Below are 69,578 nucleotides of genomic sequence, written 5' to 3'. Positions count from 1 at the left end.
TTAGATGTAATCTTAACAGATGATTCTAGGTCAATCATGGAATGACCAAAACCAGGTTTTTTAATTGAACAGTTTGGTTTTGAATCTTCGCAGAATACAATGTTATACATAAGTGTCCATTTTTGGTTTGTCAGTGTGCAACTATGTATTTGGTAAACGTAAACAATGTTAATGCCGAATTGTATTTGTCAGCTTGTATTTGGTAAAATATACAATCTCTATGCCTTTTTTATTTTTTCATTTTATTGTCTGCAAAATGTGTACCATGCTGGACTTGTATGGGGCTAGTCCTAGTTTTAAATTTCGCCAAACATTGGATGAGTTGAGGCAGAGTTGAGCGTTTCTTCGTTTGTTTAGACTTCTAGTCATCTCATTTTTGCTCATTGTTCACAATGTTGACTTGGTAATATAAAATACACATATGCAACAGGTGCTTTGTAAATCATATCCGTCTGAGTTTGTATCATACTTCCATTATTGTCGATCACTGCGGTTTGAAGACAAGCCTGACTATTCCTATTTGAAGAGGCTTTTTCGCGATTTATTTATTCGAGAAGGTATTTGTTGGAGTGATCATCTCCTTTAAGTTCTTAAAATTTGTTTATATTTAACTTCGCTGGCAGCCGATCCTGGCTTTTGTTTCTTGTATGGGTTAATTAAATGGTTAAGCTTGGAACTTTTCTGTTCATACTTTGGATTTGCGTTGTTGCTGCTGCAGGCTATCAGTTTGACTATGTTTTTGACTGGACGGTTTTGAAGTACCCTCAGATTAGTTCCAGCTCAAGAGTAAGGGTGAGTATTGGTGAATTTGTTGAGATAGGTTGCTAGCCCTCTATAATCTGTTACTTATTTTACTGTTTGGCTCTTTTCAGCATTCCATTGGGAAACCAGGCAACCCAGGGCCATCCGTTGAAAGACCTACAGAAAAAGTCTCAGGTATTCCTATAAACAACCTGGAATTTTAAATCTCATCTGATGTTTGGAAGTCTGCTTTTTAACAAGTTTTTCCAGGTAAGAGTGTAGACCAGTATTAGGTTTTGGAAATGAGTTGTAAGGAGGCCCTTTACTCTTATTTTTTTAACATTCCGATCACATGATCGGTTAGAAAATTTGTTATCTTTGGAATTCATGCTTTTCTGTTGCATGGAACCGTACAATGATTAACACCTCTGACATATTGTCATCCAGTTGGGAAAGAGATTCGAGATAGATTGTCAGGTGCAGTTGAAGCATTCTCCACAAAAAAGATTGCTGGTTCAAGTACTCATGACAGTTTCAGAAACAAATCTTCTGATATTGTAAGCTCATACCAATGCAGTTTATTTAATCTTCTATTGCATTTTGAATTTCGGATGGAGATGTTGATCTCTTTACTTTATCTTGCCAATAGGCTTCTTTGAAAATTAGTTACTACAAATGAGTTTTCTACCATAAGGAATCTAATTGGTCATAGCATTTTCACTTTCCAATTTTTTGAAAAGGGCACTGATAAACTTAAGCCAATAAGTTGTCTATTGTCCTTTTGCTTTCATTAGATCAGCCTTGAAACTGAAGCATTTCTAGTTATTTATTGATATTCAGTCTTAAAAGGTCAGCCTCATCAAAATAAAAAGGTTTATTCAATCTTTTGCTAGTACATTGGTTCGTCTTACTTATAATAGAAAAAAATTCAGTTTTTTAAGTTATCATTAAATTTTATTTGTATATTGAATTTAGAAGATATTAATAACATAGTTATAGATGGCAATTTAGGGGTGAGCAAATACTTAGTTGATTTTAACCGATTTTTATTGGTTAATTCGATTAAAGGTTTTTGGTCAATTCAATTAATTTGGTCGGCTCGGTTTAATTAATAAAAAAAATCAGTTCGCTTATAGTTTAAAATCTTGGTTAATCGAATTAGCTAATTTCTTTTATTAATATTGATTTTGTTGTTCTTTATATTTTTATGATTTAACCGGATTAAACGGTTAACAGTTTTAAAATTTTGGTTAATTGAGTTAACCGATATTTTTTATTATTATTCTTTATAGTTTTATCACTTTAACTGAATTAACTGACTAATTCCTTCGGTATGGCTTTTTATTTTAAGATTTGGTTAATCTGATTTTAGTTAATTTGGTCAATTTAGTTGGTTCGATTAAAAAGATAAAAGTTATTGTGTTGATCAAATTGGTCGGTTTTCCGTCTTATTGACTGTTTGCTCAGTCCTAGATGGTCTGTGGTAGACTTGACCACTTTTCATATGTCGAAAGTCCACACAAGAAAAAATCCGATTAATTTTATTTTTTGGGTAAACATGCATCAATGCATAGTGCTTTCAACCCATCCCTACGTGATCTCTATTAAGTTCGGCAGCAGCTCAGATAAAATCAGATGTTCTGTGGTAGAATTAACTTCTCTATTTAGTGGACTATTGAACTTTTATTTTTCCAATAATTCATCTTGAGAAATCCTTATCAAGGGCCTGTTTTGGCTTTGCATATGCAGCAACCTGAGCCCGAGAAAGGACGCAGCTCTTCTCGATATGGCAGCAACTCAAGAAAAGCCATCATCTCAAGTAGTAGGCCAAGTTCGTCTGGGGAACCCAGCGAAGGTCGTTCTAACAGACTAATTTCAAGTAGTGGCCGTCTGACTTCTTCCCAAAGAACACAACCGGGTTATGAGCCAAAATCGTCTCTTACTACTCGTGCTGTGGCGTCTAAAGGATCTCGTGAGGATGCATTTCGAAGCTTTGAGCTGCTGTCAATCAGGAAGTGAGAGTTTGATGTTATTGAGGAGATACATGCTTAAGCAGGGTATCACATCACATCACATAGATAAGTTTATTTTTCCATGTCAAGCAAATATCGCAAGTTTTTAAATCTTGCCATTTTATATGGAAATCTCACTTGCTCACAAGCTTTAAGAACATTATTATGCTGTGCCTTGTACCTTTCCTCTGTTTGCTCTAAAATGTGTATCCATTGTTGTAACCTGATTTCAAACATTCAAGAAAAAATCATTGTACCGGACTTTTTGTTCGCTCATCTCATATAATGATTGGACTTTGTTGTCATTATTGCAGTTTCTATATATATTTTACCCTCATTTATCTATTCTTAGATTATGCCTCTCCAAATGAATGTCTTGCCTTGTAAATGCCTAATTGAAAATGAAGTGAATCGCTGACTGTGTTATGAAGACCCTTATGTCCATGCAACACAGTAACCATTCTGCTTCAGAAACATATTGAGGGAGGTCTACTTTAAAGGGTTCGTCGTTGTTGATCTTTAAATCATCCAAGCTAGGAAAGGTTTCTAATATTATATTTATAAAATGTTCGAAATGTTTTACTGTAATCAAATTTTTGCAGTTGTCACCTCCAGTTCAATCTCAAATTGCCGGTTAATTTTTCTTTATCTTATTGTTTTATTTTATCATTATCCCTTCTCTAATTCTTTTTCCCCAATTATTTATTTTTCATTTTTTTTTTGTTCTGCATCCCTTGAGATCAAGCAACATGTAAAACTTTCTACGAAAAAATATTTTGGCACACAAAGTATGCTAAATAAAACAGGGGCATTGGCTATTAAATTTCAAGGTACAATGTCTGTAGCGATCTAATCTTAAAGTTTAAAACATTACACATTAAATTATAAGCTTTTGTATTTTTGTATTTTGTAATACAAATACCTTTTTTTCGCAATTTTTCTCATAGGTGATTAACATCCATTTAATCATACATCCGTCTCTAGTGTGCCACATATGAGAAAAATTGCTGGAAAAAATATTGGGGGTACAAAATGTAAAAACGTGAAAGGTAAAAATTTGATAGATAATGTTTTAAATCTTAGGATTAGATCGCTATAAACATCATACATAGAGATTTAATATGTCAATACCCAATGAAATATGAGTGAATCTAAAACAAAGAAGGTTGGGAGTTAAAATATTTGGGATTAAAAAGAGCAGAGCCATCCTGGCCAAGCATAGCATACAGATAGAGTGCAGCTGCTACTCAAAAGCACTTGAACCTGTACAGTCTGCTTGGCAAGATAAATCATCTGCTGACGATACAGCCAGAAACACAAACATTATAGAGTTAGTTAAGTGTTACAATTACAGCCCAAAAAAAATGACGTGGCTGAGCATTCAAGTAGTTGTTCTTCCACATTGATTCACAGAAGGATTTCGCCAATTGCAAGTTTTCTGATTCTCCGGTCGGTAGGAACTACGCCTTGGAGATCTTTTCAATGAAGACTGCTAAGATAATATCTACAGTATGGAAAGCTTCAAAGGATGGAGCTCTGCACAGTTCGATAAGGAATTGAACTTTCAGTGCTTTTAAGGGTTCCTTAGAGCTGCCAATCTCTGCTCGAGCTCATCCATGCCCGAACTGCAGAAGAAAAATTAAATGGTGAGGTGACCAGGCAAAAGAATCATTTAGCGTACTGATCTTATTGAGTGAATTAACCATTGAACAAAAAACAAAAGGTACAGATTTGGCTTCTAGGTCAACAGTAAATCTGTTTTCCATGTAGATATTTTTAAAACGAAGAATACAAGAGAGATAAATACCTGCTGACGTCTTCTTTATTCTTTCCTGCAATTTTACCTTTTGGGGCCGTTGACAACTGCAGAATATTGATTCGAGTCAGCATTATGAAGAAGATGAAGTAGAATCAACTATGCAAAAAAGACAAATCAGAAGTTCAAACATAATTACTAATAACACTGACCTGCGATGCAATATCTACACCAATTTCATCCAAAACCTGCCACAACACAAACAAATTATCACCTCTTTGCTCTAATAGTCTACATGAAGTGATATGCAGGGAATATAATATTTATTTCCATTAGATTAGTACTCTGCCTATGCAATCTCTAGCTTAGTTTTTGCCTCAACAGAGAGGAGATTTGATTTCAAGTTATCACAGCTGGGTACCGACTGCAGTTAAGATCTGGCTGAACGGATGAATATGTATTATCATGGGTGGGTCTATGGCATTTCAATTGACAAACTTGGGAGCCATAACTTGTTTAGCAACAAAATTTAACATCCTAAATTACTATGTGGATGAATATTATATCACAAAGAAGAGCGCTCAAGCAAAGTAGCATACTTGATTTGTTAAATCATCAGTTTCCTCTTCAGCCTCATCATCGTCCAAGGCATCATCTATGGCTTCTGACATCATTTCAGTCTGCATACAGGAGTAGACAACAAACAACCACCATAAACAAGCAACAAAGAGAGAATAACGAAAATTGTTCCTATGAATTAATCTTTCGTAGAATTATGATCTTACAGTCATATCCATCTGAGCTGACTGCCGCTGAAATTCCCTCATAATCTTAGCTTGCTTTACAGGATCCATTTGCTGCAAATTCAAATCATCAGGTGTTAAAGGACACTAAGATTAAAACAAAATATCTCTGAAACAACAGATACTTTGTAATGTTATTTCATGTGGCGATAAAATAAAAAAATCAGGAATAAACAAAATGAGGCATTGTTAGATTCCATCTTAAAACCAATTGGTATTAAGTGGAGGTGCCCAACTAATATTTAAACACATGTCCATTCACACACACAACCAATGTGGGATTTCCCACTTCAACACTCCCCCTCACGCATAGCGTGTCCGGGCCGAGCAACCAATCCCCCCTCACGCGCAACTCACGTGGGCTGGGCCAAATTCAAATTATGTGAATGGACAAGGCTCTGATACCATGTTAGATTCCATCTTAAAACCAATTGGTATTAAGTGGAGGTGCCCAACTAATATTTAAACACATGTCCATTCACACACACAACCAATGTGGGATTTCCCACTTCAACAGGCATTGCCATTATAAAGCTGATTTCAGAGTAAATCTCATAATCATCATCAACTCTTGCAGATTGAAAAGTTTATAAAATATAGATAATCGTCTATTACATGATCTACACTATCCAAATACCTTATTCATAGATGACATTGCATTTGTAGCGCCTTTCAGACCGACAGCTACTGAAGTTTGAGCATGCATTGCCTGCATTAAAGTATGATCGCTGTTAAGGAACTATGTGCATAAACTGAAAAGAAAAAAATATCGGCAGAGAGAGGAGAATGCCAGTCAGTTCGCCATGTGCAAGTCGACAACATACCTGTGTATGTGTTGCTATTCCTCTTATTTGAGCCCGACTACCTTGCAGATTAGCTATTTGTTGCCTAAGCCTTATTAGTTGCCGGGCTAGAATTTTAGTTGCAGCCTGGATAATGCCAAACAGAAGGTTAGAAAAGAAGTGCATTTAGCAGAACACAAAGTCTTGATGCAGGATGGGGGTGGCAAGAACTGAATCCTACAAATTAAAACTGAGACAAAGATCGCTCTGAATCCAGCAAGTTCTTGTCAGGAATGTACATATGATGGCTAACACTAGGAAGAAAGAAGTCCCATAGAAGCCAATGTTTCTAGTGTAAGAAAACAATTAGACCTTCATGTATGCTATAAAGCATCATGACAAAAATTTAACAAAAATTACTAGTCCACATAACCTTAATTAACTGAACTTGAAATTACAAAAAGACTTAAAAGGTAACTTTATGGAATATGAAATTAAACAAACATAAGGATGCATTTTATGAATGAAGCAAACAATTCAAAAATTAGAAACCTAGGTATGTAAAAGTTATGTCGAACAATCAAACTGAAATATCCAAATATACTCTAAACTCTTTAGAAACTCAGAAGTACACAACTTTCAGGTTTTTCCAAATTTACTTTAGCAGACATAAGCATAATAGTTATTAAGAGTATAAGTACAACATAATATAAATTAAGCCCTCCATTCACCAAAAAGAGTTTCTTTCACCCCCGGCCAGTTGTGGAGCCACATGAAGCACAATCTGGCAATTGCCCTCCTTAATTTAAAGAAAAATAACTTCTTTAAAGTGAAGTTAGTTTTAATTTGTATATGTTTCATAGTATATGGTAACACCCTTCAGTTCAATGAATTCTAATTTCTATGCATTACATAAAAAAATATTATATTTTGCCCCTCTTAATCTTAATTTCTGGCTATGCCATTGTCCCCGGCTTATAAAATTTCTCAAACAAAACGGGGTCCAATTCGAACACTTTGAGTACCTCATTTCCTGTCTTAGCTGTTCTTTTTATTTCAGCAACAAGCTTCTTTTCCTGACAAGATGATTAATCTGTTAGGCAGTTGCATTTTCAAGCAGAAATTCAAAAACAAGATCATCACAGAAAATTAATGTCTTTACCTCTAACTGCAGTGCCCCAATTTCCTTCTCAATTCCTAAATCAGGTGAAAACAAAGAAAAGAAATTAATAGGTAATTCAAAAACATTTTAAGCTTTCCTATGTTAAATATTGATAGGTAATTCAAAAATATTTTAAGGTTTCCTATGTTTAAATTAAAGTTTCGTGTACGAAACGCTAAGTGTCTGACACGTTTCCGAAACGGGAATCGTTGATTGAATAAAGTGTCCGTGCTACCTAATAGTTGTGACTCAGGGTCAAATAATTCACTTTCATCTATTTCAATCAATTAAGAACAATGCTCTTAATTTTTGGGTCAATTAAGAACAATAACGTCGATTAAGGACAAAATTGGATTATTTCGGTCTTGAACTTGTTCATATTGTACAATTTTGTCCTTAATTAATCAAAAGCAACCGAGTTATTTGACTCCGAGTCACAAGTTGAAGGACCGGGTTGACCCTTAGCTCTATAGTAATCCTATGATCAGAGGGGTTTTCTACTTGCAATGGTGAAAACTAAAAAAAAAATAAAAAAAAATAAAGATGAAAAATAAAAAAAAATAAAGATGAAAAATAAAAAAAAACCTCTAGTAGCATTTTGCATTTCTCTTTTACTCTCCCGAAGAGCCTCTGCAATCAAAAACCAAACAAATTTATTTACAAAACGCCCAAATAAAATCTCTATTGTAAACTCAAAAAGTCAACTGAAATCATGATAATGAAATTGAATTACATAGCAAGATTCAGAATTTTTCAAGGATTAAAAGAGGGTTTATAATTGAAAGAAAAAAGAATCAAAATTTAAAGGAATTATAAAAGAAAAGAAAACCTCTGGGATTGGGTTTCTTTTTGAAGAGATTCATTGTTGTTCAATTATGTTCCTTGTTTGTCTGATTGAGCTTAAATTTAAGGTTTGTGAATAGAATTGTAAGAGTTTAATCGATACAAATACAATTCAAGAAAAAGGGAGGCTTTGGATTTTTGTTTTTGGCTCGAAAATGGATAGAAAGTGCCTTGTGATCTTCCGGCTTTGTACTCTCTTCAACTAACAATTTTTATTTTTTCTCAAAAAAAAACTAACAATTTTTATTAATTTTTAAAAGACCTAATCTCTCAAAACCCTCCATCTTTAACCCTTTTACCCTGACGTAGAAATGTCTTCAATTTTATCCTAACTTACCATTTTATGTTTCAGTTGTACCCTAAAAAATTAAATTGACCTCTTTTCACTTATAACAAAATAAAATAATCTTTCATTTTTAGCCTATATTTCAATTAGACCCCAATATTATTAATAATATAAAAAATAAAAGATTATTTTAAATTTTTTATAAGTGAAAAGAGGTCAATTTAATGTTTTGGGGTACAATTGAAACATAAAAAGAAAAACTAGGGTAAAATTGGAGAAATTCCTACGTCATGGTATATTTGCCAAAGGGAATAAAAGTGGGGTTTTTTTTTGAGTAATTAAGCCTTTTTTAAAAAAAAACATTCTCTTTTAAAAAAATGATTCTCTACCTCAATAAGAAAAAATACCTTACTCTTTTAATATTTTTAACTGCGCCAAAAATCACCAATTTTCGCGTGTTTGTGGTATTTAACATAAAAAAAAATTGGACATATTTAACATCAATTTTTATTGTTTGGCATATGTCCACAGGACCGTTTTGGATGTAAAGCGACGCTATTTGCATCAAAACCGACACGAATTTTCAAAGAAAACGCAACCATGGATGAATATGTCAGAAAATAAAAGTTAATGTTAAATATGTTAAGAAAAAAAGAAACAAAGGGTCAACGCGCCCCCTAAACTTGTGATACGGGGTCATGTAGCCCAATTTATACTTTTTTGAGCAAATAACCCCAAAACTCTTCGTTTTTGGGTCAAATAATCCCATAATTTATATTTTTATTTTAAAAAACAAATTTAGGATAATTATATCGCAACAATTAGGAAAGTATCTAATTATTTTTTTGCATCCCTCACCTCCGATTTGTATTTTACGCGTTTTGAAAATACAATTATGGGGTTACTTGACCCGAAAATGAAGAGTTTTGGGTTAGTTGCTTAAAAAGGTATAAATTGGATTAGATAACCCCGTGACACAAGTTTAGGGGGCGCGTTGCCTTTGTTCAGAAAAAAGTATATGTTAAATACCAAAAAAAAATGGTGATTTTTGTTGCAATTAAGTCTTATTATTTTTACTTCAAAACATGTTTTATTATTATAATCCCTATTTTTTATTAATTCATACTTGATGGATACCGAATCCTACACTAATTACAATGGAGCCGAGTCACAGGAGATCCAGTTTCAGGTGATATCGGACTCCTAATGAAAGATCTGAATATATGAGGAAGACGGCCGAATCCATAGGATCCTCCGAAGTATCATTCAATAAGACGAAGACCGAATCCCTTAGGATCCGCCCAAAGCGCGTTAATCCAGGATTCAGACAGATCGCCAAATCTACTATGATGTCTCGAAGTATCTTCCTATTTGGACACAATCTCCAACTTGGAAAGATAAGCTCTATCTTAGGAAGACGGGACTATTTAGGAAGACGTTCCTAAATAGAACTCATGTCTGAATAAGGTAGATCACGTTAAATCAGGGTGAATTCCTACAAAATATGATTCACTTGCCTACTATAACTCTACAAGGTATGCATTCATCTACTATAAAAGGAACATGAGGTATGCCTAGAAACACAATTACATTCATGTACTAAAAACGCTGCTCAAAGCTCTAAACTGACTTTAGCATCGGAGAGTTAATTAGACAACCACCGTCCGGTTAGCTTCTACCCTGTTTTGCAGGTCTCATTCACCGGTTCAGAAGGCAGGCTCCATCAATACTCTAAACATATTTATCCTAACCGCCACGTGTTACTTCTTCTCATTCTTTCCTCTATTCTCCTCTCTATCTTTTTTTGTTCTATTTTTTCTGTTTTTTTTTTCTTTCTTCTCTATTTTTATTCTCTTCTTTTTCATTATTTCTCCCGCCCTCGCTCCATCCTCGTCCGCCCTCGCTCCACCGTTTTTTCATATTTAATTTTATCAATTTTTTCTTAGCTCGTAGTAATTTTTACGATTTATTTTGACTTTTAAACCTAAAAATTGATCTGATTTCTTCTTCTTCAGTTTTTAGATCTAAAAATCTGCAAAAAAAAAAACAATTTTCAGTTGAAAAAACAATTTTCTACAAAAAAAGATCATCTGTAAAAAAAAAAAGTGTCTTATTATCATGTAAATATTACTATATTATCATATCGTTATCATAGCACTGCAGGAAAAATATTTTTTGCAAAAAATAATGTTTGATTATCATATCGTTATTATAACATTATGAATGAAGGATAATTTTACCCCCTGAATTTGGCACAAAGTATCAAAAACGTTCAAATTGCGAAAACTAGATCACTTTTACCCTGAACTTGGCAAAACCGGATCAAAATCCCCCTCAGTGCTGACGTGGCATTTAATTGGAGAGTGAATTTAATAAAAATCATAATTAATACTAATTAATCACACCTAAATACTAATTAATTCTAATTAAATTTTGATTAAAATAAATAAAGTTAGAGATCTTTTTGAATCTTTTCCCCAAAAAAAATTTCAATTTTTTTTGCTTCCTTCAACAGATTGGCCGGAAAATTTTCCGACTAATCTGTTGAAGGAGAACATACCCATCGGCGGGTCTGTTCTTGACCCGCCGCCGATGGGTCTGTTGTTAACAGACCCACCAACAGACTCTAGTGGGTCTGTTAACAACAGACCCACCGTCGGGTCTGTAAACAACAGACCCTCCGTCAAATCTGTTTTGAACAACCCACCGCGCGGCGGGTCGTTAACCAGGAGCTGATCTGCTCCTTGATCTTCAGGCGAGCAAGAGTTGTTGTTCCTCGCCGGAGGAAATTTTTTTTTAAAAATTGATTTTTTTTGTAAAAAATACAAAATGATTCTCTATATTTTTAATTGACATTAATTTGATATATAATGTTTTAAAATAAAAAGGATTTATTTGTTTCTTTTAATTATTAGGTATTAATCTAAAATGAGTTAAAAAATTAGGATCATTTTAAACCTTAGGGGGCAAGTCCCCCGGGTCAACCCCTTCTTGATTGCCATTAAAAACCACCTACAGCTGGAAAGTGTATCTCACTCTCTTAGGTTTCTTAGGTGAGAGTGGGTAGGGTGGTTTTTGTACCAAATTTGATAAGTTCACAGTAAAAATGATCCTGTTTTGCTAATTTGGACGTTTTTGATACTTTGTGTCAAGTTCAGGGGGTAAAGTGATCATTCGTTCATAACATTATCATATTGTTATCATAATATTATCATATGATACCGAGATGATAATGTGTTATGATATTTATATGATAATGTTATGATAACAACATGATAACCCGACTTTTTTTAGTTTTTCGACTTCATCGTCTATTTTTTTTTTCGGAGAATTTTCTCTTTTGTCTCACGGGGTTCGCCCCTTTCGCCACACTCAATTCGTGAGTTATGATATGTGGATCTATTCCCCACGATTTCTGAGACTTTTGAGGCGAATGTTTCGATATTCCTTTTCAGCATTGCCACAATTTCTTCATGTTTGGGGTCTATGTCCACTCACAGGTTCATCTTCTTCTCCTCATTTAGCTCTAGTTTTTCCATCTCGCCTTTGGGGGCGCTTTCTTTTTCTTCTATGTCATGGTTCAAGATTTCTTCGATTAGCATTGTTTTGAAGGACTCTTGTACTGACTTGCCGTAACACTTTTTTGCGGTGGTCTGGCTTCCTTTGATTGTGACGATTTCTGTTTTCGTGGGTATCTTCATTGTGAGGGCTTTTATGCTCGTTATTGCGGTCGAGTCGTAGAGGAATGGTCTCTCCATTATCACATTATATGGTAGATTGATATCTATGATGCCGAATCGCGTCGGTAATTCTTTATCTTTCCTTTCTCTTTCCAGTTTCACATCAAGTATGATTGTTTCCATGGGTATGATGGGAAATCCGCCGAATTCTGTTACTGAGATGGTGTTTCTTTTCAGTTCTGCGGCGACTCTTCCAAGACTTTCGTAAGCTTTCCTCGTCATTAGGTTAATCGCGCTTCCTTCATCAATTAATATCTTTTCCACGTTCCAATGTTCGGTTATCATAGCTACAATCAGAGCATCATTATGGGCCTGATTGATCCTCCCAAAATCATCATCGTCGAAGGTCACTAGCGACAATCTTCTGGGTTCTTGCGTCTTTTGTTTTTCTCCGGTGGGTAGTGTTGCGTGCTAATTTGCTTATTTTTGAAGTTTAATCCGTCAGAAGTCATTCCTTCAGTGAGAAATTTGTTTTTCAGTTCAGAAAAAAGAGACTTCTAGTCCGAAGTGTTCAAGCTTTTTTCCATAGACGGCGCCAACTGATGGAGTCTGCCTTCTGTGACGGTTTGCAACCTGCAAAACATGGTAGATGCTAGCCGGACGGTCGTTTTAGGCTTAAGCGACGTTTTGAGTATATGGATGTAATCGTGCTGTTAGGCATACCTCAATCTATTTATATAGTAGTTGAGAGAATACCCGATAGACTTTGAATAGAAAAATGGTTTCTATTTAGTAGGATTTGAAATTGAATAAGAAAGAGATTCCTTATTCAAGAGAGAGATTCTTTATTTAAGAAAAAGTCTCATTATATCTTCTTAAATAAGTTTATCTTTCTAAGTTAGAGTTTGTATCCAAATAAGAAAGATATTCCGTAGATTCAGTCTTTGGATGGATCACTCAGGCGACGCGTTTTCTCCGAATCTTCGGGTATTCTCGCTTATCTTGAGAATTTAGATGATTCTTTCTTTAACCTTCGGATATGGTGAGTCTCATTGATTCATCAACCGATATAGTTGGATTTTTGTAGTTTGGGCGAGAACTGATATTCTATCAGAGGGTGCATTTCGTGCGACTCGGTTCCATTATAGTTATGACAGGGTTTGGTATCCATCATCTCTTTATGAAAAAATGCTCTAATTTTCGAAAAATCTGCGGTTTCGGTTTAGGTTCTGGTCTGATTTCAAGTTTAATCTGGTTTGAGGCCGGTTATGGTTCGTAAGCGGCTCTTGGCCAAGGCAATTAGGCATAGCAAATACAAAAACCGAAAGAGACACGTTTGTCTCTGTTTATCCCTAACTTTCCCCCGCCTTACCCACCTTCTCCTTCTCTCTCCATTTCAATTCCTTCATCATTGTTATCAATCTCTACCGGATTCCGGCAGCCGGAGTAACAAATATACCGCCGAACTTCTCATCTTCCAACTGAACTAAAAAAACCTCAAACCTATTAGTCATACTATCAAAGCTAATACTCCTACGGTTTTCTTGGGTTTAAAGATAATAGTTCAGTACTTGTTCTTGAGCTTTCATCTAGATTTCTATTAGTTCAAGAACAGAAAATAAGTGAGAGAATTTGTATAATATGAGTGGATTATTTTCTTGAAGGTAAAATTGTGGTGTTATAACGTTTAGCATTTGACTTTGAGGAATTACCAGAAATTAGGGTTTCATTTCTTGAAACTAGATATCATGGAAATTGATACTACTGGTGGTGCTGGTGGTAATCAAGATGCTTCTTATTTGAATACTGAACTGTTGCAGCTTCCTGAAGTTTCTCCATTTGTACTCAAAGCTAGTCCTCACCTTGCTGAGGAATTGTTCTCTCAGTGGCTTTCACTTCCTGATACGACTCGACTGGTATAATATTGTTGTTTCTTTTGATTATCTGTGAATTATTAGTTAGAAATTGTCAGTAATTAGTTTGATAAGTAGAAAATCGATGTGTATTTCAGACGGTGTTGTATTAAAGCTTTGAACTGTTAATTTTATCCCAAGTATCCATGACTGTAAATTGCTTCGCCGTATCTTAGATGTCTGTTAGTTTTGTGATTTCCCCATGATGTACTAATAAGGAATGTCCCAACATTTTAGAATCTGATATTATTTTTAACTTTTATGCTCGACTCTAGGTCAAATCCTTCATTGATGATGCAAAAGTTGGCAATCCCCTTAACATTGTTGGGTCTTCCACTCTGAATGTTGGTGGGGGGAATTCGTTATCGTCCATGTTTCCTGCTGGGAGTACACCTCCGATTTCACCAAGAAGTTCCTGTGGTTCTCCACGCACTTCTAAGCAGAAGACAAGCCCGTCTTCCTTGGGTTCTTCGTTAAAATTTGCCCGCGAACCAGTACGAGAAGTCATACCTCAGGTTTTAACCTACTCCCAACAACTTCTGTTGTTAGACAATATCGTAGCTGAGATTCAATTAGTGGATTGGGAATTTTTAGTTATTTTTTTCATTCTTCTTTCAGGACTAAAGGTTAAGCTCTCAGGTTTTTTATATTCATGTGTTTGCAGTTCTATTTTCAAAATGGTCGTCCACCAACAAATGAACTGAAAGAACAATTTCTTCCAATAATTGATCAGTTCTTCAGTTGTCATCTAGATGGCTTGCAGATAAAGGGTCAGTGCCCGAATCCTATACCAAAATTTTATTTGTTTTATTTTTCTTTGATTTATTATTTTACTTCAATCTCATGTTCTTTGGAATTCCAAGATGGAGATGAGGAGGAATACAGTGTCTGTAGATAGGATAACAATTCTTCTTTTGTTATGCAGAATTTAAATCCTTTACAAAAGAAATTTGCAAGCTACCATCTTTTTTCTCCTCTTCCCTTTTTAGGAAGATAGATACTGATTGCAGTGGGATAGTGACAAGGTAGGTGCTCGTTTATATCTTTTTGATTTATGTAGCACTTCAAATCAGTTATTTCCTGGAACATTCATATAGATTGTTTTTTATGTTTTGTTGTATGGCATTTGGCAGTCATCTTTTTTGGTATTTGGTTTACTGTTATGAAGTACAGCACAAGTAATTGGCAGAATGTTTGTCTTCTTTGTTTGTTTGAACTTTGAACTTCAACTCTTACACCCATTTTATTATCTGCCTTTCAGTTTAACTTTGATAATTCTGGAGCCCAAAATGCATAGAGTTAACTGGTACCACTCAGATTTGGACCATTTAGTTATCCAGAATAGTTTATATTCTCTCTGACCAATATCATGGCTGGTGATGACACAATTGGATAAAAAGACTTGTCAACACAATTGACTTGTATACTGCAACTTAGTGACTGTTGGTACTGATATTGAACTTTTGGTAATGAGGACCAGCCTTAGTGAAGCAGTAATGCTGCTCCTCTGGTTATATGTTGGTCCCACTTATTAATGCATACAAACAGCCTCTTTGCAAAATTGCAAGGGTAAGGCTGGATACAAATGCATGGCTCACCTCTCCCCTGTCTCTGCAATAGCTATGTTACATTTCATTTACCAAATGAGCCCTGAATGGTTGTTTTGATAATGAAAATTATGAAGGTTTGATGTTGGGAACACGGTGATGAATAATCTGTCTGCGGTTTCTATATATTTTAGTATTTGTTAGTAATCTCAGAAGGCTAGTAATATGATCTATAGACCAGAACACCAAGAAATGCTCGAACTTTTATTAAAGGCCTAATGTCTTAAAAAACTCCGACCTTTCACCCCCTTTTCAATCCTACCCTGACATTGCAAATCAGTCAATTTTACCTTATTTTGCATTTTTTCATTTCAATTGTACCCTGAAACATAAAATTGACCTTTTTTTATTTGACAAAAGTTCAAAAAAATTCTCTAAATTGACCCCTTTTGCATTAGATTAACTTTTTATATTAAATTGATAATTTTAAATTTTTTTGAACTTTTGTTAAGTAAAGAAAGAACATTTTTATGCTTTAGGGTACAATTGAAATGAAAAAAAATGCATAGGGTAAAATTGACAAATTTTCAACGTCAGGGTAGGATTGAAAAGGGGACGAAAGGTCGGGGTATTTTTTAAGGCATTAAGCCTTTATTAAATCAGTAAGTTTCCTGTTTAAAACTGTTTTGTTGGAAAGCGAGCATCTCTTTTGGGGTTTGTGATTTGTCAATATTATTTTGTCATATTTTTACTTCATATTCTGTGTTGTAGTAGTGTTTTGCATGTGGTAATTAGTTATATGAGGTTTGTGTCCATTTGTCGATTGAACATATCCAACTGCTTTTGGGAATGGATATTCTAGTTTGCTTATATTGTTGTCTGTTACACAGTTACATTGTGCCTTGATTAAATGATGGTTATTAACTGCTTTGGATAATTTTCTCTCAGATCCTCATAAAAGGAATTTTCTTGCAGGGATAAGTTCATTAAATATTGGGTGGACGGCGATATGCTTTCTATGGACGTCGCAGCTTGCATATTTCATATTCTAAAGCAGCCAGAAAATAAATACCTTACTCAGGTCTGTGGTGCAATCTCCGTTAGCTTTGGATATTCTTGTTGACGTGCTATATTTTGCTTCCAGGTTAATACAATTTCTAAATGACCATATTGCTGGTTGTCACCATCAACTGGTATTTCTCATCATTTTCTACTTTGTATTCTTGTATAGGCTGACTTCAAACCTGTTCTCCAAGAGCTTTTGGCAACCCATTCGGGGTTGGAATTCCTACAGACAACACCTGAATTTCAGGAAAGATATGGTAAGCACCTGGCTGATTGGTGTTTTATCTTTCTTTTAAGCCACAGTTCCAATTATAAAAATAAAACCTTGTCTAATTAAGTGTCCAAGATGTAATGGGAATCACAAGAAAAAGAAAATGCAAATCTATCAGTCACTGCCTATGGCTGTTTTGGCTCACTGAAAAAGATTTCCTTTGTTATGAGTCCATCAGACCTTTCTTCTGTATGTCCTAAAATGAGACTTTTGCTTTTACATCAAAAGAATTGGAAGGGACAGACAATTTTTATTGCTTTACTACTGGACACATGTCTTAACTGAGTGAATGCTAGTGCCTGTAAGATATGAAAAAAAAAAATGAATTCTGAACTCTTGTCAATTCAGATAATCTGTTGCTTCAACTCGTGGAAATATTTATGCACTTTAAATCACAGTGCATGATAAAATCTTGTGGATGTGATATGAGCTTGCGGTTAGTTGGATCCTTAGGTGATACATTCTTGCTCTAAACACATTTTGACGGATTTCTAAACAAGAGAATGACACATAGAATCATAGAAATGAAGAAGGAAACTTCACGTTGTCTACCTAAAACAAAGGTGATTAGGACTTGGTGAAGTTGAGTAAGAAAATTATGCATGGGGGAAGGTGAGTTGAGCATATAGTTGTTTGCCAACAAGATGGTCGACTGACTTTGACCTGTTTGTGATAGAATCCTGTTAACAATTTTGAAACAGATGTAAATTAGGTAAAAAATGTAATGTTCTATTGCGTCACTGTACATGAGTTATAATCAGTCTTCAGGATACTTATATCTACGTTTGAAATTTGATCATGTTGATGGCCTGTAGCCTTGTTTCCTTGGATTAGTTTGCCATGATTTGGGAAGATATACCAGTCAGGCAATCAATGCTTCTGCAAAAAAGAAAAGAGTTGTTTAATAGTTGTTTGTATTTCTTAGGCATTTTTGGTGATTTTCTTTTCTATGTTCATTGCAAAATCTGTATTGTTTGTTCACTTAATTATTTCCATTAATGATTAATTTCTCTTTCCAGCTGACACTGTCATATACAGAATTTTCTACTATATAAATAGATCAGGTAATGGCCGTCTTACTCTTCGGGAGCTGAAGCGTGGTAATCTTATCTCTGCCATGCAGCAAGTAGATGAGGAAGAGGACATCAACAAAGTCATACGGTTGGTAATAGCAGATTAATTACATGAATTTGTATGTTGGAGTTGTCAATTCAATTGCCACTGCTTTTATATGCAAAATTGGTAGAGTTCAACCTCAAATTATCTGCGCAGCAAGTCTCTTATTTATTCACGTCTATGATGCACGGAAACCTTAAGGAAGCTGCGTTCCCCTGTTTCGGAAATGTTTCCGTTTCCGGAATTCCTAAAATTTTATATGGAACTACTGAATAATGAAAATTAGATACCTATTTCTTGGAAGAAAAAAAACTAAAGAGTTATTTATAAATTTTGAAAAATCTAATTAGTTAAGCACAAACTTTGATATTCACGTTACCCATAATCTACAGATTAAAAATCACATTTCTTTCTTAAAAATACAATCTCTATAATTCAGGCTATTATTTGCCATGAACTTAAATTTAATTTATATTCAAATGATTTGTTTTATTATTTGTCATAAATTTATAGTAATTTGTTTGCATGAAATTTTTCTTTTGAAATAAAATTTTATAATCTTTAAAATTTATAGATATATTTCTATATTTTTATAATTTACATGTTTCTCACATTTCTGATTTCAATATTTTGGAAAAAGCCGTTTCGCCGTTTCGTGAAACATAGATTTTATTGATGTGTGAGCATGTATCTTTAGTGATGGAGCTGTACAAAGGATTTTTTTTTTGACAATTTATTGCGAAAACTCAAACTTAATGTTTGACATTCTAATGCTATAATTGTATCTCAAGACCATTCTTTAAAGAGTACCATGTTTGACCTTTTTTTTCTTAATTGATAAGGGGTTAATGAAAAGACCTGTTTCAGGACTTGAAAAATATACTTCAGTTAGTTATTATTGGCGTGGATGACTTTAAGTGTTTTCCTCCATTTCAGGTACTTCTCTTATGAACATTTCTATGTTATATACTGCAAATTCTGGGAGCTAGATACAGACCATGATTTCTTAATAGACAAGGAGAATCTCATCAGATACAGCAATCATGCCCTTACCTACAAGATTGTTGATAGAATATTTTCACAGGTTGGTTGGTTTCATCTTCTGTTTTACCTCCAACATCCAAGTCAAATCAACTTAAGTTTTTGAAGTATGAGTGACACTTCTCCTAATCAAGGTGCAAATCTTTGTTGTATTTTACGCTTTAACTGCATGCCAGGTGCCAAGAAAATTCACTAGCAACATCGAAGGAAAGATGGGTTATGAAGACTTTGTTTACTTTATGCTAGCAGAAGAGGACAAATCATCTGAACCTAGTCTTGAATTTTGGTAATACATTCGCTACTAACCTCTTTTCATTACTTTATAATGTTTAAAGAAAGCTTGTTCTATTATTATAGTGGACTTCTTTTTTATTAAGCCTATCGATGTTGAAACCCAATATTTAGCTTGGAAGAGTAATGTCAGAACTTGGGTTTACTTTACAACTTGTGAGGCTTTTGCCAGTATGAATTATGCTAGAAATATGTGCATGATTTATCAATTAAATTCCCTTTGCCTAAGCTTGTTTCAGCATACAATATTATCTGATATTAAGCTCTATTTTTCATTTATTTTGATGCATTTTTAACCCAGTACAAATTTTACAAAGTTCATTATCCCAGCAGTGCATTTGATTTATCTACCTGAATCCTTGTTATAGTTGTTGCTTAATGCTCTAAAATTCACATCCTGAGTCAAATTTTCCCAGCTAGACTTCTATGAATTAACTTAATTAGCAGAAAATTTTAGACACTGTTAGGTAAAATATTGCGTAAATAGATATGGTGCTGTTTGTGACGTAAAAAGAGCAATTATTTATTCACAATATTGAGCTGTAACCTTTTTTGGGGGCCTAACACCTAATTGCTGCTTTGTGAGCTTTACTGTTATTTCTTGTTGCATCGCTGTTGCCAGCACATGCTTATCTCGGCAAGCTGTCTTTTCAGGTTCAAATGCATAGATTTGGATGCAAATGGTATTTTGACCCGCAATGAATTGCAATTCTTCTATGAGGAGCAGGTGCACCGTATGGAATGCATTACCCACGAGGCGGTGCTATTTGAGGATATCTTGTGCCAAATAGTTGATATGATCGCGCCAGAGGTAACAACATATTTATTCATTCACAATCTTCTATTTGGTTTGTATTTGTTTTACTAATGTGATTTTATGTGCAGAGTGAAGACTGCATCACACTGCAGGACTTGAAAGGAAGCAAACTCTCAGGGAATGTCTTCAATATTCTTTTCAATCTCAATAAGTTCATGGCCTTTGAAAGCCGCGATCTATTTTTAATTCGTCAGGTACAGTGGCTGTTCTGCTCAATGAAGCCCACTAATCCCTTGAGACCTTGCGTGCTTTTTGTACTTCTGTTTCATAAATTGCATAATGTGGCATTGAGTGCCTCCATCACGCTGTTGATAGCAATAGCCATTTTTCCCATGTCCTGAATAATTTCTATAGTTTCTTTCAGTTTATTTTAGAGGAAATTTATCGGAACAGCAATGACGCACGATTGCAGGTTTGATGAGTGATGCTGATATCACTCATCTGTATGTAATCATCTGATGTGTGTAGTTTATGTGAGCAGGAACGTGAAGATCCATCATTGACAGAGTGGGATCGCTTTGCACATAGGGAGTACATCAGGCTCTCAATGGAAGAAGAAGATGTTGAGGATGTTTCAAATGGAAGTGCAGACGTTTGGGATGAAACACTTGAGGCTCCTTTTTGAGTAAACGAGGTAAATTTCTCTATACGTCCAGCATAAAAGGTGGACAGGCTCAGTTAGATTTGAAATTTTCAATTACTCGTCAACATTTGCAATTTTATTTGCTGGAACTGAAGAGTTTTTAATAGCAGAGTTAACAGTGTATATTGAACTCAGTTGTCGCAATCTCTCTATTTGCAGCCGCGTATGAAAATTTCTTGTTGCATCATAAGGAAGATTTACTCATCAATATATGCTCAGGGCAATATGTTCCGGGATTGTTGACAACTTCGCGACCGTATGGCTCCGCTTACCCTTTAGCAAGCGCATTAAGCCGCAGTAAAAAATGCTGTGGTGTTTATTTCAGGAATGATTGCCAAACCTTTGAAGTGAAAGACAGCTGCTTTAGAAGTGATTTTCTTTCTTTACCCAGGAAATATTTTTTCATATAGTTGTGGTCGGATAGTGTACATTACAGAGAATCAGCTACATTTTCTGGTTGAAATTTTTCATTTTTAGTGTGCTTCTTTCTATATGGGAAAAGTAGCTGTGGTGTTCATGTGAGCTTGTTGTGGTTTTGTTTGTTGAAATTTTTCAGTTTTAGTGTGCTTCATCATCATCCTTCTCTAGCATTGGGTTGTTCACATATTGTTGTTAATGTTTTTTTTTTGTTGGATTCGTGACTAAAAGGATAAAGTGGAAAGTGAAGTACATCTTAAATTTGTAATCAGTCCGTTGCCGAATGGCTGCTGTAACGATCGGAAAAATACTGCCGCCCTTTTCGTCTCTTTGATGCGGCGATATGTAATGTAAATACAATTAGGGGTGTGCAATTCGGTTGGTTATGGAAGTAAAAATGTTCAAACTGATCATTATTTTAAAAAAAAATACAAATCGAACTGAACTTTGGGGATTTGCTTCAGTTCTTTTTTTTTATCAAAATAGAATAATAATTATTTTTTTTCTAAAATTTAAAGATAAAAAATAAAAAATTAATGAAAAGTAGAAAAATATCAAATTTAGAAATCAAATCTAATTTAAATGGTAATGTGTGATATATGATAACATTTAAATGTATAAAATAATACTAATATTTTTTTAATAATGATATTATTTTTCAATTTGTAAGCAATGGTCAATTAGTATAGATTTTAATTTTGTAGTTGATCTAATTGTAAATTTTTTATGTTTATCAATTTGTCTCATTTTTACACTTGACTAAACTCGCATGTGGTTCACATTATAATACTAATTTTACAAGGGGTTAGTTTGCGCCTTGAATTTGTAATATGTGGTCATTTAACACCAAAAATTATTTTTTTATCAATTCACTCCTTCAGACTGTCAAATATAGAAATTTCAGTGAAATAAATAAATTACAATTAAATCCCTCAACTTGATTTAGTATAAATTAACCTAAAATAAAATAAAAACAATACCCAATTAAAATAATTTTACTTAATCATGAACTAGTCTATTTTAAAAATAATTAATTTATAAGATATTAGTAATTCATAATTATTCATAACTAATTTTTTTACTACATATTATAGAAATATTATTTGATAAATAAAGTAAAAAATAAATTATTTTTAGAAATATTACGCTAATATTTTTTATTGAATATTAGATGAATTCATACTAATAATATGTTTAAGGGGTAAATTGATTTTTTTTATTAATGAAGCCTTTTATTACAGTAATATGATCTAATTGATAAAAATTGTCAAGTTAAAAGAGTCAATTGATAAAAAAAAATGGTGTTAATTGATTACGACGTACAAATTTAAGGGCTAAATTGATATTTAAAGGAATGTACATATTGTTGGGACAAGTTGATAAAATAAATAAAATAAGTTTTGTACTAAGTTAACCATGAAGTTCAAATCCATCGCTTATAAGCCAAGAAGCACGGAAACTTCGACGAAGTTGCGTATCCTGTTTCCGAAACGTTTTAGAAACCGGAAACTCTTAGAAACTCATAAACAAACGTTTCAAGTCGTTTACATAAATAAATAAAAATTATAAAGTTAAAAAAAATCTAAAAAGTTCTCAATAATTTTTTTAAATCAATTATCCATAATTTTATTGTTTACTTTATTTACAATAAAACTTATTCTTATTTTTATTGGATTTAATTATATTTGATTTATTTTATTAATTGGCATAAATGTACAAATAAAATTTAATATATATATAATATTTTATAAGTTTTAATATTATAAATATATCCCTATTTTTTTTTTATTTACATGTTTCCCCCACGTTTCATGTCTTTCATTTTAAAAATTTGTCGTTTCTCTGTGTCTATTTCGTGTCATTTCCGTTTCCTGTTTCCGTTTTCGTGCTACCTTGCTTATAAGTTGAGGAGGTAAATTAACATTAAGTCAAAATGTGAAACATGAACTTGCTCTTGTCAATGTGGGCCTAATTTAAATGGCTAAAACATCTCTAAATGTATCTAAAGATTGTGGGTTCGAACTAGACCTCCGTAACTAACAAACTAACAAATGAAACTCTAAAGAGTCAGTTTCCACCTTTAAAAAAAAAAAACTTAGCTCTTAAAAAAAAAGACCATGATGATAAAAAAGAACAGTTGAAGGACTATTATCGAAATAAAAAGGTTTGATAATTGATAACGAATGATTCTGCCAAAAAAAGTAGTCCAATGCTCATTTTACTGCCATTAACAAGATTTCATTCAAAAGAAATCAACGAGCTTTTGTCTTAATAATTTAATTTCTGCAAATTTATTGTTCTTCAGAAATCCAAAGCTCCATTTCGAATCAGTCTACGCGTCATTTCTTGAATAAGGTAAACCAAGATGATATTTTGTTTATTGCACTATCATTACGATTACGGTTGATGTAAATGGCATCATTATATTTTCAAATTCCGATTCTTGCATTTTTTGTATTTTATTGATTGAATGAGAATGTTCAATATGCTTTAGGGTTGTTAGTAATTTGATCTTATATATGGTTTTTTACATTTGCATAATGGATAGTTTTGTTTGGAATTGAAATTTCTTACTTGTGTATTGATTTTTTTGAGTTAATGAAATTTTTGATGCAGTGAGTGGAGTGATAAGTAGTTTGAATGTTTGGGTGTGAAGGATTAACAAGTATTTTTATCAAGAAACCTGAAGGAGGAGATGATATGGAGGCTTTCTATCCTATTAGACCCGAATGCCAAGCCGACGTTCCTAAGCCACGTTTTAAGCCTAGGGTATGCTTCGCTTTATATACTTTGATACGCCAAGTTTTGATCCTTTTTTTTACTCGGTTTCATATTGTAGAATGTAGATGATGCTTTAATTTAAACACATTTGATGTCTTTTTGTTGTTGATCAAGTTATTTGAAGTTGATTCCTTTTGTACTTCTGCTATTTGGACTTTTAATCAATTAACTAGATGGCGTAATGAAGACAAATATTTTTCATTATTTGGTTAAAAACTAACATATTTGGAAGTATTTGGCATTTCAAAGTTATAAGGATATCCGATGGCAAGAGTATCTTTGGGCCAGCTAGCATATCAAACAAGACAAAAATGTTAAGGGTCTTGCAACGTTTTTTTGGTTGAAAAACTTGGTTCTGGTTATTTGTGCCCGACTGCTTGTAATACTCGGCATGGTTTCATTGTGATTCATGTAGCGGTATAGCACTGAGCGCATGTCTATAAAATTATTTTGCAGGCTGGAAAAACTCTAAGTGCAAGAAGATGGCATGCTGCATTTTCTGAAGATGGCCATTTGGATATAGCAATAGTGCTTAGACGAATCCAGAGAGGGGTATTCTTTTTGTTGTTATTATTGCCTTGATTTAATATTAAAATTGACCCTTGAGTCTACAAATGCACTATGGTTTTGTGTAAAGCACACACGCTTATGGATGTTACTGCTCTCTTGAACCGTTTCCACATATCCAACATATATTTTGCTATTTTTAGTTGCCAACGATCATTTTCTTCATCTTTAAGGATGACTTTGAGCTGTGCTTAGAACTGAAGACGTTCAGTTTTTGGTAGTTATTTTTTGCTCTTCTGTGCCTTTGAAGGTAGAATTCGCAGATTGAAGGTGGAACATTTATGCTTTTAGTTTGTTTTTCATGTTAGGGTGTTCATCCTGCAATTAAAGGATTAGTGTGGGAGTTTTTGTTAGGATGCTATGATCCTAATAGCACATTCCAAGAAAGGAATCAGCTTAGGCAACAGAGGAGGTAACGTTTTTTATTGCATTGTGATTTGAGTCATTTGACTTATGGGGATACTTCAGGAATTAATCTATGAATTTTGACCGTCCTATATTTTTCTATCAAATTTCATTTATATGTGAATTTTATTTGTTTTGTATCACTAGATAACCCTTAGGCAATGCTTTTAAATTATGGGAAGATACATTCTGTACCGTTAGGTGTATATTGTATATTACTAGCCTTCTGATACTTTTAGACGTGCTAACATAAAAACAACTTTCAGAACTTATTTCTTCAGTTCTGCATTGGGATCGTCAAAGTTGGTTATCATCGTTTGATATCAATTTTATGTGAGAAGTTCTTATGTTCCTTTATGCAAACTAAAGACATTTGTATCAAGTATTCTTGTTATTCCATTTCACTCATAATATTTATTTTTTATTAATAGTTATGCTGAACAGAAGAGTATTGATGTATGTATATATGCTTTAACAACTTTTTTCATTTCCCTATATTTCAAAAATATTTATGCTGGCGTATGTAGTCTAGTGTTGTTGTGTCTTATTCTGCTATTCCTCGCTTATAAGCTTGTTCTGCCAAAGGCATTCGAAATACAAGAATGAAACATGAAAAGGTGTTCCCTGGATCTTCTCTCCCACTCGCATAAAAGCATGTGTTTCTTTTTATCCGAGATCAGTTTATTGGTCTAGTTCATGTATGCGCCTGTTGCTTTCTAAGATAGGCCATGGTTTTGAGTATAGGTGAAATGTCTTGTAGATCACCTTAAAGTCTGTAATATGTCTCTTGTAGGACTTCATTTTGATTTTTGTTAATCACATTGGTATCTAGTTTCTATGTTGATACTACCACCTTTTAAATTATAAACAGATTTTGCTAAACTTATTGGTTGATCTATGTAGTTTTCCTTCTGAGTGGTTTCTGTTATTGGCATCTCAGGGAGCAGTATTTCAGATGGAAAGCTGAATGTCAGAGTATGGTTCCCATAATCGGTAGTGGAAAGTTTATTACAACACCCATCATCACCGATGATGGCCAACCCATAATGGATTCTTCTATAAACAATCATGGTGGGCATCTGAATAATGCTGTTTCAGACAAGAAAGTGATGCAATGGATGTTGGGGTTACATCAAATTGGTATGTACGTGGTGCATAACATTTTATTATTTTTAGTGGACTTTATATTTTCATGCATCAGCTTTCAGGGGTATGGGTACTCTTCATGCAAAACCACACTGGGAAATGTCTTTACCTCACACGTCGGATTAAAATGGCACTTAATTTGTTTGTGGCACAAACTAATTTGATATATGCTCATTATTTAGATCACACCATTTGATCTATGCTTTGTAACAAGGTACGAGTGAACAACTTGCATTTTGTGCAAACAAACTCTGCCTGGGTGCCAAAGCTTTAGTAACTAAAATATTGTTTGTTAGAGATAGCACTGTGCATCTGTTAATATAGTCACTGAACAAAAAACATAATTGATCTTTTTTTTTTCCAACATTTTTAAACCAGCTAAGTTCGGTTTTTCTATCAATTATTATAAGGAATACCTTTTGTATATTTGATTATAGAAATCTACTTTGTTGAGATGGTGAGCGCACACAAATGTTTGTTGGCTTGTTGCTTTACCCCAATTTGAATCCCACTGCTGTAAAGTTGTTTTATTTGCACTTAACTACCTTTGAAAAATAAAATAAAAAACATAAAGAACTACAGGTGATGGACTTCAAACCCACACCTTTATGGAGAAAATTTAGGCACTTTACTAAATATGTGTGTGTGTGTGTGTGTATATACTGGTCTTTTAACACCTAAAATAAAAAACAAATCAAATTTTTTGGTTTGATTCATTCAGTCACTTCAGTTTTGACCGGATATTGCACACCCTAGTTAGAGAGAATTTGCTGAAGAGAAAGTGTACTGGTTTTGTTCCTTTGCATTGCCATCTATTTTTTCCAAATAAGTTTTTGAAAAATATTAACCTCTATTACTTTTAAGGTGCTGTGCTATCTCCTATATGACGGAGCTTGGGAATTTTATGTCTTGTAGGTTTGGATGTTATTCGTACAGATCGAACATTGGTCTTCTATGAGAGTGAGACTAATCAGGCAAAACTTTGGGATGTTCTTGCAATTTATGCATGGATGGATAATGACATTGGTTATGTCCAAGGTGAATTATTGTCATTTGAACGAATTTACGGTCGAACTGAAGTGATATTGATGATTGAACATGTATAATCTTGTGCAGGAATGAATGATATTTGTTCTCCAATGATAATTCTTGTTGAAAATGAAGCAGATTGTTTTTGGTGTTTTGATCGTGCAATGCGGAAACTGGTATGAAATCTATACATAATTGGAGAAATTTGTAAACATGCAAGAATTCAGTGAATCAGTTGCCTTCTTTCAATAATGAAATGAAACACATGAATTGCTGTTATTTTAATCTTCAAACTTGCCTTAAATATTGCATGTGGAATTGGGATAGTCAAGCGACGCAGGTAAAATACAATTGAGTTGGATGAAGTGGATGTTTAACTAGGTAGTAGATAGGTAGTGCATAAATGAACATTGTTAATATATGATGAGATGTTACAAACATCTACTTTGCGCCAAGTGAGAAATTCAGGATTTCAATTAGAGTCCTGAGTTTCCGGAAAAAAATTAGAGTCCACAGGTCACTATTAATTTTTTCATTTCCCCATTTCTGTTTGACAAGTTTCTTAAAAATGCCAACTCAAGATCTTCTCGCATCATACTAATCCTACTGACAGCATATGCTATTTCTGTCTGTTCCCTTGCTTTTGTTTCATAACAGAGAGAAAACTTCAGGTCCGATGCAAATTCAATGGGGGTGCAGACTCAGCTGAGCACGCTCTCACAAGTAATTAGAACTGTGGATCCAAAGCTTCATCAACACCTTGGTATTTGTTCTATTTCCTAGAATTTTTAACTGATTGACTTTATTTTGATTAGTTATCGTCGGCATTATGGACCTTGTGGCTTTAATTCATATTCTTTGATTATTTATGTCATTAAAGGAATTTTTCAAAAGAACCATGGGTAAACTGGAAGCTTGAATTGAGTAGAATACACTAAATAACAACTTATGCTGTGCTTGATACAGATACTTTAGCAACCATTGCTCTTCAGTTGCATGTATCCATTGTGGCCCTTGCCATTTCGATAAATTAAAAAACATGCTTTCCTAATTTGGCAGAGGAGCTTGATGGCGAATATTTGTTTGCATTACGCATGTTAATGGTGCTTTTTCGAAGAGAGTTCACCTTTGCAGATGCACTGTACCTTTGGGAGGTAAGAAGACGGATCTATGTAATTATTGAAATCCCTTAAGAAGTTCATTACAGGGTTCTTTTGCTTGATATTTTGAGGAAAGATTCATGTCCTGACTTCTTGTTTTTAAGATCAGAGTCTATAAGTTATAATTTTCAAGGCAATCATAAATTTATTTTTGTACATAAAAAGGGTTATCTGAAATATAAAATGAAAGGAACTATGCTTAAGATATTGACATAAACAGCCTAGTATAAATAAGTATTGAAATTTATAGTTTGTAAGAGTTCAAAATCTCAGCAAAATAAAAACGAATCCTGGATGATCTTTTGGTAAAAAATATATATTTGCACTCATTTTTTAAGTGTACTTTGCATCCGTTTACAGTGAATATTATATTAAGACAATGATTATATAGATCTATTGCAGCTGATGTTTGCAATGGAATACAACCCGAACATCTACTCCTTGTACGAGGAGCCTAGTTCCACCGCAGATATGAGTTTACCTATGTTACACAGCAAGCTATTAAAGCAGTGTGGCAAATTCGAGAGAGACAACGTGAAAACTGGATATTCGGACAACAGTGCACTTGCTATATTCCTTGTTGCAAGTGTTCTCGAGGCCCGGAACAAGCGAATTATAAAGGAAGCTAAGGGTTTAGATGATGTCGTACAGGTGAACTCTCTCACTTCTTGCACCCTCTGCAGGCAAATGCATATCGTATTTGCAATTATCTTACAAACAAACTTTTTTCTTCAGATATTGGGGGATATTATTGGAAATTTGGATGCTAGAAAAGTCTGCAAGGATGCATTGAAGATCCATAAAAAATACCTAAGCAAGGTAGGCTTTATTTTTTGTTTCTTGAAAACATATAGCCTCTATCCTTTAGTGCACGCAAACAGAAAAGTTAAAATGAAAATAAAACGGAAAACAACGAAATAGTACTATTTTTTTTTTTCAAGAATAGGCTCATAAATATAATCTTTTGGAGTTTTAAAATCGTCGTAAAAAACGGAAATGAAAATGTTGTAACGTAAGACTCGACAAATTTCCGTGCAACATACGAAACAGAGGGAGATTATCTACACGTCACACATATTATATAGTCTTGATTTACAAAATAGTGAATGGCTATTCCGACTTGCAGGCTAAATTGTCATAGAATTATCGGTGAAGTACGCAACAGAATTATCAACTGAACTTTTTCACCATCGGCTACACGAGCTATTGGCGGAGGACTCCAAAATGTTATAAAAAAGACTGTTTCTCATAGGTATAGTGCCCCTCCCTAATTCTATTCATTTTATTGTGTTATAATTCCTCACATAGTGAAAATGTTTACAATGTATAAGCTTTCAACATGAATGGTTCTATAGCTATGGAAACTATAGCAGTTTTGTAGTGAATAATAGCATTTTGTATACTCTAATATCTGCTATAAACTTGTTTGAGAACTGATCTAACATTAGGAATAGAAGTTTCGATATGGAGTTTCTGTAACTTCATAAGAGTTGTCGTTGGTTGTCGAATTTTCTTTAACTCAAACAGCACACAGCAGTAACAACAGCTGAACCAAAAACATTTGCAAAGAGAGGATGCATATTATTTAGGGAAAAAGGGTCATACCTAATGTTTCGGCCGGGGATTAATTATGCCCTCATGAAAGGTGCGTAACGTTTTTAAAAAGGTTCATGTAGATCCTCTCACTTAACGCCATTTCACCGAAATGCAGAAGCCATTTATTATTTGTCAATGTAGACTATTTATTGTTGACTAGAAATTGACAATTGCTATTACTTTTACGAGAAAAATGGTATATATGCCCCTAACGTTTGAGTCGAGGATCAACTATGGTAATGGTCTAGAAAGCTCACTTAGACCTTCACACTTGACACTGTTTCACCACAATTCAAAAGCCGTTTATTTCTTATCAATATGGACCGTTTAATGCTGACCAGAAATTGATCGTTGCTTATATTTTAGTAACAATCATCTTCTTCTTCCTTTTATCCCTAAATACTCAGCAACTACAAATTATATTATAATCTTTTACAAAAAAAAATTGTGTTGCAATGTGAAACCACTGAACACTATTTTCGTAATAAGGAAGAGAGTCGAAACTCACATTATAATTTTCCGATGGATTAGCAATGAAATCCGTCACTAACTCAGCGGAAAATTTTCCGCCAAAAATTACCGACATATTTTAGCAGCGGTTCAGTCGCTATTTTTGCGGGAAACAAGGCGCTAAAATTAGATTTAAATAAAGTATGTGATAAAAAAAAATACTTTTTTGAATTTTTGAAAAAATAAAAATAAAAGGTGTAAATCTATTTCAATTTAACAAATTCGCTAGAAATCTATGCATTTTGTTAAAATTGATTTAATTATGTCTATAATATCAAGTGAATGTGTAGATCTTTTTTAAAATTGGAAAGAAAAAAATTACTAATCAAGATGCCAAATGATTTGAATAAATCAATTTTTAAAAATATTAAGTTGATTTTGTAAAATTTGATAGATTTTCAGCTAATTGACCAAATTAAAATATATTTACAACTTTAATTTTTTTTACCGATGAGATATAGCTCAAATGGTATAAATGTGATGCATCAATCTGCTAGGTCGTTTGTTTAATTTTTTTTTTTCCACAAATGATCTCCCCACCCTAATTATCAATAAAAACCTTTAAAAAATTTAGATAGATTTTCAAAAATTCAAAGAAGTTTAGCTTTTTAATATCATTAAATAACGTGACAATTAACAGGAAGAAAATATAATTAAGAAAATAACATGCAATTATACTTTTAAGGGTAAATGTCATAAAAATTTACCAACTTTATATATTTTCTTATTTTAATCACGCAGTTTAAATTTTGTCATTTTCATGCACAAACTATCTTTTTTTTAATTCACACACGATGTTGAGCTGCCACGGCTCTATTGGTGTAATTCCCTGGGGTAGTGTCACTTCAGCGCCGTATATGAATTTGAAAAAAATGGTAGTTTGTGCATGAAAATAACAAAATTTAAACTGCGTGATTAAAATGAAAAAATTTGTAAAAATTGTGATCTGTTTTGACATTAACAAGAAAGATCTAACTACTGAAATTTTAAATAAATTATATCTATCATTTTCCCAACTAGAAATCCGGATCAATCATTTGATGGTCAGCACTAAAATTAAAAAAACTTGTGATCTCTCACCTCCCACAGGTTCTTTTTCATTTGATTATTTTCTTAATTTCTAATTTTAAATAATAAATTTTGTATATGCAAAGAATGGCGGAGGGAACAGTTTTCACGGCGTCAATAGAAGGAATTCAACATGTGAAGTCTGAAGATGGACAAATCTTAACAAAACCTTATTTGGATTTATGCAAAACTATATTACCTGTCTTAGGTACATTTTATTTTTATTTTTTGAATTGTCTACAAAATGAATATATGATTGTTTATTTTGATTGTAATTTTCAGATAGCTTTGGATCATCCATGTCCATTGTCAAATCTGATATCAATGGTAACATTACGGTATGACATTCCTTTTTTTACTTTCTCCAATTCATTTTGTTTTTCGTTCACATTTTAGAAATTTACCAGAAGAAGTTTCTACTAGAACCTGAAAATTTACCGATTTATTTATAAAAAAATTCTTTTTGAAAGAAATATTATAAAATAGCATTGTAAAAAATTAAAGCAAAGGGTCGTTGCTGTTCATCAATTTGTCTGTCAGAGTCAATTGACTCAGCTAGTAATGTTAATCAATGAGTAAAGGTTCGTCGCGGTTCATGAATTTGTGCGTCGAGATCAATTAACTCACACCTAATTATTTTAATCAACTAAAAACTATATATGCTCTCCATTTTTAGGTCAATTAACTCAAAAATTATACGAAATGAATGAGTTCAAGGACCAAGTAACCTGAAATGGATATGTTGTCCTTAATTGACCAACCAATAAAGAGTATTTTTTTTAATTGATTAAAATAACTAAATGTAAGCTAATTGAACCATATATATACAAGTTTACTGAACCACAATGGCCTTTCTTTTTTTGTTAACCAATTAAGGACAACACGCTCTAATTTTAATTCAATTAGCCCTGAAACTCAAACTGTAGAAGCAAACATGTGCACGGCCGGTGATGACCCAATTTGAGGGTCAATTCACCTAAAATCAAAGAATATTGTTCGTAATTGATTAAAATGATAAAGTGCGACTTAAATTGACTTCGACCCACACCTTTAGGGACCGGAACGAACTTTTTCTCGAAAAACATAATGTGTAATAGCAAGTGACAATACCCACAAAATCATAACAATAAAATCAAACAATTGTGCAATTGCAGAGATTGGAGAACAAATATTCAAGCAACACAGCAGAATTCTATGTGATGCAGAGTATAGTAAGATCAGAGATCAATGGAAAATCAGCAAAGAGTTCATCTAGCTGCACCAATGGTCTACTTTGGTTAACAAGGGCTATGGACTTCTTGGTTGAACTTTTCATCAACCTTTTGCACCATCCTGAATGGACTATGACTCAAGTTTGCTCTGATTCTTACAATAAGACCCTCAAGAAATGGCATAACTGGCTTGCTAGTTCTACCTTCTCCGTAAGCAATTTACATTTTTATAGAGAGACTAGTCCGTAACAATCATCGGTAGGACTTATCTACATTTGCACGTAAACGGAAAACGTTGAAATAATATTATTACTTTTACAAAAATAAGTTATAAATATAACGTTTCGGAGTTGAAACGTTTATGAAAGCACAAAAAAATGCTGAAACGTAGTACTCGGCAAATTTTTGACAATGCAGGTGGCCTTGAAGCTTGCTCCTGATAGGAAAAAGTTCATGGATGTAATAGGTGGAAAAGGTGATATTAATTCTGATATGGAGAAGTTTTGCACAAACTTCAAACCACTTCTTGAAGAGAATCACAAGTTTTTAGTAAGATTATACAAATATTAATAAATTTGAGTTCATAAAATCAGAAGTTTTTCTTTTTATTTACTAAGTATTGATTTTCATCTTCTTGCAGGCTAGTGTTGGAATGGACAGTTTGAAAGCTTGATGATGAGGAGCACACAATTAATGAATTTCTTGATTTAATTATCAATTTGTTTTATTTTTCAATTTTGTTTGCACTGATTTGTAAAATTATATGACAATTATTATGGATGTTCTTAGTATAGAGAATATTGTCTTTTTACTTTTGGTACTAAATCTTTATTATATATATAGATGAACCGTATTTATTTCTATCTCAAGTTAAAGTTATCAATAAAAAAGATAGGCTTAATGGCAAAAAACCCCCAAACCTTTACAATTTGTTGCAATTATATCCAAACCTTTTAATTTTTGCAATAATATCCAAATTGCATTATTTTGTTGCAATAATATCCAAATTGCACTTTTTATGTGATTTTTTTTAAGTTTTTTGCCATTTTTTGGAACTTTTACTATATTATTATACATCAAAACATAATAATAGCCTAATATCTTAATTGAAAACAACAAGTTTAGCCATCAATTTGACTATTATTGCTATAAAAAATGCAATTTGGATATTATTGCAACAAAAAAATGCAATTTGGATATTATTGCAAAAATTAAAAGGTTTGAATATAATTGCAAAAAGTCGTAAAGGTTTGGGTTTTTTTTACCATTAGGCCAAAAAGATAACTTGCCTGCCACACTTTATTTTGATAATATTAGGGGGTTTTGACGGATTTGTTCCTATGGATATTACTTAGCTGAGAAGGAAAATTTTGGCCCTTGTAAAAAGATTTGATTCTACAATTTTAGAACGTTGCCCCAAGCATATACAATTCAAAGTATAGCTTATTGATAGCTATTCAGCTGTATTATTGCCTTTCAGAATTGGAACAATTTTATAGGATTATTTTGTAACCATCATCTACTTCTTGCTTAGATAAAATGAGTGATGATATGGTTGAATATGAAGACCATTGCAGATGGTGCAAAACTGAGGGATAAAAACCAATGAGATATAGTTCAAAATCAAATAGTACAAATGTTGAGCAATATTCTCCTAAAATCGTTAGCTCAATTCATTTCACAAGCGCTTTTCCTCTTTAATGATAAAAGAAGTTGAAAAGTGGTGGGCGACATTGACTGATGAATTATTATTCCTTCTGGAATTAAACCTACGATTTAACAGTTTATTACCCTGTGTTTATATCATGATCAATTATGTTATGTCACGTTACATTCAGCGGTGAATTTGTATTTTTTTTTCATAAAATGGATAAAAAAAACAAAGTAATAACTATGTAATTTAAATTTTAGAACGATAGATAAAAAAAAAGGGTGGGCAAAATTAAAAATTTAAAGTGATAAATTTATATTATTAAATCTAAATTAATATTATTATACATAAAGTAAATTTATAAGATAGACAATGTTCACTATACGTTCAATATAGGTTTGCTCATGATGCACCTTATCTTAAATTTTACAGCACATCCACCAACTTAATAAAAAAAATGAAAAATTCTCATCCACTTCGTACAGATTTTTTTTCTTTCATAAAAATATGAGTTTTAACTTTTAAGTCTAGAATTTGGAAGTTACAAATAAACGTTACTGCCACTGGGGTACAGTCTAACTAAAATAGATATATGGATGGACTATACATTACATAAATCCAATTTTAATTTCCCTTGTTATTTTATGGTGCCACTGGTAAGCAGAGCCATCAAAATTTTTTAATTTACCTTGTCATTTACGATTGGATTAAGACCTGTTAAAAGCTTTACTATATTTAGCAAATTAAAAAATAAATATTTATAACATTTAATTTCCTCTTCACTTTCATACCGATAAATTCGATCCAATTTTGGGTTTTATTTATTAATAGCCATCAAATTAACGTAAGTGTTGCTTTAAACACCAATTTCTCTGCTAATTCATCTCTTTTTTCTCTTCACCATCGCCCTCTTTACACATTTGTCAAAAACATTAATTTTGCATGTTTTTGATCTTATAGTTTATGTGTTTTTCGTTCAATTATTTTTCACTTTCATCTTCTAATTTTTAAAATAATGAACGAATTCGAGAAACTGATTATATTATTATAATCAAATTGAGAAATCAGAAATGCAGCTTGAGTTTAAAACCTGCACTGGTTGGTAACTTTTTTATTATTATTATTGTTATTTTTAATGTATTGAATATTATATAAATTGCTTCTAACCATTAATTTTTGTGTTTTTTTTTTCAGAATTGAAGTTCAGTTTATGAATTATTCCACTCACATATAAAGGGCAATTCAAGAAAAGCAAATATAAAAAGCTTACATTTTTATATATAGAGAGAGAGAGATAAATATTTTATTTATTGCAATGTCAAACAACAAGATGAAGGGCCTTTTAAAAGGTCTAAGATACATATCTCAAATATTTGGTACGATTTTTTCTTTTCTACATTCTTGCAATATTTTGGTTGAAATCAGTGGTGGAATCATAAATTTTATTCGAGTGGGGCGGAATTTTATTTTTGATCGAACTATACGTCGTTCAAGCTATTGTTTAGACTAGACGACATTATCTTATTTGACTCTTTTTTCGGTCGGATGATATATCGTTTGGTTTATTTTAAAATATAAATTATTTGATTCTCCTTAATTCGATACCAATCGAATTCAAATATCTCGGAACTGAGTTGGGACGGCCTTCAAACCTTGCCCCGCTCTGATTTCGCCACCGGTTGAAATAATACAATTAATTGTTTCATGTTTTAATTAGTATAGAAAATGTTGCAGATAATGAGAAAGAGCCTGAAATGCAAATAGGGTTCCCTACAGATGTAAAGCATGTAGCCCATATTGGATGGGATGGTCCTTCAGTGACTTCACCAAGCTGGGTATTTTTTTAAATTATTTTTATTCTAGTACTAAAATTTATTGATGGAAAATAAATGAAAAATTGGATCTGAAAGAGTATGATTTTTGTTTGAATGAAGATGAATGAGTTTAAAGCTCCAAATGGTGGATTTTCATCTTCTCCTTTAAATGCTAATGGGGAACCGATCAAAGAGGACAATCCAATTACATGGACTTCTGAAGGTATTCACAATTTATTTCTTGCATTGCTTGCTATAGGCACGTTTGGTTCAGCTGTTGTTTATATTACACGGAAACTTCTCGGTTTTCATGTTTTGGTGTTTGATTTTTATTTTCGAACACATTTTTAGAACACTGAAACTCTTTGTTTATAATCTTGAACTTCTGTATTTATTATTATATGTGAGATTTAAAATTTCTACGATTATTGAACTATAGATTCTTTATATGGCGGTTACCATAGTTCAATTTGTTACATTTGATAATTGAACTTTTATTTTTACATCAATGCAAAATTAACATAGGAATCAAGTGAATAATTGTTTGTGGCAATGAAAAAAATGGATAATCATATAATTTTTAGTTACTACAAATAATTATTTGCTTGAATTGCTATAGTAACATGTGTTGTTGATATAAGAATTCAAGTTCACTAACAATAATAACTATTATATAAAAATCTATAGTTCAGTAATTGTAAATCTTTTTAATCTTATATAAGAATATATTTTTCTGTTTTCACTTTAGTAATTTCGATTTCGACATTTTCATTTCCGTGCTATATAAGTTGTTACTGTTGTGTTGTGGATTGTTGAAACTATTAGATGAAATCAAACCTCTTGCACGTTTTCTTCAAAAAAAAATTATTATATTTCGAAAAAATTTGTTTTTCCATTTCCGTATCCATTTTTGTTTTCGTTTCCGTTACCGAGAAACATAAACAATATATGATTGTAATAATTTAGATTGTTATATTGAAATGTGCATATAGATTCATCAAGTCGAAGAGGATCAAGGTCAAGAGGCATAGACAAAGACTTACCAGAATTGCCAAAATCATCAAGAAGACAATCATCATCAGAAAGAGCAATGGGCGGCGAATCACCGACTATAGACAAGCCTAAACAATCAAGAAGATCATCAAGAAACGCAGCCAAGGATTTAGCCGACGGCAAATCGAGTTCAAGATATAAGGATCAACTCCAAGGGAACGATTCATCATCATCAAACCCGCCCGATGTTCCCAAGAAAACAAGGCGAAAGAAATCAAAAGACGGTTCCAACTCGAAAACTTCAAGATCGAAACCGCCGGCTTTAGATGCGGATTGCGTTTCTGAATGCGGTTCAACGTCGAAATCTGTTAATAGTGAGCAATGCGAAACTGGTTCGTCGGTTTCAGCATTTAGTACTTTCGAAGAAGAAGCAGAAAACGGATTTTCGGGTGTTTCTTGAGGGGATTAATTATTGTTATTACATTGTAGCTAGAATCATTTTAGTTGAACTAAAGAGAGAGTTCACTTTTTGTTTTTGTTTGATCTTACATAATATATTTACTGCTACCAAATCATTTTTCTGTAAAGATACCCTATATCATGTTATTGAGATTAGAATATATGTATTCGAGACAAAAATTGTTGGAGTTTTATTTAGTGGAATCAACAAAAGCTGCATTTCTGAAGTAGCAAACTTTTGTGCTTAAAAACAAGCACTATTTTTTTTTTTTTGATAAATTACAAGCACTAGTTTTGATAATCAAAATAATAATTTTTACATTTTTTTGGTGTTTTTATGAATGTATTTCTAGAGTTTATAAGGCAAATTGAATTTAAATCTTTTAAATATAAATCGAAACATCGTCCGATTCTAAATTGAGACTTATTCGCTATCAGAACTCAATCATATATTAAATATTTACAAGCTCGAGCGGCATTTTTTCAAGTTAATGCATAAATTTAGTCCCACATCACACATTCCTTGAGGCACATTTCTACTAGAATAGGAAAAAATGATTTTGACCAAAACCCTAAATAAATACAAACAAATGTTATGCATATGCCTTACAATTAATTTTGAAACATCACAAATCACAATCACATAAATGTAAAGAGGAACCAAAAAAACAGAAAATTCACTAGGTTTACAAGTTTAAAAAGAAAACATTTGAGTAACATAAAGTATATGTGATATTCTGATTTCACCACCAAAAGCAATAATTACAATTTTGTCCCCCAATTTGTTACCAAAAATTTGCTATCCAAGGTTAAAAGGAGTAAAGCTAAAATCCTATTCTTTTTTTTTGTTAGCCACTATCACTTTCTTCACCAAAATTACCATAGTAAAAAGTAAAAAACCATCATTAATCCATACAAGGAAGAAGATGACACCTGTCTTGATGGTGATAAAGAAGAAATATAATCACTGCCCTCTTTGAATAGAACTTGATCAGCAAGAAGGTCTGATCTGTTGCACAATTTCAATTTCCCCAAACTGCCCTCAATAACACAGAGCTTTGAATTACCATTTAACTTCAACTTTTCACCCACCCTAGCAGTAAAATTGGCAGTAAATGGAATTTCACCGCTCAAGCTGTTGTTCTCCAAATTTATCTCATTCACAAACTCCAAAAACCCTAACTCCTTTGGCACTTCCCCTTCAAGTTTGTTGTTGTCAAGCCCTAAATAAGACAAATTCCTCAAATAAACCCCCATTGAACCTGGAATTTTACCAATTAAACCCATATTAGAAAAACCTATTGCATTTACACCCCCAAGATTTTTCCATATTTCTGGAATATACCCTCCGAGTAAATTCCCGCTCAAATAAACTTCTTTCAATTTGGACAATTCACCTAAGAACAGCGGTATTCCAAAATTACCAAAGCGGTTAAAACTCAAGTCTAAAAACTCCAAAGTTTGAAAATTAACCATACCCTCAGGAATTTTACCAAAAAACCCATTAGAGCTCAAGTCCAGCTTCAAAAGCTGAGACAAATTACCTACTGAGTCAGGGACATTTCCGTCAAATTGATTTTGACCCAAATCTAAAACTCTCAGTTTTTTCAACTTGGTTAAACTAAACGGAAACCCACCAGTTAATTTGTTTCTTGACAGGGTAATTTCCTCAACATTTTTAACTAAATCACCAATCTGATCAGGGATGCTGCCATAAACTCCATTTCCAGACAAAACTAACCTCCTTAAATCGGTATAATTACCAATAATGCCACTGACAGACCCAACTAAAGCAGGATTCTCAATAAAAACAAGCTCCTCAAGATTAGAGGACCCAAAAGCTGTTTTAGAAACATCAGGAACCAAAACAGCCTTTTCCGTAAAACATTTATAAAAGAAGAGCTTACGAAGGTACTTAAAGGAGGTGAAAAGAAGCGGGTCAAGAACAGAATTAGAAGAACAAGGCGGGTTCGGTGAGTAATCAGAAACATACCCAAAACTCAGCTCGGATATATGAAGCGAAACGGCGGCGTTTTCTTCGATGAAGTAGTCACAAACGACGCCGTGTGGCGGAGAGAAACAAAAGTCGTCGGGTGGGAAGAGGGTTCGCCATGAGATGGACGGGTTGATGGATGACAGAACCTGGTAAACTGAGTCTTGCTCGGCCGAGTCAAGAAGTGGGTCTTGTTGTTGGTGGGTGATGGTGAGTGAAGATGAGAAGAGGGTGATGATGAGGAAGAAGATGAGAGTTGCCATTTTTTTTAGAGAGAGAAACAGAGGAGAGAGAGAGGTGAAATGTAATGAGGAGATGAGAATGGGGTTTATGTGAGGGGGCAGTTGGGTTTGGGATGGCTTGGTGAAGGGGGTTTGTTGCAGAGTGTCTCATTTACTAAAATGGGTTGTTTGTCTGTGTTTTTGCAGTAGGGTTCAAGGCTGAATATCAGACTCACCTGATCAAAGGAGCTTTTTCAGGGATACTCTGTTTTTTTTCTTTAATTTAAAATAATACTATTATTTTAATAAGAAAATTTGATTGATCTATAGTTTTTCATATACAATTTATGCTTATGTTTTATTAAATGATCACTTCCAAATTGCTTGGTGTTTTGAAATATTTTCCGGTGTCAACATCAGCATTTTTAACGGAAAATTATTCATAATTTTGAATAGTAAAAATTTAAAAATTGGTGTATAGCATTGCTAAAATTGAAAAGTTTATGTTAAAAAATGCAAACTCCGCTAAAATTAATGATTTTTAAAGCAATTAAATTTATTTTATATTATATTGTTCTGTGATATTAATATTAAAATGAACACTAAAATATGTACTTAATAAAAATAAGAAATCAATGTATGTATTATGGAATGATAGAAATTATTTTATTTTAATATGTTACATGAAAATGATGATTCTAATAATAGTAAATCTGGAAATTAATAGTTATTTAAAGTGAAAGTATATAGATTATTTTTTAAAAAAATACATTATTTTCTATTTGATAAAGAATAAAGAATTAAATATATTTATTATTTTAAATAGAGAAAATATAGCTTTTATATTTTACAAAAACAAGAAAGATTAATTTAAAATAAAAGTAGAAAACATCACATGTTAAAATCCCTATAGTCTTTTGTTAATTTTGACTCTTGACTAGCAAATGAGTTGCAGCTATCATGAATTTGAGCTCTCTTGTTGTTTAGTGCTGCAAACCATAGATGCAAAATCTTCATCTTTCAGCTACAAATTTGATCCCATTGACTCAAGTTTCACACTTTTTTTTTTGAAACTCATTTTGAGCCTTTTACTAATTTTTATTTTAAGAGAAGTTAATATATTTTTTTCATTTTAATTATAAAATATTAAAACAAGTTAAATTCCAGCACATTGCTAAATAATTAATTACTATAAATTATTAAAATTGAAATTATTCTATCCATAAAGAATGTAAAACATAATTTACTTTAAAAAAATTATCAACCTTAAATAAAAATTACATAATATATCTCCTTATTTTGAATATCGTACATCTGGTTCATATTTCTGATCCGGTTACTGCTTTTGACTTCAGAATCAACCCAAATTACACAAAAACCCAGAATTATGTGCAAGACAAGGTAACTATAGAAAATACTGAGGGGCATTAAAGACTTTTAAAAAAGATTTCATCCCAACACAATTCGCATGTACAGTGAAATACAAGTGTGTCAGTTTCAAAACAAATGATCAGAGGACCACATATTACCTACCTCTCTATAAACTTCGAACACATCAATACCCAAAAGGAGACATAATCAACGGCTCATATGATCCCATCCATCACCCCAAAGCTAACAAAACAGTTCGAACTTTAACTTTAAGATCAAAAAGGGTAGTTTTGGTTTTCAATAATTGTGGTAAGAAAAGCAAAAAAGGAGAAAATAGCCGGCGTTAGCCGACAATAAAAGCACGGACATAACAGGGAAGCCGACAACGATGCGCCGCAGCCGCCGATTTGGTGTTTACGAGGTCTGTCGTGTCCCATGAAAGCGACGTTTAACTGGTCCTAACGAGGCGACGCCAAAAGGATAAAATGGCTAATGTATTGTGGACACGTTTCAGCGTAACAGTGGCTGGTTCTAGTACCATGTGGCTTTGTACGACAGATCGTTTAGGGAAATGGCAGTCATGCGTATACCATTCCAGTGCTGGTTTCTGATGGGCCCATGTAGAACCTCCAGTTTTTAGTAGGCCCATTAGTAGTTGAAAATTTCTTTCTTTCCTTTTTATTGAAAAAAATGTGTACTTTTTGTTAAGCAAGAAAAATCATGTTTTTTGCCCTTATTTAGCATACTGAAGAAATGGTGTGTATATTTAGTTTTAGACTTAAGTGGCAATATGCCCCTTCAACTTGTAAGCAATGTGCAATTAACGCATAAATTAATGTTGTGTGCAAATCAATATATAAACTTGGTGTTTGTGGGCATTTTACCCTCTCAATTTGTAAGTTAATAGTTCCTTCAATTGGCAATTTGCCCTCTTTACTTGTAAGTTAATCTGCTAAAATGGGCTAATTGCACATAAACATCAAGTTCGTGTACTGATTTGCCAATAAAATTAATTTCTGTGCTAATTGTCTATTGCTTACAAGTTAAGGGGGTAAATTACTATTTAAGTCTTTATTTTTAATTAGATTGCGATGAAGACATTATTGTTTAGATAAAATGACGAAGGCCAAACTTTTGAATAAAATTTCACAAAATTTCAAAGCTATTTGTATCGTCATGAAATATAAATTTTCGTTTTAAGAATATCTAACCCACATAAGGCACACGCTTTTACTTATGAGGTGCTGACGTGGCGTGCCACACATGTGTCAACATGGCAAATACTAAGTTAAAAGTGTAAATAAATTTTTAAATTTTCTCTAAAAATATTTACACATTTAAACTTTAAATTATTTTAGTTTAATTTTTTAATTTAATTAAAAATAACGCAAATTACTAGATGATTTAATAATAATTAATTTTATTAAAAAATTAAAACCGTCAAATTAATTTTTAATTTTTCATCGTAATTCTATGTACGACTCCCACCACCACTTTTTGTTGGCTGCCTCCAGTGCCATAATTCCTGTCTGACCTTTGTTTTTCTATGGAAGAACACACACGGATCTGTTCTTCCCATGGAAGAACATGTCTCGATCTGTTCTTTTATGAAAAAACGTATCTAATCCTGATATGTTCTTCCCATGAAAAAAAGGCCGAAAAAATGAATCTGGCAAGCGGCAGGGGTGGGTGGAGACGGCAAAAAAATCATGACCTTTACATGAAATTTTATTTTAATCACAACTTTTAAAAAGTTGCCATATAAAACCATGAACTTTCATTTTTTTTTCAAATTTGTCACCAAATTGTTTCCAGTGTATTTTTGCTGACGTGGCCATCACAATCCGATGAATTTGAAAAAAATCAAAGGTAAAAATACACCGGAAAATAATCAGTGATAGATTTGAAAAAAAAATAAAAGTTTATGGTTTTATATGTCAACTTTTAAAAGTCATGATTAAAATAAAATTTCGTGATTTTTTTTTTGAAATTAACGCTTTAAACTATATTATATAAAAATATGGAAGAAAAATATAAAAGAAGGGAAAAATGATTCAAAAACACAAGACACCTTTTGGATTGGAAAACTATAGATAAATAAATTTCATAAATTTTGTACTATTTGTAGAATTTGCAAAAATTTATCATTTCGCATGAATAATCTTTGTGAAATTCATGACTCATTGGTGAAATAGTATCTCGTTTAAAATGACATATTTTGTTTTATTGTTGTACAAATATAATATTGAAAAAATTACACAAATATTGCAAACACTTTAAATCTTCTCAAAATGCCAACTTTTTCAAAAATATTTCACTCTATATCCATTTGAGAAGTTGGCATATCATGGAAAAAAGATTAAAAAGTTGATACTTAATAAAAGGATCTAAAATTTATTTTAGATTAGCATTTAGAGTTTAGGGGTTAACATTTAGGGTTTATGATTTAGCATTAAGGATTTTAGGGTTTAGTTTTTAGGCGGGCGGCAGAGGTGGGGGGGGGGGGGGGAATGACAGTGGTCGGAGGCGATAATGGTGACCGTAATCGAGTGGTAGTCGGTTTGAGTTGGTTTTAAATGAATGAGTATTTTGTGCGAACTTTTTAAATTTTTAATACCAATGTAAATATGCCTAGTTGGTATTTTTATAAACTTTTTTGTCTTTTAGATTAGTTTTATGAAATGTCCAATATTTTTATTATGAACAAATAAAATATTGAAAATTGATGAATCACTGAAGCACCGGAAGGTCTTCCAAACAATCAGGGAGCCTAAAAGATTGGGAAAAAAAATGTCAAATGGAACATCGGAAGGGTTCTTCAGATGTACACTCCAACGCTCAAATCAGTACCGTATCATGGGGAAAGAAAAAGGAAGAGAAAGAAAAAGAATAATGGTATTAAAAAAGAAGAAGTGTCTTAGGGTTTGCGGACCACTTTCGATTTGTTGAGCTGACGAATTCTGTTATGATTCGAATTGTGTGTTAGGTGCATGTAATGCGGGAGACATTCTCGTGTGTCAGAGAATCTTTTATGGTCCCATCGGGTTGTTTGAGCATGCATGCAATCCGAGATATGGTAACTCGAGCGTCTCATGCTGGAGTATTCTAGGTACCTCGAGATGGTCTTTTACATAGATATCTCGGACTACCTGACAGGATGCACGTTCTAATTTTCGGATTAGTTAGATACTTATATCTCGGTCGACCTATATTGTATATTTCGGTTGGTTGTTTATTTAACTTGGTGACATTACATGTTGATGTTGGTGAGATTATGCTATATGTTATGTTATCTCTACATTATCAATACATAAAATCATAATTTATAATACAAGTTTTTTCTAAAGAAAAGGAACAATCATTTGCTGCAACATAAGCAAAAGTGGTGTAGAAAATTACATAGAAAAATCAACCCTTCAAAATTTTATTTTTTTAGACGAAAAGATTGAAATTTATTAGTTTTTATTAAATTATTTAAAATTGGGTTAATGTCGTAAAAATTCACCAACTTTACACGTTTTCTCATTTTAATCACGTAATTTAATTTTTTTTCATTTTCATGCACGAACTACCATCTTTTTCTCAAATTCATGCACATGATGAGGTGTCACGGCTCAATTGATGTAATTCGCTGAGGTGGATGTCACTTTACACCAATGAATGAGTGTCACCTCAGCATCGTGTATAAATTTGAGGAAAAGTGGTAGTTCGTGTATGAAAATGAAAAAATTTAAACTACGTGATTAAAATGAGAAAACGTGTAAAGTTGGTGAATTTTTATGACATTAACCCTTTAAAATTTGATAAAATTAAAATAATTTTATAAATTCATAAACATTACTTTCTCCGTCTCAATAGAGTTGTCTATTTTAAGAAATTTGTTTGTCTTAACACTCTCATCCACTTCTAAAAAATAAAATTTTTTTAACTCAATCTTTTTATAATATTTCTATTTAAAATTCATTAATAAATTAGTATTTATTTGATATCTACAAATAAATTGAAAGTGTATCCTAATATAAAATAAGGATATGATAAGAAAAATAGAAAAAAATTTATAAAATTCATAAAAATAATTATGTTTTTTTCAACTGTGTGATAAAGATAAAATGAATAACTCTATTAGAACGGATGAAGTAAATTCAATTTTTTTCAATTTTATTTTATGAATTTTACATAAAATTTATAAAATGTACTATAAATTAGAAAAACCTTCGGTTCAAACCATGCAAAAGATTTAACTTATCCCCAGGAGTAGGATGGAGGTTAACCCGTGCGCCAAACACATACAATCGCAATTTCAAAACGCCGTCAATAAAGTTAAGCGTCCGTAACGGCGTTTTATCAGTCCCTACCGCTGCAAGAGTCATTTAAATTCAAGATTTTTCAATTTCAACTCTCCATTTTCAAATCAATCGAAGGAAGAAGAAAATAAACAGTGTTACATTAATCGATTAATTATTTAGTTTTGACTAATAAATGGCAACGGCGGGTCTGTACCGGCGGCTCCTCCCTTCTCCTCCGGCTGTCGATTTCGCTTCCTCTGAAGGAAAGGTAATTTACCGTTAACGCATTTATTTCAAGATTCTTTTCCATTTTATGTCGACTTACAAATAAAGTCAACGATTAGGGTTTATGTGATCATTTTAAGTTCAATGTTACTGGAATTGCAGCAACTTTTTGTCGAAGCCATTCAAAATGGGACGATGGAAGGTTTCTATAGGCTAATTTCTTATTTCCAGACGCAATCGGAGCCTGCGTATTGTGGTTTGGCTAGTCTCTCTATGGTCTTAAACGCTCTTGCTATTGATCCCGGACGAAAATGGAAAGGTAATAGAAATAATCTGATTGTTTTTAGGCTTAATTGCTTAAATAAATCACGACTTTTGCGTTTTTGCAATTTTAACACGAACTTTTAATTTTAGCAATGTTGGAAAAATGCTGATGTGGACTCCGGAACAGTGCTTATGCCGGTGTCCACATCAGCATTTCGTTGACAAAAAATTGCTCGGTGTTTTGAATTGCAAAAAAATAATAGTTCATTTATTAATTTGCTTGTCGAAATTAAAAGTTCGTGCTAAAATTGCAAAACACGCTTAAGTTCATGATTTTCTAAGAAATTAAGCCTTGTTTTTAATTGTTAGACTCCGATCAAATATGATTCCTTGTTTTCATTGTTTTGTTAATTTGCAGGACCTTGGAGGTGGTTTGATGAGTCTATGTTAGATTGTTGTGAACCTTTAGAAGTAGTTAAAGTTAAGGGTATTTCCTTTGGGAAGCTTGTCTGTTTGGCTAACTGTGCTGGTGCAAAAGTTGAAGCTTTTCGAACAAATCAAAGCACCATTGATGACTTCCGTCAACAAGTTATTAAATGTTGCACTACCGATGATTGTCATTTGATATCATCGTATCATAGAGGATTTTTTAAACAGGTAATTTTGTCTTTACTCTCTTGATGATGTATTCTGTTTCGTGCTATACATTTGTATCTGTAAATGTCACTCATTGATTAACTCTGTTATCATTGCAATGAAATCTTATTGCTTATAAAGTGCTACATTGGTGCTGATGATGTTGCTTGGCGGTGAAGATTTTGTGAGAGCGTCACTATTTTATGGTTGACTTGTTTTGTTGTTCTATTGTAGACAGGAAGTGGTCATTTTTCACCTATAGGTGGTTACCATGCTGGAAAGGACATGGCACTGATTCTGGATGTTGCACGTTTTAAGTATCCTCCACATTGGGTTCCACTAACGCTTCTCTGGGAGGCGATGGACAGTATTGATAAGGCAACTGAACTTCGCAGAGGGTATGCATTGATGTATATTTACTTATATAGCTTGCAAGTCTGAGATGGCCTTTGAGTGGTTAATGGCAGTACAATGCATTGCCATGAAATTGAAAAATATATTGAGAGTTATCTCTTTATATGATGGACACGATGATGATTATGTAGTTATTTGGTTTGTAATTAACATCTACAACATGCTTGCTTGCAAGTCTACATGGATCTAGTTTTAACAAATTGATTCTAGAGCATGTGGTTAACTATGTCAGCTGCCAAAATTTTCCGACACATCATAACTTGCTTCAACATTTCTCAGAGTTATCAACATCACTTAACTGTTCTGTTGCAAACATGAAAAGGATATCTATTCTTCTACTCTGATGTCGTGTCGTTGCCTTGCATTTTGCAAATTATCCAAGCGCATATATTTCCATTAATTATGAGAAATTATAAAGGCAACACAGATGAGCCAGTGACGGAGGGAGGAGGGGGCATGTGACGGCCAAGGCCCCTCCAATTTTTTAAAAATGTCAATTTTTTTACATTTTACCATTTGGCCCCCCTTATTTTTAGAATTGCCCCCTCCATATAATACACATTGTAATTTGGCCCCCTCGATGTTAAAATTCTGGCTCCGTAAGGCTCCTCTTTGAGAGTTCCAATTTAAGAACTTCTAACTTAGCTGCAGCGTGGTACAAGTAATTTACTCTTTTTCCCCTTTTCTAAATGACCTTCCATGTTTTTGTAATTTGCTGCACGTCATGTATGCTTTCTTTATGCATTATTTCCGTCATAATACTGTTTCAATTTTTTTTTCTACAGGTTTCTGCTTATATCAAGGCCTCATACTGAGCCTGGATTGCTTTATACCCTGGTATGCTAGTAATTATTGGCACAATGGAGATATTTATTGTTGCCCTCCCACTTGCTTGCCATTTTATGTAATTGCTTCTAGTTTCATCTATTTCGCTATTTCTAATTTGCTTTTACAAGTTAGTGCTTGTCTATCAAAGTTATTCTGTATTCCAGTAAATGAGTTTGAAACTAGCGTTATTTCCTTTCCGAAAGCATGCTGTTAAGATTCATAACAGATAGAATACTTGTCAGTATTTAACCTTTCATCTGACTTACAGATTCACTTTGTGAAAATAATAACTTTAGTTTAGACCGTTAAACAAGTAGCTCTTTTGGCAGCGGCCGCACATTCATTTGCCTTTATCATTATTTGATAAATTGACATTATATTATTATTGCATCTTTTTTCCTATTTTCCGCTTGACATTGTAATTTCCAATTTTGGAAATTGTATGAAACCTTGGGTTGTATTTGTTGTCTGTAATGATGCAGTATCATTGTCATACTTTTCGCAGAGCTGTAAGCATGAGAGTTGGGCAAGTATTGTAAAGTATTTATTGGATGATGTTCCTCTTCTCTTGAAGTCAGAAGATGTGAAAGATATTAATAAATTTCTATATGTTGTTTTCACATCACTCCCATCAAATTTTGGAGAATTCATAAAGTGGGTTGCAGAAGTGCGGAGACAAGAAGATGGTGGTAGAAGTCTAAGTCAAGAAGAGAAAGGGCGGCTTGCTGTCAAGGTGTTTTAAGCCTAACTGTGTTTTTTTTTTTGGTACTTTCACATTATATATGAGATGCTTGTATGCTGTTCAGTTATAACTCAAAGTCATTTTTGCAGGAAGGGGTGTTAAAGCAGGTGCAGGAGACTGGACTTTACAAGCATGTAGCAGAATTTTTGTCCTCGGCAAAATCATGCTGTAGAAACATGTCAATGCTTAGTCAAGATAACGATCTTCCTCACATTGCTGCAAGTGTCTGTTGCCAAGGGGCAGCAATTTTGGCAGGGAGGTCTGGTTCTTCTGGAAGTTATTGTTGCAATGAAACATGTGTGAGATGCTTGAAAATTAACGGTGACAAGCCTGTAACTTTGGTGTCTGGTACAGTTTTAGATGGTACCAACGAACAGGGGCTTGATGTGCTGGTTCCTTCAGCTCAAATGAAACCGAGTTGCTGTGGTTGTGGTCCAAGTAGTTATATTGGGATGTATCCTGCTGGCAACGATGTTCTTACAGCACTTTTACTGGCTTTGCCTCCTGAAACTTTGTCAGGAATTAAAGAGGCGAAACTCTTTGAAGAAATATCCGCTCTTGTTTCCACTGAAAAGCTTCCAGTTTTGCTTCAAGAAGAGGTAATTTATTGTCATAATCTCCTTTCAGTTGTAGATATACGTTTGGTAGCTGTAAGAAGAAAAAAAGAACACATTTGTTTTCTTTTGTATTGTTGAATCTGGTCCAGTATGCCATTGACTCCCAATTTTTACAACTTCCATATAGTATGAATGTCGAAAACATGGCAAGAAAATAAATTTTAATATACTTTTTCGATCTTAAAGTTCCAACATTGAGGCATATGCTATGTTTATACAATGTTTGCTTGTGATCGGCACTACCATGCTTTTCTAGATTTTAAGATTTATCGTAGTCTTTTTAGTGGTGCTGGAAGTTGCACTGTGCTTATTGTTGTTCCCCTTTCAGAATTTAACAAGAGATTTTTTCCGTGTTGCAGGTGCTGCATCTAAGACGGCAGCTTTACCTTCTTAAGAGATGCCAAGAGAACACAGTAGACGATGATTTGGGTGCACCATTTCCTTAGGTTTTTAAGATTTGGCCTGGTACTCTGTATATTTATCATATTTTGCGAAGTTAAATGATCTTTGCAACCGTTTTGAACACAAACATGCAGCGCGGAGCCCGGGCAGCCGCCCTCCTCTCCAATCGGCGAACATTAGGGGTAGCCTAGGTGGCTGGGCCGTCCCCGAGCAAAGACTCCGCCCTTGCTCAGCAGCAACAACAACGTCCCATTTCTTTTTGTTTAAAATGTGAAGGGCCAAACAATCGTTTGGACTTCATTTAGTAAAAACATTATAAGTGTTAGGCACTTAAAACAACAGATGAGATGATTCACGAGACTTCTGAAGTCTTTTTGTTTCTTTCTAGCACTCTTCTTTTCTTTTACTCTCTCCGTCAGCAATTGATAGGCTGATTTTTATTTTTAGTCGTTTCAAATTATAGGCTGTTTTTCTTATTTAGAAGTTAGGTAATTGTCCAAAATGTCCTTGGTTAGATTTATAATAGTCAACTGAATTAATTTTGCTTATACTTTTAATAGTAGTATAATTGATAATGGTTGATTATTTCAATGCCGTTTTTTTTATACATATACTTACTCGTAATTAAATGAATTTTGCAAGTATAACATCAGTATTGGACAGAAATGCCTTGAAGGAATGCAAAGGATGCTGCATTAATTAAAACTATTACACTTAGCTTATTTCAATAACTAAGTGGGTGAGTACAGTCAAAAAAATTATCGAACATAAATTACCCATTAAATAAGGATATTATAGATGGATGGTTAGTAATTTTTTTAACCAAATTAACTAAATTTCTTAATATGTGTAAAACTTAAAACAGCCTATCAATTGTGGACGAAAGAAGTAATATATTTAATAAGTTTTATCTTATTTTTTTCCTTTAAAGATCTAATACCAAAATAAATTTAAAATATTTGCGGATTGTTGTGATTTCAGCTAAATTTTTTAATTTTTGTAATAATGTCTCGACTTTATTATTTTATTGTAATTTTAGTCAGTTGTTTTCTAATCAATTTAATCGTTTTCAATTTTTTTTTTGGAATTTATAAGGCTTATTTTCATGAGAAAATTAGGATAAATACTCCATTTTTATAAATAATTTGATTTCCTACCTCAACAAGGAAAAGGTAAAGAAAATACCTCATTATTTTAGTGCTTTTATTTTTTTACTCTAAAGTATGTTTATATTATAATTATACCTACTTTTTATTAACTTTTTACTCTAAATATATATTTTTTTACTCTTATTGTAAGACAACTGTCATTTTTTATATTTGTCTCTCTTTCTATTTCTCTCTCCTCTCTCCTCTTTTCTTCTTCTTCTTCTTCTTCTTCCTCTCTGTTCTTTTTTTTCCCGTCAATTTTCTTTTTCTTCTTCTTTATTTCTTCTTTTCTTTTCCATTTTTTTCCTTTTCTTCGTCGTTCGTTCATCGCTCTGCCGCCGTCTTCATCGCTCCACTGTTCTTTCATATTTTATTTTAGCGAACTTTTCTTTAATTCATGGCGATTATTGCGATTTTTTAACATTCAGATCTAAATAAACTACTCTTGAATTTCTTTTTAGTTGTAGATCTAATGCATGAAAAACGATGTTATGATGAAAAAAACAATTTTCTGCACAAAAAACAATTTCTGCAAAAAAACAGCATCTGATTATCATATGATTATCATAACACTGCAGAAAAATGATTTTTTTATAAAAAAACAGTCTCTGATTATCATATAAGTATCACTGTATTATCATGTTGTTATCATAACACTGCATAAAAAAATATACAAAAAAAATTGATTACCATGTTGTTATCGTTGTATTATCATCTCGTTATCATTGTATAATTATATGATACCGAGATGATAATGTTTTATAGTACCTTAATGATAATGTTATGACAATGAAATGATAATATCTATGATAATGTTATGATAAAATAATTTTTGATTATCATGTCAGTATCACTATATTATCATGTCATTATCATAACACTATAGTGTGATAATGTTATGATAATGAAGTATGATAAGTTTATGATCACGTACGTAAAAAAAATATATAAGGATTTCATGATAACATAATGATAATGTTATGATAACTAAATCAGTTTCTGATTATCATGTCAGTATCACTATAATAATGTATGATAAAATAGTGTCTGATTAGCATGTTAATATCACTGCATTATCATATAGTTATCATAACACTACAGTATGATAACTAGATGATAATGTTATGATAATTGAATGATAACGTACGTGAAAATATAATTACAAAAAGAATTATGATACCAGTTATAACCAGATGATAATAAAATAATAAAATAATGATAATAGTATGATAATATATACCTATATGAAAAAAATACATAAAAGTTACAATAACCTGATGATAATGTGAAAATAATAATATGATAAGGTTTTATGATAATAAAATGATAATAATATGCTTGTATGAAAAAAAATTACAGAAAGATTATGATAACGAGATGATATTGTGAAGATAATAGTATGATAAAGTTTTATGATAATACAATGATAATAGTATGATAACTGTTATGAAAAAAAAATTATGATAATGAGATGATAATGTGAAGATAATAGTATGATAAACTTTTATGATAATAATATGATAATATGATACATGCATGAAAAATAAATTACAGATATAATTATTATATAAAAATATTAAATATTTTTTATTCTAAATATATTCAAATATTTTATAATTTTTTTTTATTATTAACATCCTTTTTAGTAATATATTCAGTTCATATAAATTTTTAAATTTGCTATTCATATAATAAAATATTAAAGTGATAATATATATTTTAAAATTAATTAATAAATTTAATAATATTTGAGCAAATAAAAAGAAAAAGTCAAATTTAATGATAATTTCTTATATATATATTTGTCATTAATTTAAAAATGAAAAAAAAGAAGAATAAAAAAATGGTGAACAAGTAAAAAGTTAGTAAATAAGAAATTGTTAGTAATTGGTTTGTTAATAGGTTGAACAAGAGTGTCAGGTGACACAGGTTGTGTCAGGAGAGAGAAAAGAGAAGGAAAAGGAGAGGGAGAAAGAGAAAGATGGTTGTCAGAGTAAAATTCTAATATATTATGACACGGGGAGTAAAACTACAAAAAGTTTAAAACAATGATGTATTTTTAAGGACTTTTCCGGATTGAGGTAAAATTTACAAATATTATTTTATTTTAGGTAAATAAGTAAATCTCCCTATTTTCATCCATTGTCATTGACTTTTAGGCCTTTTATCATTATTGTTCCTAAACTTCACTTTTGGCATGTAGACCATCTGACTTTGATTTGGCGACCACAAAACTCTATTTTTCCCAAAAATGACAAACCAAGCAATCAATATTTCACGATCAAGGGTGTAATACTATTTATAGTAGTGGTCCGTATATATCGTATTAACAATCGAAAGATGGTCAAAAGAAAAAATCTCTATTTGACAGGGCTTCTTCCTATACCTATGAATTCCATTGGAATTGACGGGGGCCCGCACAAGCGGTAGAGCATGTGGTTTAATTCGATGTAATATTCATTATTCTAATTATTATATTAATTTAATTAATAATTAATTTTATAATTAGTTAATTTTTTAAAACAGAATATAATATTTATATAAAAATAAAATATCTCTAATTAAAAATAAAAAATCTGATCAAATCAATCTTAACCTAACCAAATATAAAACTATCCACCCAGTTCCCTAATCGACACCATTAACCTACTCAACCCAACTGCCGCCACTCCACCAGCCACCGTCGTCTTACCCGTCGACGCCGCCTCAGCCATCGCCGAGCTATTAAAGCATATCTTCTCCCTGAGTTGCTCCCTCGGGGAGCGGATCTGCTTTAGGCGGTTAGGGTTTTGTTCTCTTACCACTTGAGCCAGCTCATTTTGTCCAGGATGCCTAGTTGGTAGTATGTTTTTAAGCTCAATTTTTTTAGATTGTTCTTTTTTTTTTCCAAGTCGTGCCTACGTGGTAATTGAATATGTATTTTTAAAGAAAACAAAAGTAAAAGATTGTCAATTGATGCCTTCAAAAAATATTAAATTGATTTTGAAAAATTTGATAGGTTTCTAATAGATTAACCAAAATAGTATTAATTTATAGCTTTTAAAACATTTTAAGAGACTTTTAAAAAATTAAAAAGGGTTAATCTTTTGGCATTAGACCAAAAATCAATTTTATAGTACATAATAAACAACCACTACTTTTTTATTTTTTCCTAATGGATTAAAATTTATCAACGAAACGTAATTCAATTATTAGAAGAAAGATAGATTGAAGATCTTTCAATAATAAAATGGAATTATTTACGAGTTATACTAGTTTACTTATTTTTTATTGTTTTGCCTTTCTTTAAAATATTATTTTGTCCATTTTTTATGAAAGGTTTGTTGTCCTTTTTTTATTGAAGAGTTTATCATGTGGTGATGAATTAGATGCCGTAAGTTTGCGGATGATTGAAAAAATAGATCAAAAATTGATTAAAGACTGTACTTAATTAGCAAAACAGTCAAGAACTTATTTTTTATATTCGTATGTAGGATTTGTGAATTCGGTAGTATGTTGTCTGTTCCATGTCAGGTCATCGAATTTCATTTTCGAATTATCCCGATTTCTTTTATAAATGTAACTGCTTTATATTCAATTTAATGAAATTTAATGAATTCAAAAAAAAAGTGGTAAGAGCACCATGCCTAAGACCGAGAGATCATGGATTTGATTACCAAGAGAGTAGGAGTGAAATCTTGTAATCCGCATAGAATAGAAGAAAAAAATAGGCATCCTTGTTGATGTGAACCATATGAACAAGGGCAGATATATAGAGGAAATCACACGGAGCACGGCTAAACACCACAATAATCTCACTATTACGATCACGTGTGTCTCGCTACAAAAGTACATCAATCTTCTTCTTCCTTTTTTTAACAATTTTCTTTTATAATTCTGCCGTTTAGTATATTGAAAAATACAGATTCTTCTCCGATCAAACATGGAATTGATTTCATCGAGCTGAGTCGCTCTCTCTGTCAAAAATCGCTATAATAGCGGTGATTGTTTTGTCAATCGGTGGTGGAGACGGATACAACAGCGATGAGTTTGTCAATCGGTGGTGAAGGTGGCTACAGCGGCACTGGTTTTGTCGATCGGTGGTGAAGGCGGCTACGACGGTACTAGATTTGTTGATCGGCGGTGGAGGCAGCTATCCGTTGAAGAAAGATAAGGAGTTGTGCTTAAATATTGAAATTGCAGAGCATGTTCTTGATGATTTTGTCTCATAAAATTAAAATCACTCCTGAATCATTTTGCACTTAAAAATTGGGGATGAATGTAAAATGCAGGTAGGATTACTTTTGCGATTATTGTTGGCTAATGTTGTCGGATTAGGATTGAGGTTTTGAGGAAGATTATTCTCAAATGATATCAATGTTCTCCACATGATGACCACATGTTGTAATACTTGAGAAGTTATGTTTTGTAGGTTGTAATACTTGAGAAGTTATGTTTTGTGATTTTATTTTATAATTTATTATTGTAATGATTTCGTTGTTGGTTTACCAATGATTTACCAATAGTATACCGATAAATTTAATGTTAGTAATACCATTAGTAAACCTTGAGTTAACCGTTGGTAAATTTTTAGTTATTGTTTTATGATGCTCTCAATTATTTTATGTAATTTTTTTTTTTCACTTGTGTATCTGTAATATTTTTGTTGTTTGGTTAACCAATTTTAGTATATTAAGTAATAATTCATTTTAACATTCTATAATTTCAAAAAAAAATAGTAATTTAATTTTTAAATAAATTGATAGTAGACCATTAGTAAACTGTTAGTGAACTTATAGCAGACGGTTATTAAACTTTTAGTGAGCTTATAGTGAACAGATTTTTGGTAAACCGTTAGTAAATTGAAATCGTATTTTTGCAAATAAAAAAGTATTTGTATAAAAATATCTGGTCAAACCGTAAATTTTAACTAATTTTGGTCAAAAGGTATTGTTGAGAATATTTAGGTGTTTTATAGGTATTTGTCTAAAAATCTCATATGTATATATATATATATATATATATATATATATATATATATATATATATATATATATATATATCCTTTATAATAAAAATAGACTTTTCTAATTATTTGCAAAAAATAATGGAGTTAATTATATTAATAAACAGTCCACTGGCTGATGGAGAGAGGGTCGAACCCCTACCCTCTAAAAAATGCAATTGTGAATGTGCCAACTGGATCACAACTCACATGCAATAAGGGCATATATATGACAAGGCAAAACTTATTTTAAAATTTCTTTATTTTAGTTTTTTTGTTTAGAATGCTTTTATTTTAGAAAATTTCTCTCTTTAGTTTTAATATTTGCAAAATTTTAATTTTATATCCTTTTATTTATTTAGACCGGATGAACAAACGTGCCAACAAAAGGATTGAAGTATATGAGTTTAACCATATAACAACTGTGCTGTCTAGCCATAACTAGTTTATTGAAAAATTATTGTATATAATTGTTGCATCATGTTATTTGTGCAATTTATTTAAAAAAATGTTATTTGTGTAACAAATTGAAGATGCGTTAGCCATATAGAAAAATTAATAATAAAAATTTTAAAATTAAATTATGATAAATATAACATGGCATAATTAATATATAGAATAAAGACTACTGGTTAACTATATGCATTTTAATTTGAAATAAAACCGAATGCATTTAATGTGCCTTTGATTCATGCATTTGTTTCCACTCAAAACGTTATGTTGCTGCCACTAGGGGTGAGCATGGTTGGGTTCGGTTTGGTTTAGAAAACTCTAAAACCAAACCATATTTTAAGAGAAAATATAAAAACCAAACCACGCCAAATATATTTATGTAAAATTTCGGTTCGGTTAACCAAACTTTAACTTCGGTTTCGGTTCGGTTCGGTTTAGTTTGGTTAATATAGATTTAGATAAAAATTATATATAATTATACGTAATAATTAAAATTATGCATAATAATTTTTACTTATATGTGTGTATTAGTTTATATGTTTTATTTTCATATATGTATCTATACACACATATTATATTTTTATATAAATATTTCAATAAATAAATTTTATATTATTTAAACATATATAAATATTAATAAAAATAATATTATTGTAAACTTCGGTTTTTCGGTCGGTTCGGTTAACCACCAGTTGAAACCAAACCAAAACCAAAAACCATACTTTTTTATAATTTGAAACCAAATCAAACCAATCCATTTTAACCATTTTAACCAAACCAAAATTAATTTTAGGTTGGTTTGGATCAGATTAATGGTTTGGTTCGATTTTGCTCACCCATAGCTGCCACTTTGGTTTGTTAAGAAATAATATCTTTTCTAGTCACTCAAAATTTTAAACAGAGTGTTATTTATCTAAAAATCATTTTTCACTAGAAAAATCTCTCCGTTCTCTCTAAAAAAATTTAAATCAAAAATTATAGTTTCGAAAAGTTGGTTTTGGCCTTTGGCTCAAAAACTACCTCCTCCACTCTTTAATCTCTTTTTAGTGATTTTTAATTATTATCCAATAAAAAGTTTATATTATAATGGATAAAGAACATAGTTTAAAGGTGGTTTTGTTGGCCGGAAAACCACCTTCTCATTTTAACTAGTGGTTTTCTTCAAAAATCTATTAATGAAGTGTTTCTTCTCTTTTTTTAGTCGATTTGACGGATCTTTACTCGGATCACAAAAATTGAAAGTTTTTTTAATCAGATATAGATCTTCAACTTAAAAAGATCTAATTTTTGGATTCATGTTGAAGATAAAACTTGAGAGGCTTGAAATTTAAAGGATAAAGCGGCTTCAAAATCGTATTTTTTACGTTTGAACTATAATTATATTGGGTGATCCATTTGGTGGTTTGAAAATCCCTAATCAATGATTGTATTTACAGCATTCATCATTATTGTAGAATAGTCCTTTCAATTTATTGAAGAACCATTCATTTATTATATTTTAATTATTTTTATTATATTTTATTAATTATTATTCCCTCCATCTCAAATTAATAAGAGATTGCTCCCACAAGCACTCTCTCTTTATTAATTATGTATAATTTTTTTTTTTAAATTTATTTATACTTTTTTTACCCATCTTTTTAATATTTATGTCCTTATCCTTTTTGCAAACATATTTACACAAATATCTTACTATATATAAGTGGCTTCAACCATTTTAGGTCATTTTTTACGCACAGCCGCCGCACAACTCTCTCTCTCTCTCTCTACTTCTCTTCCTCTCAATTTTTTCTCTTCTTCTTATTCTCTTTCGTTCATCTACTTCTCTCAACTTTTATTTTTCGTTCGTCTACTTATGCCGCATATTGTTTATTTTTTCATCTCGCCATCGCACGTCTTTTGGTGAATTTTTCACCGTTGTTTTTTCTCTGCCATGTTTTTCAGTAGGTTTCTAATCGCCGCGATTCTTCAATTGATTTTGTCGTCACCTTATTTTCTATGGATTTCTCGATATCGTTTTTAGAATTCTTATAATTTTTTAGTTTTTTGTGATAATTTAGAGTTTTTGTAAATAGATTATTTCAGATCTATTATTTTTGTTTATAAAATTGTTCTATTGTTCATATAATTGTTTTATCTTTCTCTTGTTCATAGATTTGTTTTATTTTATTTTGATGCTACTGATTTTGTAGATAACAAAATGATTTATGGTGTATTTGCAGTATTTTTATGGTATATTTACGTTATAGTGCATTTCTAGTATATATATAGTGTATTTTGGTGTTTTTCTGGTGTTTTTTAGTACTTATGGCGTATTTTGCAGTGTTTTTATGTTATATACTATAAAACACTACAAAAACACTATAGATACACCATATGTGAGCGGAGAGGGGTTTGGGGGCCGCTCGCCCAAGACTTATGGCTGACTTCTCGATCTGGAAACGGTTTGAAAAATGGAGTCGCCACCTAGTTCAACTAGAAAACGCCTTTTAACCGACTAGATAGCCTTACTCGCCTCCTGTAAGACTATCGTGCATCGGACCAAAGACTAGGGTTCGTGGACCTCCCCGAAACTCTTGTGCTTGGCTTATCTGTTACCGGCTTTATTTTCTAGACATATTCGTTTTATATCTCATCTCAACAGTATATGCAATTCACAGGATATGAAAGCTATAAATAAACATGTATGAAAGCAGTAAACACGTTTGATGCGCATATGAGTCGATATGGACTGACATTTGAGGCAAGCAGCAGGTACTCCTAAACATATATATAACCTTAGAGGTTCTAGCAAGTAGCATAAATCTGGCTGGTCTGGATTGATTACATGCACAAAGCCTAAAACCGGATGTATAATTGATTTTATTTGGTGAGCCTTGAAAAACCTATACAACCGTTACTACTTTTTTGTATTAGTCCTACGATGTCTAAGTGATGGGCTGGAATTGCATTAATTGGCCAATTTTAGGTGATTAGTCCTTTAACCGGTTATTACTGGATTTGGATGCTTTTGGAAAGCAGTAAACAGTGCTAGCATGCTCAGGGGCAGTTGGATATACATACAAGGTCAGAGATACTTTTAAATCTCGTTGACTTTGAGTGCCTGGCACTCGCGCGGGTTTTGACCATCGGTTTGGTCAGAATGGGCTTTCGGTCAGACGAGAGTTGTGTGTCTCGTCGATCCGATTCTACTGGTTTGATATTGAGTTAATTCCGAGTTTGGGTTAGCCTGGAATCAGCTCTGAAGTTGCTGGTTTGCTAGGCCTCGGGCTCGTGGGCCCGGTTTATACACTATGTTACATATATGGATTTCTGAGTCCGTTTGACATCGTATTTGACCCGTTACAATACAGAATATGAATCTTCATTGGATTAGCTACATCTGGGTTCAAACTGGGCCTGATTTGGAGTCCGGATGGGCCTGGAAACGCGTTTAGAAGTTCGGATCGAAGTCTGGAAGATCTAGAAAGCGATTTTGGAATCTGGCGAAGGAGGAGCACGGTGCCGGTTCATAGTGCCAGCACCGACAGTTTAAGGTGGCGGCGCCGCCGGTTGCAATGGCGGTTCGTCAGCAACAATCCTGGGATTTTATTTTGCTTTGTTCTCACTCGTTTCAAGTCCGTTTCTCATGCATAAATAGTCAAAACCGCATAAAATCGAACAAGGAATCCAAAAAAAAGCAATTTCAGAGTGTTTAATGCTCATCTAGGCAAAAAATAATTTCGGGGCAACAACTTTTCTAGGGTTTCTTTAGAGCAAAAATAGTTAAAATACACATAGAAACATGCATTCTAAGGTGTCTAAAATTGATTGTTTTCTGGTTTTGAACATTAAAAACAGCTAATTACAGTGATTAACATGCTTTTTCATCGAATTTTATGGTGATCTTTAAAAGCATCGAATTGATTAATTATGGCTATTTTAATGGCAAAATTAGCAAAATAATCTAAACATGCAACCTAAGCGTAATTACAGCAATTATGGCAATCATATATGCATTATTTATGGCAAAATTAAAGGAATAATGAGGGTCTTCAGAAGTGCTGTTCTGAGTCCTTGTCTCGTTTACTGGCGAAGTGGATGCAGAATCCAGCTTCGAATCTGTGCAGGGCTTGCGTTCTTGGAGAATCAAAGTGTATTAGGTGTTTCAGGACTGGAATTTAGTGTGTGTGTGTATGTGTATGGCCGAATTTTCTGGTCTATTTTTAGGGTTTGTGTGCTACCTTTAACCAGGCTAGCTTAAGGCTGTATTTTATAGTGATTAGGGGTGACCTAGGGTTTTCTAAAATCTTCTAGAACATTCTAGAATATCATAGGGTGAAAGTGTGTGAAGTGATAAGTTTTTAGGTGTTAAGATTAGCTTTAAACTCTATTTTTCTAGTTAAATTCGTATTAAGGATTAGTGGTTAAGTAAAAAATTGCTAAAAGTGTGTTTTGGTGCCCGAAAGTGTTAGAAAAAGGTTTCTCGGGCCCTATAAGTTTGGTTAAGGTCAATTTCAGTCTGTCAAACTTACAAATTGGCCCATAAACTTCTATGATATGGCAATTAGTCCAATTTCTAGACTTAGATTGCAATTGCTTTGGATTTTTATGGGCTATTTACGTCTAATTGCGTTTTAATCCTCCAAATTTGCAGCTGTGCACAGATTATGCCTGCTTAGATTCCAGCAAGCAAATCGAAAGCTCGTCACATAGACAAATTTCTCTAGAAATCATCATTGCACGCTTCAGTTCCTTATCACTTCTTACCTGTCCGAAAAATAGGTGTCTACACCGTAGATACACTATAAAAAATATTATAAAAACACCATAATTATACTAAAAAAACACCATAGTTACATTAAAAACATTATAACAAAACACCAGAAATAAAAATAGCATAAATCATTAAAAAGTAAAAAAATATTTTTAAAATTAAAAAAGTATTTTTGGTAAAAAAAAGTACAACATGTAAATATATTTAAAAACAATGTTGATAATAAAATACAAAATATTGTACTATATAAAATTTCCTCAATTAATAACTAATCTTTTTATATTATAAATATTCAATTATTATTTTATTAATAATTATAGAAAAAAACCCTCATAAATTATAGTAAAATATAGGCTTAAATGCACAACAAATCACCAACTTTCGCGTTTTTTGGTGTTTAACTCGAATTTTTAATTTTGGCATATAAATACACGAACTATCAATTTTTTTGCAAATATGACCAAGTTTCCGTTTCAGATTAAAAATTGTGTCGTTTTAGATCAAAAACGATGTTGTTCTATGTCAAAAACGGTGTCCGTGTTATATATGCAAAAATTGATAGTTCATGTATTTATATGCCAAAATTAAAAGTTCGTGTCAAATACCAAAAACACGCGAAAGTTGGTAATTTTTGGAGCATTTAAGCCTAAAATATATTGAAAAGAAAACAAAAAACACAAAAGGACAAAAGTTACTACTTCAAGAGAAAATATGATATGTTTCATAAGTTAAATTATATTAATTAGATAATTTAATTTTTTTAATATTTATATTTTTTTAAACTGTCCGTCAATTTGGAACAAAAAAAATATTAGTTATCACTTTATTTAGTATAAGTATTCATTTATACCAAGTAAAAGAGAAAATTAGGATAAATACTCAATTTTTAAAAATAATGTGATTTTCTACCTCAACAAGGAAAAGATGAAGAAAATACCTCACCTTTTTATTGTTTTTATTTTTTTACTCTAACACATGTTTATATTATAATTATGTCTTATTTTTATTATTATTTTACTCTGATTATATTTTTTTAAACAAAAAACACAAAAAGACAAAAGTTACTACTTCAAGAAAAAATATGATATGTTTTATAAGTTAAATTATATTAATTAGATAATTTAATATTTTTAATATTTATAATTTTTTAAACTGTCTGTCAATTTGGAACAAAAAGAATATTAATTATCACTTTATTTAGTATAAGTATTCATTTATACCAAGTAAAAGAGAAAACTAGGATAAATACTCAATTTTTAAAAATAATTTGATTTCCTATCTAAACAAGGAAAAGATGAAGAAAATAGCTCACCATTTTATTGTTTTTATTTTTTTTACTCTAACACATGTTTATATTATAATTATGCCTTACTTTTATTATTATTTTACTCTGATTATATTTTTTTTACTCTAAGAGACAATTGTCACTTTTTTTTCTCTCTCTCTCTCTCTCTTTCTTTCTTCTTCTTTTTCTTCTTTCTGTTTGTTTTTTCCCGCCATTTTCTTCTTCTTCTTCTTCTTCTTCTTCTCTTCTATTTTTATTCTCTTCTTCTTCGTCGCTCCGCCATCATTGTACTATCGCTCTCCGTTCGTTTCATATTTGATTTTAGAAATTTTTTTTAATTCGTGGTGATTAATATGATTTATGTTAACTTTCAGATCTAAATAAATCACTCTTTGATTTTTTTTCAATTTTAGATCTAAAAATCTGCATGAAAAACGATTTTAAAATGAAAAAAACGATTTTCTGCACAAAAAACGATTTTCTGCAAACAAAACAGCATCTGATTATCATATGAATATCACTGCATTATCATCATATTATCATAACTCTGCAGAAAAAATATTTTTTTATAGAAAAACATCCTTTAATTATCATATGAGTATCACTTAATTATTATGTAGTTATCATAACATTGCAGGAAAAAAAAATCTGCAGAAAATAATGTTTGATTATCATATCGTTATCATAATATTATCATATATCGTTATCATAACATTATCATATGATACCGAGATGATAATATTTATGGTACCAAGATGATAATGTTATGATAATATCTACGATTATGTTATGATAAAATAATGTCTGATTATCATGTCAGTATCAGTATATTATCATATCGTTATCATAACACTGCAGTAAGATAACTAGATGATAATGAAGTATGATAAGGCTATAATAATTGGATGATAACGTACACGAAAATATAATTACAGAGGGATTTATGATAATCAGATGATAACAGAGTAAAATCATAAATATCTTTAAGCCCAGAGTAAAAACATAAATTTGAAAAAAAAACATGAGGTAGTTCTCTGCAACTTTTCCGTGTTGAGGTAAAATGTGCAAATATTTTTATTTTTAGAGTAAATACCTAAATTTCTCAAATTAAAATAGCGCAAAGCCCAAGAGCTCGAAAGAAATAAACAGATGTTGAAAGTCCAAACACCTTTATAGCTCAATATCTCAAATTTGCCTTTAGCTGAGGATCTCAAATTTTAACACGCGCAATAACAATTATTTAAAATGATTTTTTTTATTTTATGAAAATGGAGAAAATGAAAATAAGAACGTGAACATTTAGAAAAAGTGAGCATCTGACACTGTTTAAAGAAACGCTATAAAAACAGAAGAAGACAACGATGCCCAGCTCCAGCAAAAATCAACAAAAACTCAAAAACTCTCAAGAAAAATCAATGTCAACCCCTTTAGTTTTTTTTGAATTTATTTGTACTGCAATTTACGTTTTCTTAGTTCAATCTTATTTTTTCGACATTATTTTCAATAGCGATTTCAATCATTATGTCAATCTTAGTCTTTTCAATTACAGAAGGTTTCTTGCAAATTTAAACACTCTCAGAAGATTTGTTTAAGAGCCTTTGAAATTTTTTTATATCATTTAAAACTGATACAATTGCTTGATTTTATTTCAAAATATTAAATTTGAAGTATAACCTCTGGTACGTTCACACATATAAAGGCACCAACCGTTTTTTAAAATTCACAGAAAATAGTATTAATAACAAATTTAATTTTTAAAATATTGATTTTTAATTTTAAAAATAATTGATATTTATAAAAATATAATTAATAATATTTAAATCATATAAATAACTAAACTTAAAAATAATAAAAAGCTAATAAAATTACCATAATTTCTCAACTTTATCTACTTTTATGGGATAAAATGAGTACATTGGTAGTTGCCCATTGGTTTGTTAAAAAATACGTAAACTTTTTCTAGCCACTCAAAATTTCAAAAACAAATTTAAATATCGATTGAGAAATCTTTTAAGTAGATTCTGGTGGTCACGATATTTATAAATAAATCTAATTATAAGAAGAAAAAAACGTAAACTATAGTTATTGTCAATTGTCATATTTATATCAATTGACAATAACAATCCTAGTTTGATTTGTTTTACTCTCAAAATCTAAAAAACAAAGAAAAGTCTAAAAATCCCAATTAAAATAGTATTCTGAAGAATCAAGAACAGAATTTATTACATATAAATAAATATAAACCATCCCCTGCCACCCGCCATCTCATGTACATCACATCACATCCAACTAAATTCTAGAGCTTGAATTATTCTTCTGGAAATTCAAGCATGGGGCAAAAAGAAAGCTGTCATCCATTGTTGAAAGGACCCAAAAAGAATCCAAAAACTAAGTACAGCCATGGATTTTCTTCTGGTCAGATCCAATCTTTATCTGCTTTTTGTGAAGCTCTTATTCCTCCACTGTCAGCTAATAATGTCAGCACTGAAATTCCATTAGATAAGCACAAATCTGTTCTTTCTTTCTATGAAGCTTCTGGGTCTGACTCTACAATTCCTGATGAGGTCAGTTAATTCATTCTTTTCGGTTTTTTCTTTGGGTTTCTATTTGAAAATCTTTCTGGGTATTGAATTTTTGATCTGGGTTTTGTTTATTATTACTATTGGGTAGCATTCAATCAATGTTTCTTGTTTCGGAAACTGTCGGAAACTTGGCGTCCGACAGTTTTCCGGTGTTCGTGTCCAAGTGTCCTGTTTTCCCGTGTCTGTGTCTAAGTGTTCTGTTTTCCCGTGTCTGTAATTTCTTATAGTTACATCTTTTAAATGCAGGTGGCAGAGTTAATAGCTCGAAGAGGCTTAAAAGAACTGGTTTTGCTGGTGAAATTGCTTCTAAAGATTCTATCTTTCAGATTGGGTACATTGCTACTCTGTGGTTTTATGTGTTTGGATTGGAATTGGCCGTTCATCCACAATTTCTCTGAAATTTCTTTACCAAAAAGAGAGCAGATTATCAAAAAATGGAAAACTCAGAAATATTTTTTTCCTCTAAGGGTGTTTTTTGTGGCCATCAAAATTTTCTGCTTATACGTCTTCTTTGCCAGGGTAAGATAATTACTTCCTCCTAATCTTAATTTGTTATGTTCAGTTTGATTTTCTTGATTTGATGATATTTTTAAAATTTTAGGTAATTTATCAGCTTCTGCAACCATACCCTTAGTTTATCATTTATTGCATTTAGTTGCATAAAATTAGTTATTCATACTTTTTTGTGATTGTCAGTGTCAAGAGATGCTGCATGGCAATGGCAATTATTTCTGGCACTTTCAATTTCAACTTTCAACTAACTCATTGTAGTTAGCTTTTTCTCATTAATGGTTATCTTTTTATGGTCTACAATTATTTTGGGACAGTGGTTTTAGAAAAATTGAGTTTTTATGGGTTCCACAAACTTTACTTAACTTGGAATTATAACATGGACATTAAAACTTGGCAAAATCAGTCACTAATTTTCATGTTTTGGCAAATCGAAATACCGTGATATTTTCCTGTGAAAAAACGTTAACGTTGACATCATTATATACAATATTTTGGTAGCCACGTCAGTTTTTTTTTAATAGATCGGCGTTTTAATTTGCCAAAAATTAAAAGTTGGCAATTAAATTTTAAAGTTCGTGTTATAATTACAGAACACGCCAAAGTTTATTATTTATTTTTCAATTAACCCTTATTTTTTATATAGTATATGGATAATTAATGGCTTTGAACATCACTTGCTGATTACAGACTAAGTTTTATCTAGAATTAAAATGATTTACTATAAGTTTACCTGTGCTCTATTTCAATGAGCATGCATTTGTGTATTTCTGGATACATGAACTGAATTCAATTTACTAGCATGCAAATTTGTTAGTATATTTTTAATCTCGGTTTCTCCATTTGTCACAGACTGATGAAAATTTAACAAATCCAGCATGGGAAGCAATTGGATACCAAAAAGACACTAGAGAAAAAAAGTTGAGGAAACCTGGAGAGGAGAGACCTCTTGAGAAAGGGATCATAGAACTTGGAAAGGAAGATGATTCAACTCTTGTCGATTCTCTTATCCGAAAAGGTCTCCAAGTCACAGAAGATGTAGAAAACAATACCTATAAGATCAAATGTGATGTCGTAATTGTCGGTTCTGGTTGCGGTGGAGGGGTTGCAGCTGCAGTTCTTGCAAGTTCTGGCTTGAAAGTGCTCGTCCTAGAGAAAGGAAATTACTTTGTACCAGAAGATTATTCTTCATTAGAAGGTCCTTCCATGGAGGAAATGTACGAGTCTGGCGGAATTCTCACTACTATCAATGCGAAAATCATGATCTTAGCTGGATCAACAGTTGGTGGAGGCTCAGCTATAAATTGGTCTGCTAGTATAAGGACGCCGGATAATGTTCTTAAAGATTGGTGTGTGGATCATAAGATTCCACTTTATGGAAGCCCTGACTATATAAATGCAATGGATGTTGTGAATAAGAGACTTGGTGTAACCGATGCTTGTTCCGAAGAAGGATTTCAGAATCAAGTTCTTCGCAAAGGATGTGAGAATCTTGGCTTGAAAGTTGAATCAGTTGCGAGAAATTCCTCTGCTGATCATTATTGCGGTTCATGCTGCTATGGCTGTAGAACAGGAGATAAGAAAGGCACTGAATCTACGTGGCTAGTCGACGCTGTAGGCTGTGGTGCCGTGATTCTAACAGGAAGTAAAGCTGAGAAATTCCTTTTGGAGGATGATCATAGTGGAACGAGTAGGAAAAGATGCAAAGGAGTGATTGCTAGAGCTTTAAATAAAAATGTCACTAAAAAGCTGCAAATCGAGGCTAGAGCAACGGTTTCAGCGTGCGGTTCTCTCTTGACGCCTCCGCTAATGATCTCTAGCGGATTGGTGAATTCAAATATCGGCAGGAACCTTCATCTGCATCCGGTTATAATGGCTTGGGGATACTTTCCGGATAATAATTCGGATCTCAAAGGCAAAATGTACGAGGGAGGACTTATCACATCAATCCACAAAGTGATCTCTGATGAGTCTACCGTTCGTGCCATTATAGAAACTCCAGCGCTCGGGCCAGCTTCATTTGCAGCATTATCTCCATGGGTTTCAGGACAGGAGTTCAAGGACAAGATGCTGAAGTACCCGAGAACTGCCCATCTGTTTGCATTAATCAGAGACCAAGGCTCAGGAGAAGTGAAAGTTGAGGGTAGAATTAAGCACCGACCAAACCAGTTCGATAATGAAAATCTCAGAGTTGGCTTGCGGCAAGCTTTAAGAATATTAGTTGGTGCTGGAGCTGTAGAAGTAGGCACTTATCGTAGCGACGGCCAAAAGTTCGGATGTAAAGGTAAAAACTACACTTCAACGCTGCATTTTCATTTTCAGAAATGCTTTTCAACTCTAAAACTCTATATTGACATAACATGCTTTCGTAAAAAATGCCGTTTGCTGTATTCTGTTTCGGTGTTTTCTGTTTCAGCGTTTAATGTTTCCGTGCTGTACAGGTATCACGGAGAAGGATTTAGAGGAGTTTCTCGACACAGTGACGGTATCAGAGGGGATAAAATCGAAGGAAGGGTACTGGAACATGCTGTTTTCGGCACATCAGATGAGTAGTTGCAGAATGGGAGCAACAGAGGAGGATGGTGCAGTTGATGAAAATGGAGAAAGCTGGGAGGCTAAGGACTTGTTTGTGTGTGATGGAAGTATTCTACCAACTGCAGTTGGGGTGAATCCTATGATCACAATCCAGTCCACTGCATACTGCATTTCCAAGAAAATAGCTGAATCCCTGAAGAACTAATCAGAGATTTTAGTAGCTCTTTTATAATTTATTGATTCATTTGTAATGATATAAACAAGTATAGGTAAATTTCATTCTCTTCCCTCTATATCATGTTTCTGAGAAATATGAGTCATTGTTAATTGTCATGCAATAAATAAATAAAAGGGTATGAGTTATTTTAATTATCTATAAAATTTGTGTTGAGTTTTGAGTATAATCATACCATTGCATTTAATCACTACGAGATCGAATTGATTGGGAAGTTATCCCCATCCCCGCTTTTATGGAGAACTCCCATACATATGATGAAACTATTTTATACTCATCTCCTTAAAATTTTCCATTTCCCGTATAATTTAATGTAAACATATAAATAACTTTTTATATTTATAAAATATTTTTTTAAAAGAATTTTTTTAAAATGTACTATTACATTTTATAATATTATATATTTACAATTAAATATACAATAATAAAAAAATTAAATTATTTAAAATTATGAATAACATATTAAAAAATATAATATACTAATATATAATGTATGCAAACAAATCGGATCCCAATTGAAACAGGAATGGGTATTTCCATGTGATGAGAACTATACTCTTCGTCTCCTACGCATTCCCGTGAATGTGATCTTTCCTCATGCCCGTACTCATGGGGGTAATTGATGGAGATTCTCCGTACATTAGGGGCGGGTTCCTATGAAAACCGGAAGATTTTTACTATATTTTTACATTAAACCTCTGAACATTGATTATTTAAAAATTTAATTATTAAATATAGACTAAATATTATATATTATTTAAATTCTTAATATATAAATAAATGATATTTAAAAATATTATGAAAATTACATATATCATATATTAAAAATCATAAATTTTATTTGCATTTATTGATAATTAGTCCTTAAAGATTATAATAATGATCCCCTTATCTTGAAAATTAGTCCTTGAAATAAAATATTAGTTTTTAAAATTCTAAAAAGCTATTCAAATCTTATAATAAATGTTGTGTGTGTTAGTGATATGCACCAGGTCAATCATGTTTGACCATGTTTTGACTTTATCATTTTGTTATTTATTGATTGGCAGTTTTTATTATTTTATATTAATGATTAAAATACTTGAATGGTTAATTCTTTCTAAGGTCATCGAGTATGTGACTTGATAGTAGAACCCTTAGGTTTAATAAAAGAATTATATACCATCTATCCCTAGTCTTAATAGAACATTGAGACTAGTATGATGTTGACTGATGATTATGTTTTACTAATCATGTATATGAGATATTAAGTCAAATCATAGGTGCTATTTGAGAAATAAGGCACTGGATGACCCACTGTGAGAATACTACATAGATCACTGTCATAAGTAATTCTCATTACAGTTCTATTAGTATAATCCTTTGACCTTGAAATCATCATGGATTTCTACATAGATATTTCATATTTTGATACAGTCTTACATTATCTTTAACAGGATAATGGAATAGATTGTCATTGGATATGAAAGTAACTATGTGAGAAATGTGAGTGACTGAGAAGGAATTTGTCCCTCA

The 69,578-nt window shown here is 32.2% G+C and overlaps 9 protein-coding genes across 12 annotated transcripts in view; 7 read left to right on the top strand and 2 right to left on the bottom strand.

Moving 5' to 3' along the window:
• The window catches only part of LOC126656319 (casein kinase 1-like protein 6), an 8,659-nt gene extending 5,601 nt beyond the window's left edge, over positions 1-3,058 (top strand). Inside the window, exons 10-14 of the mRNA XM_050350859.2 lie at positions 431-557; positions 719-792; positions 873-936; positions 1,189-1,298; positions 2,491-3,058. Of these exons, the coding sequence (XP_050206816.1) occupies positions 431-557; positions 719-792; positions 873-936; positions 1,189-1,298; positions 2,491-2,760 (645 nt within the window). The 3' untranslated portion in view covers positions 2,761-3,058. The remainder of the gene's footprint in view (positions 1-430; positions 558-718; positions 793-872; positions 937-1,188; positions 1,299-2,490) is intronic.
• An 861-nt stretch (positions 3,059-3,919) lies between these two features.
• Positions 3,920-8,294, bottom strand: LOC126656321 (vacuolar protein sorting-associated protein 2 homolog 3). The gene is made up of 11 exons (XM_050350860.2): positions 8,086-8,294; positions 7,842-7,886; positions 7,257-7,291; positions 7,120-7,170; positions 6,137-6,241; positions 5,950-6,021; positions 5,295-5,366; positions 5,109-5,189; positions 4,722-4,757; positions 4,561-4,616; positions 3,920-4,378 (listed from the first exon to the last, which is right to left on the bottom strand). Exons 1-11 carry the CDS (start codon positions 8,117-8,119, stop codon positions 4,327-4,329), a joined length of 639 nt encoding a protein of 212 aa, XP_050206817.1. The 5' UTR covers positions 8,120-8,294; the 3' UTR covers positions 3,920-4,326.
• Positions 8,295-13,377: 5,083 nt separating this feature from the next.
• LOC126656318 (serine/threonine protein phosphatase 2A regulatory subunit B''alpha) lies at positions 13,378-21,356 on the top strand. 2 transcript variants are annotated; one of them, XM_050350857.2, is made up of 13 exons: positions 13,378-13,981; positions 14,254-14,493; positions 14,643-14,748; positions 14,904-15,003; positions 16,501-16,606; positions 16,757-16,847; positions 17,881-18,022; positions 18,914-19,061; positions 19,195-19,304; positions 19,964-20,120; positions 20,195-20,320; positions 20,608-20,760; positions 20,929-21,356. In XM_050350857.2, the coding sequence occupies exons 1-12, from the start codon at positions 13,814-13,816 to the stop codon at positions 20,749-20,751; spliced, it is 1,638 nt and encodes a 545-aa protein (XP_050206814.1). In that variant the 5' UTR covers positions 13,378-13,813; the 3' UTR covers positions 20,752-20,760; positions 20,929-21,356. The 2 variants fall into 2 exon arrangements, with proteins under 2 accessions (XP_050206814.1, XP_050206815.1); XM_050350858.2 differs by lacking the exon at positions 13,378-13,981 and having other exon boundaries at positions 14,389-14,493; positions 14,597-14,748; positions 20,929-21,291.
• Positions 21,357-23,377: 2,021 nt separating this feature from the next.
• On the top strand, positions 23,378-29,662 carry LOC126657758 (rab GTPase-activating protein 22). 2 transcript variants are annotated; one of them, XM_050352523.2, is made up of 12 exons: positions 23,380-23,541; positions 23,803-23,955; positions 24,424-24,519; positions 24,843-24,946; positions 25,880-26,079; positions 27,001-27,123; positions 27,202-27,290; positions 27,772-27,877; positions 28,174-28,268; positions 28,677-28,925; positions 29,010-29,093; positions 29,401-29,662. In XM_050352523.2, the coding sequence occupies exons 2-12, from the start codon at positions 23,827-23,829 to the stop codon at positions 29,413-29,415; spliced, it is 1,290 nt and encodes a 429-aa protein (XP_050208480.1). In that variant the 5' UTR covers positions 23,380-23,541; positions 23,803-23,826; the 3' UTR covers positions 29,416-29,662. The 2 variants fall into 2 exon arrangements, with proteins under 2 accessions (XP_050208481.1, XP_050208480.1); XM_050352524.2 differs by lacking the exons at positions 29,010-29,093; positions 29,401-29,662 and having other exon boundaries at positions 23,378-23,541; positions 28,666-28,787.
• Positions 29,663-31,384: 1,722 nt separating this feature from the next.
• LOC126656523 (glycolipid transfer protein 1-like) lies at positions 31,385-33,470 on the top strand. 2 transcript variants are annotated; one of them, XM_050351107.2, is made up of 5 exons: positions 31,385-31,469; positions 31,731-31,786; positions 32,603-32,869; positions 33,077-33,208; positions 33,300-33,470. In XM_050351107.2, the coding sequence occupies exons 1-5, from the start codon at positions 31,421-31,423 to the stop codon at positions 33,330-33,332; spliced, it is 537 nt and encodes a 178-aa protein (XP_050207064.1). In that variant the 5' UTR covers positions 31,385-31,420; the 3' UTR covers positions 33,333-33,470. The 2 variants fall into 2 exon arrangements, with proteins under 2 accessions (XP_050207064.1, XP_050207063.1); XM_050351106.1 differs by lacking the exon at positions 31,385-31,469 and adding an exon at positions 31,476-31,656.
• A 1,757-nt stretch (positions 33,471-35,227) lies between these two features.
• LOC126655057 (CRIB domain-containing protein RIC7) lies at positions 35,228-37,803 on the top strand. Its single transcript, XM_050349062.2, has 5 exons — positions 35,228-35,408; positions 35,505-35,686; positions 36,045-36,145; positions 36,245-36,347; positions 37,117-37,803. The coding sequence occupies exons 2-5, from the start codon at positions 35,626-35,628 to the stop codon at positions 37,575-37,577; spliced, it is 726 nt and encodes a 241-aa protein (XP_050205019.1). The 5' UTR covers positions 35,228-35,408; positions 35,505-35,625; the 3' UTR covers positions 37,578-37,803.
• Positions 37,804-38,243: 440 nt separating this feature from the next.
• LOC126654825 (piriformospora indica-insensitive protein 2) lies at positions 38,244-40,061 on the bottom strand. The gene has a single exon (XM_050348820.2). It carries the CDS (start codon positions 39,830-39,832, stop codon positions 38,453-38,455), a length of 1,380 nt encoding a protein of 459 aa, XP_050204777.1. The 5' UTR covers positions 39,833-40,061; the 3' UTR covers positions 38,244-38,452.
• Positions 40,062-45,410: 5,349 nt separating this feature from the next.
• LOC126657545 (glutathione gamma-glutamylcysteinyltransferase 1-like) lies at positions 45,411-49,962 on the top strand. Its single transcript, XM_050352247.2, has 8 exons — positions 45,411-45,715; positions 45,835-45,991; positions 46,355-46,593; positions 46,807-46,970; positions 47,772-47,823; positions 48,320-48,547; positions 48,646-49,155; positions 49,533-49,962. The coding sequence occupies exons 1-8, from the start codon at positions 45,641-45,643 to the stop codon at positions 49,617-49,619; spliced, it is 1,512 nt and encodes a 503-aa protein (XP_050208204.1). The 5' UTR covers positions 45,411-45,640; the 3' UTR covers positions 49,620-49,962.
• A 14,361-nt stretch (positions 49,963-64,323) lies between these two features.
• Positions 64,324-68,197, top strand: LOC126656304 (long-chain-alcohol oxidase FAO2-like). Its single transcript, XM_050350836.2, has 4 exons — positions 64,324-64,765; positions 65,030-65,302; positions 66,146-67,577; positions 67,735-68,197. The coding sequence occupies exons 1-4, from the start codon at positions 64,532-64,534 to the stop codon at positions 68,031-68,033; spliced, it is 2,238 nt and encodes a 745-aa protein (XP_050206793.1). The 5' UTR covers positions 64,324-64,531; the 3' UTR covers positions 68,034-68,197.
• Positions 68,198-69,578: the final 1,381 nt, after the last annotated feature.

Source organism: Mercurialis annua, linkage group LG7 (genome assembly GCF_937616625.2).
Source record: "Mercurialis annua linkage group LG7, ddMerAnnu1.2, whole genome shotgun sequence".
Taxonomy (NCBI): Eukaryota; Viridiplantae; Streptophyta; class Magnoliopsida; order Malpighiales; family Euphorbiaceae; genus Mercurialis; species Mercurialis annua.
The sequence above is the reverse complement of the archived record's forward strand: the minus strand, read 5'-3'. Positions and strand labels throughout refer to the sequence as shown.

Excerpts from the sequence above, each read along its gene's own strand:
- LOC126655057 (XM_050349062.2), top strand. The coding sequence starts at position 35,626 with ATGTCAAACAACAAGATGAAGGGCCTTTTAAAAGGTCTAAGATACATA. Across the intron at positions 35,687-36,044 it reads ATACATATCTCAAATATTTG|ATAATGAGAAAGAGCCTGAA; the intron begins GTACGATTTTTT and ends AAAATGTTGCAG. Across the intron at positions 36,146-36,244 it reads CAGTGACTTCACCAAGCTGG|ATGAATGAGTTTAAAGCTCC; the intron begins GTATTTTTTTAA and ends GTTTGAATGAAG.
- LOC126656321 (XM_050350860.2), bottom strand. The coding sequence starts at position 8,119 with ATGAATCTCTTCAAAAAGAAACCCAATCCCAGAG. Across the intron at positions 5,367-5,949 it reads CAATGTCATCTATGAATAAG|CAAATGGATCCTGTAAAGCA; the intron begins GTATTTGGATAG and ends TTGAATTTGCAG. Across the intron at positions 4,758-5,108 it reads CTGATGATTTAACAAATCAA|GTTTTGGATGAAATTGGTGT; the intron begins GTATGCTACTTT and ends GTGTTGTGGCAG.
- LOC126656318 (XM_050350857.2), top strand. The coding sequence starts at position 13,814 with ATGGAAATTGATACTACTGGTGGTGCTGGTGGTAATCAAGATGCTTCT. Across the intron at positions 14,749-14,903 it reads AGATGGCTTGCAGATAAAGG|AATTTAAATCCTTTACAAAA; the intron begins GTCAGTGCCCGA and ends TTTGTTATGCAG. Across the intron at positions 20,321-20,607 it reads ATCTATTTTTAATTCGTCAG|GAACGTGAAGATCCATCATT; the intron begins GTACAGTGGCTG and ends TTATGTGAGCAG.
- LOC126654825 (XM_050348820.2), bottom strand. The coding sequence starts at position 39,832 with ATGGCAACTCTCATCTTCTTCCTCATCATCACCCTCTTCTCATCTTCA.
- LOC126656304 (XM_050350836.2), top strand. The coding sequence starts at position 64,532 with ATGGGGCAAAAAGAAAGCTGTCATCCATTGTTGAAAGGACCCAAAAAG. Across the intron at positions 64,766-65,029 it reads ACTCTACAATTCCTGATGAG|GTGGCAGAGTTAATAGCTCG; the intron begins GTCAGTTAATTC and ends TTTTAAATGCAG. Across the intron at positions 67,578-67,734 it reads CCAAAAGTTCGGATGTAAAG|GTATCACGGAGAAGGATTTA; the intron begins GTAAAAACTACA and ends CGTGCTGTACAG.
- LOC126656523 (XM_050351106.1), top strand. The coding sequence starts at position 31,527 with ATGCAAAGAATGGCGGAGGGAACAGTTTTCACGGCGTCAATAGAAGGA. Across the intron at positions 31,787-32,602 it reads ATATCAATGGTAACATTACG|AGATTGGAGAACAAATATTC; the intron begins GTATGACATTCC and ends GTGCAATTGCAG. Across the intron at positions 32,870-33,076 it reads TTGCTAGTTCTACCTTCTCC|GTGGCCTTGAAGCTTGCTCC; the intron begins GTAAGCAATTTA and ends TTGACAATGCAG.
- LOC126657545 (XM_050352247.2), top strand. The coding sequence starts at position 45,641 with ATGGCAACGGCGGGTCTGTACCGGCGGCTCCTCCCTTCTCCTCCGGCT. Across the intron at positions 45,992-46,354 it reads TCCCGGACGAAAATGGAAAG|GACCTTGGAGGTGGTTTGAT; the intron begins GTAATAGAAATA and ends GTTAATTTGCAG. Across the intron at positions 46,594-46,806 it reads ATAGAGGATTTTTTAAACAG|ACAGGAAGTGGTCATTTTTC; the intron begins GTAATTTTGTCT and ends GTTCTATTGTAG.
- LOC126657758 (XM_050352523.2), top strand. The coding sequence starts at position 23,827 with ATGTTTGGGTGTGAAGGATTAACAAGTATTTTTATCAAGAAACCTGAA. Across the intron at positions 24,520-24,842 it reads TTAGACGAATCCAGAGAGGG|GGTGTTCATCCTGCAATTAA; the intron begins GTATTCTTTTTG and ends TTTTCATGTTAG. Across the intron at positions 28,926-29,009 it reads GTTTAGATGATGTCGTACAG|ATATTGGGGGATATTATTGG; the intron begins GTGAACTCTCTC and ends TTTTTTCTTCAG.